This window comes from Pogona vitticeps, chromosome 5, assembly GCF_051106095.1.
Source record: "Pogona vitticeps strain Pit_001003342236 chromosome 5, PviZW2.1, whole genome shotgun sequence".
Lineage (NCBI taxonomy): Eukaryota > Metazoa > Chordata > Lepidosauria > Squamata > Agamidae > Pogona > Pogona vitticeps.
Window position 1 is genome coordinate 168,717,936 of NC_135787.1, and position 72,089 is coordinate 168,790,024.

The 72,089-nt window shown below is 41.1% G+C and overlaps 1 long non-coding RNA gene across 1 annotated transcript; it reads right to left on the bottom strand.

Annotated features, from left to right (window-relative positions):
• Window positions 1-14,611: 14,611 nt before the first annotated feature.
• On the bottom strand, window positions 14,612-53,568 carry LOC144583107 (uncharacterized). Its single transcript, XR_013536703.1, has 2 exons — window positions 51,634-53,568; window positions 14,612-51,445 (listed from the first exon to the last, which is right to left on the bottom strand). It is a non-coding gene; the product is annotated as an uncharacterized LOC144583107 (long non-coding RNA).
• Between the last annotated feature and the right edge of the window lie 18,521 nt (window positions 53,569-72,089).

Here is a 72,089-nt window from a genome sequence, read left to right on the forward strand (position 1 = left end):
TAAGTTGAGGTGGACATCCAATCTTGGGAAGTATTTTAAAAAGACCATTCCTGCTAACCAAATCAAAGACCTTTGTAAGATCTATGATGGCCACCAAGAGTGGCTGTTGTTTCCTACATTTCTCCTGCAACTGTCTGAGGGAGAATACCATATCCGTGGTGGATCTATTAGCTCGAAATCCACACTGTGATTCTGGATAGACTCTGTCTGCAAGCGCCTGGAGCCTCTTCAGCACAACATGGGCAAGCAGCTTCCCTACAACACTGAGAAGAGAGATGCCATGGTAGTTATGGCACTTTGCCCTTGTCTCCTTTGTTCTTATAGAATGTGACAATGTTTGCATCCTTCATGTCCTGTGGTACTCCACCTTCCCTCCAGCAAAGACAAAAGATTTCATACAGCTCAGTGGTGATGGTCTCTTTACAGCACTTCAGCACTTCAACAGGGATGTTATCCTTCCCAGGTGCCTTGCCAAAGGTGAGGGAATCCAAGGCCACTTTTATTTCTGCTAAAGTTGGTTCACTGTCCAACTCTTCCAAGACAGGCAGGCACTCGACGTTATTTAATGCCTCTTTGGTTAATACATTCTCTTTGGAATATAGCTCAGAGTAGTGCTGCACCCAGCGGTCCATCTGCTGTGCTTTTTGTTTGGCTGTCTTTCAAGTGGGTAAAACAAATTAAACTTTTTGCTAACATCAAATTACCACTGATTTTAAGGGCTTGGATTTTCCACAGCCAGAGGTCATCTCCTGATGCCCCAGTTGTAATATTGGGGGGGGGGTGCACTGAAAGAAAAAGGCAATTTATACTTGTTCTCTCTCTCTCTCTCTCTCTCTCTCTCTCTCTCTCTGTGTGTGTGTGTGTGTGTGTGTGTGTGTGCAAAAGTAAAACCAACCAGTTTATTAAAATTTCCAAAGCACAGTTTGCAATTCAGCTGCAGACTAATCAAGAAGGTAAAAATCTGCTGCTTTTCTAGAGGACTTTGTGAGAAAAGCACAGGTGGATCTGTCAGGAGTAGCAGAATGGAATTTGATGAATGACTTTGTTATTCTACAAAAGGTCTTCCACTGTTGGAGATCATCCCATGGTGACTAGAGCAAAAGCTACCTGCAAAATGATCCAGACAGCAATAAAAAACAATGGACTATTGGATGAAGAAAAATGTCTAAGGAAGGGTCTTTATGTTTGTACAGCAGGAAACATGAGGAACGTCTGCCCTGAGGGTCTAATCCAGCCTATTTAGGCTTCAGAAATTGCATTTTCAAGTCTTGTCCCCTGCCCAGTACCAATTCCCCCACCCAGCATAATGATGAACATAGTGGTGAATCTCTGGTGTTATCTCTAGTCAGTGACTGGTGTTAACAGCAGAGATCTCTCTTTGTGCATTGTATGCCATGCTAGTCAGGATGAAAACCCAGCTGTGCACTCAGTGGACATTTCTAAGGCTCTTGCTGACTCACGTCTTAGATACGTCCCATAAATACAAGATGACTGTCCTTTTTTGCTTCCCTCCCTTGGAGGAGGTGGAGAAGGAGCTCAGCGATGTCAGTGAAAGAGTCTATACCATGCCCCTGGCGGTAGGTGGCCCACAGAGGGGTCCATGAGGACAATTAACATTAAAGCAAACCATTTGGAGGTGACCCTGGCACCTATGCTAGTACCTGCCAAGCACCAGATAAAAGCTGTCATCTTTCTATGCTCTCCATAACTGAGTTTAGTTTTACAACTGCTGTTGTGCTACTTGCTTTTACTGCTGTTGGTTTACTTCTTTTGCACATGGTGATTGGTTTTAATGCTTATTGTTCCATTCTGGTTTTACATTTCCATGTTTGCATTGGACAATTAATTGGAAAGGAGGGGTACAGGCATACAAAACTGCCAGCACATGTTCAGACTTGTCTCTGCAAGCTTCTAAAAGCTGAATGAAAGGTATTAAAACAGCAGGTAAAATAATTACACACAGCACTAGTGATATTTAAGTTGCATAGTTGTTTAATGTTTTAAAAGTCATTCCCATTTGCTCAGTTTCTTCTCTTGAGTATGGGGTGAGCAGCTGTTACCCATTTATTTTATTCTTAGCACAATTTTTTAAAAAAAATTTAAAGACCCTCCATATAGAGATAATTCGAGTATTCTTAGGTTTTGTGCATAGATTAAATGGTTCTTTCAGAATGAATAGAAATGGAAGTAAAAGAACACCAGAGGGAATAGCCATGGGAAAATATCCTGATTTTTCTAATCCGTGGTGTTTAAAATATGGCAAAATAGAGATCTGCATAATGGACATTTTATTGCAGGATTTTACTAGCACATATTTTGTTATCTGAGAACTCAGAAAAAGGAAAGGGTTGTCTTTTTTTGTTTCACTGCCTTTCAAATAATTTCTTGTATATACTTGGAATCATGCATTTTCATCTTCATTACCGTTTATGTGCTTACTAATTCCTTATATATATATATAACTGGACCGAAAGGAATTAGTAAGCACATGCTTAGAACGGTACTGCATGAAGGGCAAATGACCAAAAAGCATTTTTGTCCACTCCCCAAGAGGCACTGATTTTGCTTTTCATTATATTCTGCAAGAGCAGGGAGTGGGGGGGGGGGGGAGAGAGAGAAATCCAGGATTGCACCTATTGTTGTTTGGCAAGAGAACCAGGGAGTTCAAAAACACATCCACCCCAACAGATTTGTGATGGAATCATAGTTCCATTCCTCGCCATCCACAAATCTGATGCACAAAGGAAACATTTCTGTGCACAAAACTGAAGTTGGTGCCTAGAACCCATCCATATGAAGTGGGGGAACTGAGTGCTAGTGATGATCTCCCCTTTCAGTACTATTGGAAAGTACTGAGTGAATCAGAAGGCTAGAGACAGGAGGTGGAACTCACTGGTCTTTCACAGAGCCAAGAGTAGAACTCAGCAGTTCCTCACAGATCCAGGATGGAACTCAGCAGTTTCAAAAGCATCCATAGGTGGTAGCTATGTAGGCATTTAAGGTGCATTTTTGAAAATGGTTGAGGAGAGTGAAGTAGCATTCTCCCTGGCTTTTTCTGGCCAGTTAGTCTTAGGATTCTTCCATTCCCAGATCCAAAATTATACAAGACTTCCTGACTGGAGGCTAGTTCAAGTACAGGCCACAACAGGATGCTTAGTCAGAACATGTGACCTTTGAAACATCATTTCCCAACTTGCCGTGTCCCCCCCTTGCATTGGACTACAATGCTACTCATTCTGAGACAATATGAAGCCTACACCAGAAAGCACAATGGTTGCTGAGTGATACAAAGCCATTTGTAGAAAAGTCCTTCATAAACAAAGGACTTCATAAACGATATGCCTTGACTATAGTCAGGAACAGAGACTATGGTAACATGCTCTGAATAGAGGTCTTGGAACAATGTCTAGTGTGTTCCAAGACCTCTATTCAGTTAGTAGAGCTAGGGAAAGTTAGGCGCTCTAATGGCTGAAAATAATTGAATACGATTAATATATATTCTGTTTTAGAGATGGGCACGAACCACTGATTTGGCAGTTCATGCTGGCCCAGCCAATGGTTGCGCTGCTGTTCCATAGTTCAGCACCCCGCCTACTCTGATGGGTCCCCACTCAGAGGAGGCACCCTGGCTTCCCTGCCCCACTTCCTCTGGGCACTGCCTACACATGGACACCTGCTAGAGAGGGCAGGGTGCAACAATGATGGACCAGCTGTGTGGCTGTCAGCCGAAATGGCATGAATCGCTGAACTGGACCATCTCTGTTCTGTTCTGTTCCAGTCACTGTCGGAAATCCTTGTTCTCCAGTATTTGCTTCTATTGTGGTGGGTGAAGCAGTTATAAGAGGCAGCAAAGAAAAAAAAGAGATATATTTTAGAGTGATTTTAGACTCTTTCTGTGAGTGTTCAAATACCTGGGAAGTTATGAAACCTGCAAGGGAAGGACATTTTATATATGTTGTACATAACCAGAAAGGGGGAAGGGATCACTTTATGAGAGTATACAAGGGAATAATATCATTTTTAAAGTACCTAAAATAACCGCTGTTAGAAGTCAGCAAGTTGTGTATAGCCTACTGAGCTTTGCCATTGTAGTGAAAAGTTTAAGCAAAAAATAAATCCTCAGAACAAAAAACAAGACAAGCAACGAAAGGCACAGGAAGCTGAAGACGGAGACCAAAAGAACAGCAGGTGACTTTTTAAAGAAACACTGTGGTAAATGCTACATATTTCTCTATGCTCTCATTTTCTCTTACCTATGCTGTTGTATCTGGCAGAGATAATTATAATATGCGCTATTTATATAGCATATGGCAAGTTTCAATGCACTTGGCTGACATTAGGGGTGAGGAACACATAGCCTCCAGGTCTTGTTGGACTTCAGCTCCCATCAGCCATAGCCAGCCAAAGGTGAGGAATCGTGTTAACTGTAGTCCAACTATATATGGATGGCTCTTTTTCTGCCAGATATGCTCCTAGTATCCTGACAGCACTGAAGGCAAGACTGCCAGTCCGAGATGACCAGCCAGCAGAAGAATGAGTGTTCAGTGGGGGAGAAGCACAGAGCACAGCAAAGAAGAGCCCAGGCCATTCATGTCACAGAAACAAGGAATCCAGCAGCAAGGTTCAGCAGGAATAAATTCAATCTGTCTTGTGTGGTTTATTCCCCACACTGAACATGAAATGAAACAGGAGTTTATATGCTGCTGCTGTTACCTACTAATGGTTCTGTATGGTCTATACAGTTTTATGTCTCCCTGTGAGCAGAAAGTTTTGCTCCTATCAGCCCTAGCCCCTTCTTCATGGATTGCTGCCTTGTCGTGGCGAAGGGGCTTGAGTAACTCAGAGAAACTATGGGCTATGCCGTGCAGGGACACCCAAGACGGACAGGACATAGTGGAGAGTTCCGACTAAACGCAATCCACCTGGAGTAGGAAATGGCAAGCCACTCCAGTATCTTTGCCAAGAACGCCCCATGATCAGAAACAAAAGGCTAAAAGATATGACGCTGGAAGATGGGCCCCTCAGGTCGGAAGGCGTCCAACATGCTACTGAGGAAGAGCGGAGGACAAGTACAAGTAGCTCCAGAGCTAATGAAGTGGTTGGGCCAAAGCCGAAAGGACGCTCAGCTGTGGACGTGCCTGGAAGTGAAAGGAAAATCCAATGCTGCAAAGAAAAATACTGCATAGGAACCTGGAATGTAAGATCTATGAACATTGGGAAGCTGGAGGTGGTCAAACAGGAGATGGCAAGAATAAACATCGACATCCTGGGCATCAGTGAACTAAAATGGACAGGAATGGGCGAATTCAGCTCAGATGATTATCATATCTACTATTGTGGGCAAGAATCCCGTAGAAGGAATGGAGTAGCCCTCATAGTCAACAAAAGAGTGGGAAAAGCTGTAATGGGATACAATCTCAAAAATGATAGAATGATGTCAATACGAATCCAAGGCAGACCATTCAACATCACAATAATCCAAGTTTATGCACCAACCAGCATTGCTGAGGAGACTGAAATTGAACAATTCTATGAAGATTTACAACACCTTCTAGAACTGACACCAAAGAAAGATGTTCTTCTCATTCTAGGGGACTGGAATGCTAAAGTAGGGAGCCAAGAGATAAAAGGAACAACAGGGAAGTTTGGCCTTGGAGTTCAGAACGAAGCAGGACAAAGGCTAATAGAGTTTTGTCAAGAGAATAAGCTGGTCATCACAAACACTCTTTTCCAACAACACAAGAGGCGACTCTATACATGGAAATCACCAGATGGGCAATATCGAAATCAGATTGATTATATTCTCTGCAGCCAAAGATGGAGAAGCTCTATACAGTCAGCAAAAACAAGACCTGGAGCTGACTGCGGTTCTGATCATCAGCTTCTCATAGCAAAATTCAAGCTTAGACTGAAGAGATTAGGAAAAACCACTGGGCCACTCAGGTATAATCTAAACCAAATCCCTTATGAATACACAGTGGAAGTAAAGAACAGATTTAAGGAACTAGATTTGGTGGACAGAGTGCCTGAAGAACTTTGGATAGAGGCTCGTAACATTGTCCAGGAGGCAGCAACGAAAACCATCCCAAAGAAAAGGAAATGCAAGAAAGCAAAGTGGCTGTCCAACGAAGCCTTAGAAATAGCAGAGAGGAGAAGGGAAGCAAAATGCAAGGGAGATAGGGAAAGTTACAGAAACTTGAATTCAGACTTCCAAAGAATAGCAAGGAGAGACAAGAGGGCCTTCTTAAATGAACAATGCAAAGAAATAGAGGAAGATAACAGAAAAGGAAAGACCAGAGATCTGTTCAGGAAAATTGGACATATTAGAGGAACATTTTGCGCAAAGATGAACATGATAAAAGACAAAAATGGGAGGGACCTAACAGAAGCAGAAGACGTCAAGAAGAGGTGGCAAGAATACACAGAGGAATTATATCAGAAAGATTTGGATATCCCGGACAACCCAGACAATGTAGTTGCTGACCTTGAGCCAGACATCCTGGAGAGCGAAGTCAAGTGGGCCTTAGAAAGCCTGGCTAACAACAAGGCCAGTGGAGGTGATGGCATTCCAGTTGAACTATTTAAAATCTTGAAAGATGATGCTGTTAAGGTGCTACATTCAATATGCCAGCAAGTTTGGAAAACTCAACAGTGGCCAGAGGATTGGAAAAGATCAGTCTACATCCCAATCCCAAAGAAAGGCAGTGCCAAAGAATGCTCCAACTACCGTACAATTGCACTCATTTCGCACGCTAGCAAGGTTATGCTCAAAATCCTACAAGGTAGGCTTCAGCAGTATGTGGACCGAGAACTCCCAGAAGTACAAGCTGGATTCCGAAGAGGCAGAGGAACTCGAGACCAAATTGCTAACTTGCGCTGGATTATGGAGAAAGCCAGAGAGTTCCAGAAAAATATCTACTTCTGCTTCATTGACTATGCGAAAGCCTTTGACTATGTGGACCACAGCAAACTATGGCAAGTTCTTAAAGAAATGGGAGTGCCTGACCACTTTATCTGTCTCCTGAGAAACCTATACGTGGGACAGGAAGCAACAGTTAGAACTGGTCATGGAACAACTGAGTGGTTCAAAATTGGGAAAGGAGTACGGCAAGGCTGTATATTGTCCCCCAGCTTATTTAACTTATATGCAGAATACATCATGCGGAAGGCTGGACTGGAAGAAACCCAAGCCGGAATTAAGATTGCCGGAAGAAATATCAACAACCTCCGATATGCAGATGATACCACTCTGATGGCAGAAAGTGAGGAGGAATTAAAGAACCTTGTAATGAGAGTGAAAGAGGAGAGTGCAAAAAACGGTCTGAAACTCAACATCAAAAAAACTAAGATCATGGCCACTGGTCCCCTCACCTCCTGGGAAATAGAAGGGGAAGATATGGAGGCAGTGTCAAATTTTATCTTCCTGGGCTCCATGATCACTGCAGATGGAGACAGCAGCCCTGAAATTAAAAGGCGCCTTCTTCTTGGGAGGAAAGCGATGACAAATCTGGACAGCATCTTGAAAAGCATAGACATCACCTTGCCAACAAAAGTCCGAATAGTCAAAGCTATGGTTTTTCCTGTCGTGATGTATGGAAGTGAGAGCTGGACCATAAAGAAAGCAGACCGCCGAAGAATTGATGCCTTTGAATTGTGGTGCTGGAGGAGGCTCTTGAGAATCCCCTGGACTGCAAGGAGAACAAACCTATCAGTTCTAAAGGAAATCAACCCTGAGTGCTCACTGGAAGGACAGATCCTGAAGCTGAGGCTCCAGTACTTTGGCCATCTAATGAGAAGAAAAGACTCCCTGGAAAAGACCCTGATGTTGGGAAAGTGTGATGGCAAGAGGAGAAGGGGACGACCGAGGATGAGATGGCTGGACAGTGTCTGCGAAGCAACCAACATGAACCTGACACAACTCCGGGAGGCAGTAGAAGACAGGAGGGCCTGGCGTGCTCTGGTCCATGGGGTCACGAAGAGTCGGACACGACTAAACGACTAAACACACACAGCCCTAGCCCAGGAAGATATCCACACCTGAGCAGGCCTTTTCTTCACCAGGACATCTCTTTTGAAGCCTACCATTCCATCTCAGGGCTTCATGCCTACCCTGAGACTTCATTCTTTTCTGTTATCAGGGTTTAGAAGGAGAGGGTGAGGATCTTCATCCGAGTCAGTCCTTTCTCCTCAGGGAGAGCTGGATGTCTTTTGGGAAGGACAAAATGAAAACTAGAAAGAGGAACAGGAATGGAGTATTTTGGGAGAGAGTGTGGTTGGCTAGCTGACTGGAACGATGAGCTTGAGCCCACTACATTATGTAACATTTTGTTGCAGGTTCCACTTGATCCATTGCTGTTTATCAGCTGTGAAACTGGAGGGATATTGCTTTCTCATCCTGCCTCTAAGCTTCCAGGCCACTAAAAAAAAAAAGAGTGCCAAATCACATTAACTTCTTCAGACAGTCAGTCTCCATTCACATTCCTCCAGATTTTTCAGTATCATCTCTGAAGCACAGGCTGGACCACCAAGAACGGCAAGGGCTGAAGCATTGACCCTCTTTCATGAAATGCCTCCTTGCTTGAACATCCAAAGATTCTCATGGCTTTGCTAATCACAGCATTTCAGGAGAGTTCATGATCCTCAAATCTTTTTCTGAGTCCCTGCTGTGCAAAGTACAGTCCTCTGCTTTGTAATTGTGGTCTAACCCTTTTGTTCTTAAACATATGCCCTTGACTGACTTGACTGCCTATTATGAAGGCACTTCAAAAGAAAAAATACATCCACTCATAATTCAGATGTGATTTTCTTCAGAACAAGTAATTAGAAACAATTTTATTTCCTTTTCAGTTTTCCTGGAAGGGCTATTCAAATCTTTTGAAAAGTACCTTAGATTATACACACAGTAAGATATGTCTCGTGGGAAGAAGAAACTTCGTTCAAAAGACGGCAGCTGGTTAGCAGATTGGATAGTGGGCCAATAAGACCAAAATGTAGTTCAGCAGGGAAGATACCAAGTTTTATCTTTAGGCAAGAAAAAGATCAATGCCAAAATATAGGATGGACTACCCACTGCTTGGCAGTTGTAATTTGAATACGTTATCAGACCACAAGCTAAACATGAGGTAACAATGTGACACAAGCGGCAAATTGGGTATGTTAGCCTTCAAAAAAGAAGGCTGAGAAGTGAGATGATAGCCATCTTTAAATATTTGAAGGGCTGTCACTTGAAAGATGGTGATTGTTGCAGTTCCAGAGGTCACAACCGAAAGTAATGGGTTTAAACTCCAAGAGAGAAGTTTTCAACTAAATATTAGATGTTCAAAATAGCTATCAGAGAAGCTGAGCAGGATTTTAGGCCTGATAACCCTACCAGCTCTACAGCACTATGATTCTATGATTAATATAGTCTACTGGACCCCAAACCCTATACCAAAACAAAGCAGCAGGTGTCTCCACCTCTGTGTAAACCAAGCATCTGAAGACCAAATAGTTCATTTCCACAGTGACAGCAAGCCTATTGGTTCCTGCCTCCTAATGAAGCTGGACAGGGGCCAGCAATGATTTTGCTTCAATTCCTTTTTTTAAAAAAAGAATTTACAAAAATGTGTATATTTTTTCTTGTTCAAAATAGAAGAGAGATTTTACAGTATGGTCCTTTCAGTGCTGGGGATAACTGTACATATTGAACTTGGCAGACTGGTCAAAAATTCAGTTAAGTTCATTTTCAAGGAGAATTTACAAAATTCCTTCAATTGCATATCCAGGACAGAAAGACCTTGAGACTTAAAAAATCATGAAAGGGGGAAAAAGCAAAACAGTCCCATTCCCCATTACTAGAGTGAGTAATTCCTTCGTGTGTTCCTCTGATTTTGCATCTATATTACTACATCTACTTCCAGTTCAAATAGAACCTGAACATTTCCTAGAATCAAAACTAACTAAACAGACGATTGTAATAGGGGCCCATCATGAGAAGAGGCAGTTCACTGGAAAAGTAATGCTGGGGGGGGGGGGAGTGGAAGGATGCAGGAAAAGATGAAGGCAAAATATGAGATGGACTGATTCGATAAAGGCACCCAGAGACTTGAGTTTACAAGAGCTCGGCAGAGCTGCTGACTTTTTTGGAGGATTCACCACAAGTCAGAGGCAACCTTAGCGGGACGTGGTGGCGCTGCGGGCTAAACCGCAGAAGCCTGTGCTGCAGGGTCAGAAGACCAAGCAGTCGTAAGATCGAATCCACGCGACGGAGTGAGCTCCCGTCGCTTGTCCCAGCTCCCGCCAACCTAGCAGTTCGAAAGTATGCAAATGCAAGTAGATAAATAGGGACCACTTCGGTGGGAAGGTAACAGCGTTCCGTGTCTAAGTCGTACTGGCCATGTGACCACGGAAGATTGTCTTTGGACAAAACGCTGGCTCTATGGCTTGGAAACGGGGATGAGCACCGCCCCCTAGAGTCGAACACGACTGGACAAAAATTGTCAAGGGGAACCTTTACCTTTATCAGAGGCAACCTTAGGGCACATAACAGTACACAACGTTATAACAACAACTACTGGAAGCAAGAGTAGTAACAGTATTGGTACTAAGCACTACCACAATATTTTAATCCATGCAGAGTATCACATGTGGAATGGAAGTCACATAAGCTGTCATGGCAATTTTTGGAAAGCCCACTGCATACCTGTTCTGTGCTTGGCTGCACATGCCATGACATGCAATGGACACTACACCAAATAGCTGCTGCCAAGACCACAACATCTACCTCATGCACAGCAATCCCAATAGGTTACTGGCTGAAGTGTGTGAGCTCAACGGAGGAAAGAAAATGTTTCTTCCAACACCCTTCTTTGTTTGAAATGGGTATTTCAAATGTATGTATCATTTATTTGATTTGTTTTATATTAAATGTACATTTATTCATTCATTTTAGATTCTAGCTTTCCATGGATCATTAACTAGATCTTAAAAATACTGTTCCAGACAAACCATATGATGCTTCCTTCCAAAGCAAATGGAGCACCAGTCCTTTAAAGGCTCCCATGGAAACGTTCTTTCAGATAAGATCTCTTTTGAGAAGCTGTACACCATTTCCTGAGATGATTATTTCAGTCTTATCCTTCTAAAACAATCTCCTCACTGCACAATTATTCTATGAAGGTCGGACAGGGGGAAACCTGGCAAGGGTTGTAGATCTCCCAAGACAATGAAATAATTAGGCAATATGCTAGCAGGTTAGATTTCATTGTACATGAGTGTAAAGTAATACATATTGGGAAGAAGTATTAAAACCCCTTGTAGGTATTGATGGATTTTGAATTAGCTACAGCTTCTTGGGGAAAAGAAAAGGTCTTGGCAGCGTCATCCAGAATTCAGCAAAGCTACTTGCTTCATCAATAACAAGATGAGAAAAGAAAATTATATACAGAGGTACTGTACTGATGCTGACAGTAGCATTGATATATAAGTTATATGCCACTGTTAGAAGTGTGTATGCATTGCATAACATCACAGCATAACATTTTGTGTAGATCAGGCTGTAGTTCCTACACAATCAGTTGGAAGAAGACAAGCAGCTCTTGCTGGGACATATATACAACATGCCACTATTGCCTTGGCCTGGCAAGGTCAGGTGATAGCATAGGACCAGTCTTGTGACACTATCCACCAAAAAGCTTCCAGTCAAAGCTAATGAAAGTACTAGTTTCTCTACATCATTACACTATTCTGTCTACCCATCTCATTAACAGAAGTCAAAATGGGAGACCTATAACTAGTACTCATTTCTATATTCATACAGAGAATATTGCATCAATGAACATCCAGTTTCCACAGCATGATCTATAAGCTTCTAGTAGTCATAATCAGCATAATTGAAAACAACTTTTGTGATACAGAAGAAGATTTTAAAAATGAAATTCATGTGGTCTATACCAGCTCCAACAACATATCTAAAGCACAATTTCAGGACGAGCAATGTACACGTTTGCAGCAAACAGCTGGGTCAAGGGTAATTAGATAATCTGCAATACAGTGTGGGCAGTGCCGAAATACACTGAGCATTTTAAAATCAGGAAAAAAAGATTGTACATATCTTTCTACATCCTGAGACCTGGTCTCTCATTTTAACTTCTGCTGTCATTGGATGTACCAGTTCCTTTAGTTTCTATCATCTGATTACCCAAGTGCCGGTGAAGTAAGTAGTTATGTGAGGAAAACATACCGACTGAAATGCTGAAGCACTAGTTGCAAGTGAAACAAGGGAACTGTGATGGTTCTTCCTAACATGAGGCAAAAAATGGAGAATGTATATTGGATGGCCACATCTCACATGAGCCCATGGGGTGGTGTCCAACATCCATCTAGATCATCCCATTCATCATCCCTGCATTGAGCAGAATGAAGTGAATGTCTCAGGCCACAGATTTTGGAATGAAATTTTCAGTTATTTATCTTTGTTTGTTTGTTTGTTTTACTTCAAGACATGTCAAAATTGTCTTGTCTAGCCTGTAATAGTAGCTCCATTATAGCTTTGAATGATTGCAGCAGCTGGTACCAAAATCCTTGTTAAACCCAGTTTGGGGAAGGAGGTAAAACTTATATAACTCTGTACTGACAAGGCCTTTTGTCCAGGTCTGGTGTAGTGGTGGCTGAGTAGATTCAGAGAAGCACAACTCCTAGACATCTTTATTTTTTCAGGGCAAGAATGATGATGTCAAGTGCCTGAATGCCAAAATAATTGATGGCCTTTCCTTGCCTTTGGCAAGTGAAGGAGCTGATAATGAGGCTTTCTGCCATCGTGTGTGATAGGATACACAGACTGAGGCAGTCATAGAAGGAGGACAGTAGCAATGAAAAGTCTGGGGGTAAGATTTCCTTCTATTTCGTCACAGGGGTTCGTACTTGTTATTAGCAGTTTAAAGGGCACAACTTCTTTGCAAGACTGTTTGCTTTTCTTAATTAAAAACTGAAGGTGCCATTTAAGCTGGATGAAAAATATTTTTCTTTTTTAAACTGCTGTGATTTTTGCAAGTTGAACCCATACTGTCAGGAGCAAGCACTTCTGGATTCAATGAAGTATGATCCCACGTCATTATGTGAACATTATTGTTGGCTCCCATAAACTTCAAAGATATCATTAGTGGTTTGTGGGTTTGTTTGTTTTCATGAGATGTCCATTTTTTTGACAGCAATGTTAACCAGAACAGTAGCTCCATAGTGGGTGTATGCATGTGTATGTATGTATGTATGGATAAATGAATATAAATGATATGATTACAGGCCACATATTTTCCAAGGGGGTGCTAGAGGAGCTATAATAATGAGCTCCTACAGCAAGATGTACCACCACATTACTGCCTAGCTAGAAGCAAAATCATTTCTTGAACAATATAGGTTTAGCTTTCAGCTCAAGCTCATCATTAAGCTCCATTTAAGCTTTTTAAATGCAGTGTATAAGGCAAAACATAGGTTCAGGGCTTCACTCATTTTTTTAAAAAAATCTGTTTTCAGTTCAGTTTCAAAGCCCTGATTCCAAGTTTTTAAAGGACTACATGGAAGCAAGTTCACAGTCAAGCCAGACATTGAAGGGAACATATATGCCCTATCATTAAAACCAGATTTCCTCCCACAATAGGATTTTATCACAAATGCATGCTTCAACAATCAGATCTACAAACTATACATCTGTTTACTTTTCAGCAAGCAATCAGAAAACAGGGCATGCTAAATGCAAAATGTGTAGGTAAGAAAAACCATGTGCTATGTCAAACTGACATTTATCATGGGGAAATACTTCTGCAAAAATGTAGTGGATGTGTTGTCTAATTTCAGTTTCAGTCATTGAGGTACTTGGATAACTGGAGAGACTACTGCTCTCGTGACCTTATTGTGGGCTTTCCAGAAGCATATAATTGGGTACAATTGGTAACTAAAATTATTAGAATCCTTTCCATACAGTACCATGTATAATGAGCCTTAAATTGTGTGAACTTTATTACAGTCACTGACCAGCAGATATATCCAGATGTGACTATAACACAAAATTACAATGAAAAGTAGCATAAGATAGCAAGCAGGTCACTTTGATGCCTTCAGTGTTGAACTCATGGGGTTCTGGGTGGCCAGGGGCACAGGACTGATTGATTGGTTGGTTGGTTGGTTGGTTGATTGATCTCTATGTAACTAAAACCGTGCTGACTCCCATTATAGAGTGTGACCTCCTGCACAACCTGAACCCATCTGCCTGTGGTCCTTTGGAGGCTCCAGCCCATAAATCTGGAAGGACTCCAGGGTGGATTTAGGTGTTGGGATGCTGTTCCTAGTTTCTGAGGTCATGGTTTCCTGGTGGTACTGAAGACAAAGATTACTAGAGAAAGACAGAGGCTTTCATTTACACACAAATGCACACAGAACACAAACAGAGAGCAGTCTCCAGACCTCAGCAGATAGCGATGGGTTTATCTCTTGAGACCAAAGAGATTGTGCACCCCATTTTACATTGTCCAAAGCATCATGTATGATCATGATGTGTATGTGTCAGAGAGAGAGTGACAGAGAGAAAGCCAAGCAGACAAACAGTGAACTTTAGGTTTACATTCACTCTATGCGACAGTGTCTAATTAGAAAAAACCCAGAAATAATAAAAAAAAAACTATAGAACAAAACTTCATGGCCAATGCTTTTCTTATATTAGGATACAGTAACTCTAATCCCATGTTGGTAAACAGCATGACTTTGAGAATTCCTAATTGTCTATTGGTAAACAATGCATTAGATCACTAAACTTAATAAGAAGGTGAAAAATAACAATGCTGAGAATATTACAGAGAGGTATATGTCTATTTCAATTGAACCAGTTTTCAAATGATTTTTCTCTCCAAAGCCAATTGTTTTAGCAACACAAATGCAAATCTGTTGGCAACAGAAAGGATAAATTCACAATTGCTAAGTTTTTTAAAGGAGATAATAATGCAATATGCCTTTTTATGTGTTGGTTTTGAAGGCCATCTTGGTGCCTGCAGGGCACAAAACACATGCTGTGATTTAATAATAAATAATAATAATAATAAATAATAATAATAAAATAATTTATTGTCATTGTAAGTATATACACAGTATACCCATACAACGAAATTCACAGAGATTTCACTGAAAAGTAAGGAGTCTCAGATCCACTCTTGCTTCAATGTAGGATTTGAACTAGCAGTTCCAAGTAGGAATGTGTGATGTCCACAACATGAAATAATTTCCTTTTTAGTTCAAGGTCTCTCAAATCACTTGGATTTTCTCTTTTTAGGTTTGCAACAGTTTTGCAGAATGTCTTGACTGTTGGCAGGTTGGTCATTTAACTTGAGTAAATGTTACTATGAAGTAGCATAATAGACAATATAGTAGGAATTACTTCTGAGTAAGCATGTACAGAATTACATAGTTTTGCAGAACATCTGTAGGACACATGCATGCACAGTCACACAGTTGCTTTCTTTTTTAAAAATAATAATTCAGTTTTCCAATCTTAATTCAGTTACTATAAAAAAAGTAGTTAGTGTCCATGAATGCTACTGTTCTGTTTGTAATATTCCTAGAGGCTCAAAACATTTCATGCATTGACAGAGTAGAAATTAATGTTACTATGAGCAGAAACAGATGCTAGAAGTAGCTCATGATTTTAAAAAGGAATTCCTTAGCTGCTGAAAATGTCTGAGTACACAGCAGGTGCTTTTCTCATCTTGCAAGTTTGCCCGTGTTGTCTTATTGTTCTTCAGAATCTGAGACCAGGATTCATTTGAAGTCTGATTTCTCAAATATGAACATCAGCCTGAATTGTATCTTTCCAATACTGCCATGCTTTCAATTGTAATCATAATCTGTCTATAAAATCTCTTTCTGCTCTGTTTCTACTTGCTCCCATTCTGCTAGAGTGGAAGGATAATATAACACTAATTTAAATATTTATTTTATTTCATTTTCTTTCCATTATGCTTGGGAAAAATGAATATTATAAATAGGATCTAATTAGCAATTTGCTCCGAGCTTTCTGTTCTCCCAGGTTTGGTCACTGTCACTCACTTAATCTGTAGAGATTACTCTTCAATTGTCTGGGGAGACTTCAGTCATTTCTGTAACCTTTTTTATTCCACCTCATTTAAACACCATGCCTAATTTCTAGAGTTAAATGTCTAGTAAGTTTAAGATTATGGATTTTTAATATGAGTTAAGAGGACCTTTCATTTGTACTAGACTACACAATTCCTCAATGATTTCCATCTTTACAGTAGAAGTTATCCTCATTCAAGTTCACAATTTTGACAGAGGTTAAGAAAGTTACTTAAACACATTTGGAAAAAAACACTGACTGATTTTTTTAATGACTATTATTAGCATCCAAGCAGAATTTAGCCTTAAGTCCTTGGTTAGCAATAACACTGAACATTTTTAAGGTATATATATATTATCCCCTCTGCTGCAGATGTGCGGAGGAGAGAGAGAGAAAAAGGAGAGTCATTCAGGATGCAAGACCATGGCAGAATGATGCTTGAACAGAAAACCTTCCTGTCACACCTCTGTCCATTAACTGTTACAAAGCAGCAGCGTTCCTCGTGTAAAATCAAGATGTTCCCTGAGCATGATCTTAAATTTTGTCAGCAGTTGTTTTTGTCTCCACACCTCTCCCCCTAACTGGTAAGGAGCTATCATGAAATGTTTTGAGCCTCTAGTGATGTTTCTGAATAAGGGATGGAAAGAACACTCATTAAACTCCATGTTCACATTGATTCAGGGTGAGTCAACAGGACAAGACCCCTGAACAAGAAATGTGAAAGCTCCATGAGAGTCCTTGCCTTCAGCCAAGAGCAAAGAAAAGAGCTCTCCCCCTGTCTCTATTATTTATGGAAAATACTTCTAGCATCCTTAACTTTTGAGAAGCAGAGAGAGAGAGAGAGAGAGAGTACAGAAGGATGGAACAATGATCAAGATACATACAATCAAGCGTTTCAATCTCTTAAACAAAGCAAATCACCCTAGTTTGGGGCAATCAGTGCAACTGTTTAGTTTTGCTCAAGAAAGGGCAAGAAATTCACAATTTTGCAGCTAGAGTGCCCCCCCCTTTTTTTGCAAAATATCTCACAATGCTTTGTGGGTATTACCAGAAAAAAAAACCTTGCCATCATCACCAGTAAGAAGAATGTTGCTCTCCCTCATCTTTGTGCATATGGAGGAGACAAGCAAGGACTTCCCTCTTTATTTATTATTCACTCCTAAAAGCATACATTTGGAAATTAAAATAACAGAGAGGAGACAATTCCATTTATTTATTTATTAAAATTATAAGCCACCCATCTAGACAATGTCTACTCCGGGCGGCTCACAGCAATTAGATTTAAAACAATTTTGTTTTAACTAATTAGTTTTAAACAATTTAAAACAATTTGAGCTTCATTATCAATATTCATACATTTTTCTTTCTGAAGATACAGACTTGTAATTCTCATGAGCTTGTATCATGGAAGAAACCAAAGCAATCTCAGGCTTTCAATGCATAATTCTTTAAAATCTGGTTCAAACCCTTGTGCATTCAACACACACAAGGGGGTGCTGATCAGTACTGAGCCTTTCCCAGAAAAAGAATGATCTAGGAAGCTGTAACTGCCACACTATTCTACATATTCCCCCAGAAAGTCAATGCACTTGTGGCATCTGTCCTGCAGCTTCTTAAGTCCCTACAACTGCTGGTGCAACCTCTCATTTGCAGCATTAGTTGCCTCCAGAACACTCCCAAATTGTTTTCTTTTTAGGTGTTTTTTGAGTTTGGGGAACAGGTACTAGTCAGAAGAGCCAGGTCAGGAGAATAGGATGGATGGGGCATCACTTGAAAGCCTAAGGAGGTTAGTTTTTGTCATTGTTTCACCTGCAGTGTATGACAAGGTGTTGTCATGCAAGAGGATGACACCTTTGGAGAGCTTTCCTCAACATTTTTCCTTGATGTTTTGCCTCAATTTCATCAATAAAGTACAGTGATATTTTGCATTGGTGGTTGAACCCTGTCGGAGGTAGTCCACCAGCAGAACTCCTTTCTTATCCCAAAAAACTGTTGCCAATGGCTTCTGCACCAACCTTTGCACTCATAATTTCTTCGGCCTGGGGGCCGAAGAAGTGCCTCCATTCCTTAGACTGTTCCTTTGTCTCAGGATCAAAACAGTAGATCCATGTCTCATCACCAGTTACCAGTTTGCCCAGGAAATCTGACTCATTTCTTGCAAAAAGTTCCAAAACAGTCACTGATGATTCCACACATTTCCTCTTTTGTTTGGTTGTCAAAAGTTTGGGGATCCACTTTGCTGCTAGCTTTCTCATTTCCAAGTCGTTGTGGCTAATGGCACCAACTCTCTCACGTTATATTCTCAGATACATAGCAGTACTTTTATACTGCGATACTGATATTCGAGGGTCCTCCATGATCATGTCATGGATGGCTTTCACATTTGCAGGCACAGAGATAGAAACAGGTCTTCCACTGGGTTTCTCACTTTCAACACCGAAATGGCCAGTTTTAAAATTGACAACCCAACATTTAACTGTTGCATATGAAGGCCCACTGTCACCTATAGTTTGTGACATTTCATCATGGATCTGCTTTGCACCTTTTCCTTGGCAAAAAAAGAACTTGATTATGGTCCTATGCTCTTCCACATTGAACTTTTCTGGAGGTGCTGCCATGTTCACTTTGGATCTGAACATGAAAGATAAGTTAAAATTATAGGTAGTTAATTTTTGCACTTTTGAATACAGACAAATTGGCCAATACACTTTGCAATTTATATCTTCCTAGCTCAATTTTTTTCTGGGAAAGGCTCAATACTTATCAGCACGCCCTCGTATATGGCAACCAGGCACAGTTCTGCTTTTGCTGAGAATATCTCTACTCATTTTGAATTGCGCAAATGAGCATTTGATTTCAATACATTTCTGAAGAATTTATGCCTTTTCATATCAGATATTTAAGATGCAAAGAACCTAAAAATACCCCACACTGGAGCCTACCTGAGCTAAACAGTAAGATCATTTCACATGATCAGCACTACAACACGCAATTGTCTCTTTCACACCATGGGCAAATGAAGTTTACAAGTCTGCAGTGTGTTGAGCAGGTATCTGGAAGTTGAGTCATGGCAACTGGACTCCTTTCTTGTTAGGTTTAAACATTTCACTACTCAACTTGGAGGATATATCAGGAGTCTCCTACCAACTCTCTTGAGACTGAAGAAGCTAGTTGGATGAGTAGTGAAACGTTTCAGCCTAATAAGAAAGAAGTCCAGTTGCCATGACTCAACTTCCAGATAATCTTACCTGGATGACTGAGAATCTTCACAGATATTTTGTCTGTTGTTTTGTTTCCACCACAGTTGCAAAAATGAATAAACTTTTTGTCTTAAACAAAAACAACAACAAAAACCTTTCCAGGATAAAACAAGACAATTTAAAAAAAAAAAAAAAGGAGCAGGGATGTTATGAGAATAGCTATAAATTGAAGTCTGGATCCTGCCCTTCTCTATTATAAGTAAAGCCACGACCAGATATATTGGGAGTTCTCCAGTTTCCTTACAAACAAAAGTGGAAAAAGCTGTGTTAGCACACATATAAATTCCAAAATCCATCCTGAGATGATGTCTTTATTAGGCCAGCCAAAAGGGCATTTAAAAAGAAATGAAAAAACATGCAAGCTTTCAAAACTGTTATCTCTACATCAGGGAAGATGTTAAAATTAAACGAAGAGGAAGTGAAAGAGCGACATATTCTTTTGCCATCACATCCTGAAGCAACAAGGATTGAGAATCCAGCCTCCTCTTTTCCCTTCCACTCTCCTTGTTTACTTTTAAGCAAAGTAAAATCCCTTTCTTTATGAAGGGATAGTAGTCTTGAAATCTTTTACACTTTTTGTACCTTCCAACATCCTTCCATGCTTCTTTTCCTTGGCCTAACAAAAGTACCAATCTGAATAAGAATTTCTGAATTTCAGTTTCCTGTTTCCCATTCCATTGGAAGATCATTCCCAGGCAATACTCTCCTAGAAATCTCAAGGAATATAATGTAACAAGCATGGGATGTTAAAAATTCCCAGGTGAAGCACTTCACACATATATCAGTTTGGAAAAGTTGCTTTCTGTAGTACTGCCCCCGGGATCCCCAACCAGCCTGGCTAGTAGTGATAATGCTGGCTTGAAGATTCAGGATGTTGTGATTAAAATATATATTTTTTCTAAGCTTGACTCTACAGGAAAAACATAGCTGTATATCAAACACCTGATGTGTGCCAGAGCATCTAAAACTTCAGATCAGTTTAAAAGCTTATCTGAAGAGTGAAAATGTACAGCGCATGCAAACTGGCAGTGGAATTAAGGTGACTCACAAAGGAAAGATGATTCCAGAGGTCATATTAAAAGATATTCCAAATTGCAAATAGGATAAGGCTTATTCATCTAAATTCTAGACATTATTGGTGTCCAAGAAGGAAGTTTCTCATGTTCCAAATCATATAGCTTTCTGATCAAAAACTGCTATTTGTTCATTCATTTGTTTATACGTTTATAGTCTACCCTACAGCACAGGATCAGATTTGTCTCACACTGCCAAACACAGATACCAAAAATAATTTTGACTGTAGGCCTGCATGTCAATCCCTTTGCTAAGATGCAATGTTATCATATTGTGTGGTTCAGCCACACTGGGGACTTGAGCCTTCAAGCTGAGAAGTTTTGCAAGATGGTCAAGTTTCTTGAACTGACAAATGTGAGAGTTGAAATAGGGATCAATTTGAAAGCAAATGAATTATTTGCTATGTTGGTCTACATGGCCTGGTTCGATTGATGTGCTCCCTCTAGAACCGCAAACCCACGATAATCAAGAAGCTGAGCCCTTGACTGATGAGGAGGAGGAAATCTGTTTGGCAGGAGAAGAGGAGACAAGATGCCATGGCTGGTCAACACAACAGGAAACATCAGACAAGTATGGTGGACTTTTATGTCATCCTTCCTCTTGTACACATACCTCTACTTTTCCAAACTAATTTTCAGGAGCTTGATTCTCTAGATGGCTTCCTTGGCAGTTGGAATTCCCAGCAGTCATTGCATTTGAATGTCTCTAGATTGAGTAGCAAGTACTTGCATGCTATTAGTAGTGGGGAGGGGTGGGGGATGCATTGTGGAAAAATGCAAGTAGTTCTGCCAATCTAGTCCTGAGGACAACAGAGACTTGCAAAGAACATCAGAGGTGTGTGTGACATGTTTAAAGTTTTTAATTGACAAATGAGAGAGCAAAGAAGACCTTGAGACAATAAATCTGTTGCAAAAATGGGGCAGTGGGAAAAGAAGTATGCACTAGGGATGGGGAGAATTTTGTGTGGTCCCATTTTTAAATGAACTTACTTGATGCTCACTTTCTACATTTATGCAATATCAGATTGCACATTGTGACTTAAGTGTAATGTTAGGGCTAATTAGAACAGACCTATTGAATCAGTGGTAAATCAATATTTATGTATGCCCACTGATTCAGTCAGTCTGCTCTAGCTGACTTAAAATTGGGCCTTTGAATGTTTGTATAGTTCTCGGTACAAAATGTTCTTACACAAACACCTCTATTAGGGAAAGGTCTGTGTAGAAATGAATGAACATTTTGTGCTCTGTGTTTAAATTGAAAACCCAAGACAGAAACTAGATAGAACAGACTTGTGACTAAAGGCAGGTGAAATAGATTTGTGTCAGAAATAAGCAATTCATCCCTTCCATGATTCTTAGCAACGTTATTTAAAAAGGGACTTTATTTGCATATCCTGCTTGGAAACTATCACTCTTCTCTTTTACTACAGCAGCTACTTAATAAACAATAGAAGGGCATTAAGGTAGAATTTCTCAGTGGGTTCAGGAGATTCAATAAGTGTACATTAAACGTTTCCACTAACTCTAAACTTAAACCCGCCTACCAAACAGTGATAAACCCCACTCTTATCATACTGGATTTCTGGCAGAGTCACTAGAGCTCACTAAATGGAAGAGACAGGATTTCTAACCAAGCTGGTGAGAGTTAAGAAAAAGATGTGTATAGCTTTCAGTTTCCCATCCTCAAAAGGAAACTGCAAGCTTTGGAGTCTTGTGTTCCCAAAATGATATGCCGTTAAGCAGGGACAGGGATTCACAAGCTGAAACTCGCTGTACAGTTGGACTCAACTCACACTGCAACTCGACTTGGGTCTTTAAAAAAAAAGACTCGAGACTTGACTTGTGACTTCGAACCATTTTTCCAAGTCACATTCTGAGTCCCTATTAGGTATGGGTCTGCCTGCCCCTGCCCGCCCTGCCCTCCTTGAATGCAGCAGGCCTAGCTTCCCTTCCAAAAGCCAGTTGGTGTCTCTGCAAATGCACCCCCTGCCCAGCTGATAGACCAGTGCATGGGCATGCACAGGCTCAACTTCCCTTCCAGGCCCTCTGCGTATGCCCTGTCCCATCCGAGTCCTTGCATCAGATCCCAAGGCCCAAGTTGTTTGCCCCAGGGGGCAGAGCAAACAACTCGAGACTCTGGCCTGAGGACTTGGACTTGAGACCCGGCCCTGAAGACTTGAGACTTGGACCCAGGACTCGAGCCTGAAAGACTTACCAACATCCCTGCAGTTAAATGTTTCAGACTTAGAACATATACATTAGGAAAAAAATGAATACAAACATGTCTTAATCAATGAGAAAATGTTTAAAAATTGATACAGTAAGATAAAGCTGAGCAAAATTGCGTATATTGGTGAAAACACATATACTTGGTTTTTTTTTACTGTTAGCCACCCATATTTATTTATTTATTATTTTTTTATTTGGCTTTTATACTACCCATTTACTCTGGGTGGTTTATAGTCCAAAAAGCAATAAAATTTAAAACAGCAATTAAAAAAAAAACCTAAAACAAGCAAATATGCCATAATGGTGCCTGGTCACTAGATGGGCTGGATAGAAATAAATAAACAAACAAACAAACAAACAAACAAATACAACCAGAGTGCACAAGAATCTGCACATAAGAAAGGAGGTGCAGGCCTATGTCATGTTGAAGAGTTTGGACAAGACAAGAAAGATGGAGAGATCCCAAGAAATGTAATGAAAATGAATAGAACAGGTTTTAAAAATCTCATGTAACAAACAGGTCATGCAAAACCTACAGCTAGCCCTGAATGAAGTAAGTGGAATTTAATGATAGTTTTCTGTCTGGCCTGTAGTGTACCTTTGAGGGGAGGAATGCGTTGTTGCAATATGCCTGTAAAAAGGTCTTGCTGATTATAACGTTAAGCTAATGCATATGTTTATTGCTATTCGTTCTGATCTGCTATTATTTACCATTAGTAATTTTATTATTAGTGCTACTACTTCTGTCTGCTCCTTGTTTAAATATTGAAAGCAGGCTAGGCAGAAAGAACTGAAACCATAAATATCACAGGCTGAGTGCAAAGTAGGGTATAATTACAGTTTCTAATAAAATCATATTTATTTATTTCTGACTTATTTGGATTCCAGTTTCCAACTGATGAAAAAAAAAATCAGTTTATCCCTGTTATATCTAAGAATCCATGTATTTTCAAACATGGCTTTTTAAGATAAATTAGGCTTGACACCTTCTTTTTACCTCATCTTCGGCATTCTAACTGTTAGGCAGATGCAGCATGCTCTTCCTCTCCTAGGAAATTGCTTTACCTGTTGGATTTTGGCAGTGCAGAAAGGGACAGTTAAATTCTTTATAATGATAGTTTACCAAAATTTACATACATAAGATTCAAGATGGCAAGAACTATAGATTTAAGCATTTAAAACTGAAAGGAAACAAAATGGTCAGATTTTCCATTATTTAGTAGCGATCCCCTAATTTTTTCTTTTACCATCAAGGAAACTCAAACATTCCCTGGAGATTACATTCTTAGCTATGTTTCTCTTCCTTCAACATCATTAATTTGTTTCAGTAAACCATCATCCACATGCTTTCTTAGGGATCATGGTCTGCAGTAGATCTCAGTGGTGTTCTTATATCCTCTGCCACAGATTTTTCTTTCTCCTTTTCTTCTCCACTTATTCTTCAAACAATCTCCACAGGGCTCGACTGTCCAGTCTCTTAAATTTCTATGCATAAATGTACCTAATGGTACTCCCTATTAATTTTCTTGGCAGTTATTATTTTGTAACTTTTTGTAACTTTCAAGAGCAACATTCCAGTTGTGATAGTCATTAAATCAGCTTACACCTTTCCTGCTCGTATCTTATTGTGGGGTTTAAGAAGTATATGCCAACTTTGTCAATTTCTCCTACAGCATCAGAGGTTCTGTGTTTGGTGCTTATATTTGCAGTATAGGTTGGTTGTCTCCCTCCCCTGCAGTGATGGCTCTTAATCATTATTTCTAAATTAGAAACAGGGTTTCTTTATAGAAGGGTGTCAGGAGGTTTCTAGCCCAGAGGTATCTACCCCTCAAATTCCTAGCTTCTCCAGAAAGCCTCAGGATCAAGCCCCAATGCATAAGACATTTGTATTACTGGCCCCAGTCTTTCCATCACTAGGAGCTCTCCATGGTGCTGTTCTATTCCTACCTTTACAAGGAAACCTTCTTCTTGTTGTTACATGGTGATCCTATGAATAAATAATCTCCAGAATGTCCATCCTCAACAGTACTGCTCATTTCTTGTAAATTCAAGCATATAGCTTCCTTTACGGAGTCAATCCACCTTATATTTGGTCTTCCTCTTTTTCTGTTGCTTCCAAACTTTCCCAGCATTATTGTCTTTCCAGAGAATCTTGCCTTCTCATGATGTGCCCAAAGTAGAAGAGATTTAGTTTCATTGTTTCTGCTTCCAGAGATAGTTTAAGATTGATTTTCTCTAGGACCCACTGGTTTGTCTCCCTTGCAGTGCAGGGTATCTGCAAGGCTCTCCTTCAGCGCCATATTTCAGATGAATCATTTTTTTCCTGTCAGCTTTTTTAATGTCCAGGAGTCACAATTGTACATAGTGTTTGGGAATACAATCATGTGGATTATATGGGCCTTGGTCTCCGGTGACACATCCTTATGCTTGATAATCTTTTGTTCTTGACAAATCCATGCTGGTTTCTAGTTCTTCGTGCAGTGGTTTACCATTGCCACCTTCTGCGCAGTACTAACAAAAGTTAGTTTGTGTGTCATCGCCATTGTCTTCTCTGCCAGTGTCACCATCAGCTGCTACCACTGATGCCCAGTAGCTGTTGCCCCCATCGCTACTAGAACTATCCATTCTCTTCTGCTAATGTGGCCGTTATCCTTGAAGAAGGTGGATGCACCTTCATCTTATGTCTCAGATGTGACAATTCTGCCTTGGGTGAGCCTTTTAGGAGTCCAGGCTTGTAACCAAGTCTGGTGTCCTCAAGGCATGGCTCTCAGCTTCAATGACACACTCAAACACCTTCACCACATTAAGGTGTGCATCCAAAAAATGGAAACCTGTTGGTCAAAATCCCACTGCACTTTACTTGCACCAAGACTTATCGAGAATGATATCAACAATGGAGACCTTGTAGCATAAATAATTCTTCACAATACATGGGCTTGCTGGTTGAAACAAAACAATTTTGTGGAGGAAATGGTAAAAAACTCATAATAACTCAAAGGGACTTACAATATAAAACTACAATATTAGATGATGCTACATCTCATAAAGGTATCTAATATAAGAGCCATGCAGGAAAAAAATGATTGATTTCATTCAAAATAGATCTGAAAAGTCTCCCTACTTCACCATCCACACCCACCTCTCCCAACTTTTGTCAGTAATTTAAAAATCCAGTTAACCTAATCAGATTGTCTGTCTCTCATTCTGGGTTCCAGAACAATTGGATTTTCAGCTCAACGCAGCACAATTACACGATGTCTAATTGCCATCTCTTTTTATACATTCTTTTTGCCTTGGGACACAGATGGCTAATTTGGTACCTACAGCTGATGTGAATGGAACTGAAAAGGAGCTATCACATCTTCTCATTTCATTGTTCATTTTTAGTTTCTGCATCTAGCCAGCTCAACCCTATATTCTGCTTAATATGAAAATGTGCCACACAGCTGATGCATTAATGAGAGAGTCAATTTTTATATCATTGCCCTCCTTTTCCTATGGAACACTGTTATCCTTGAGTGCTTGTGAAGTCCCTTGTCTCACAAATTGAAAAAGTGTGGGGCTTCCAGATGTTAGTGGACCAAACCCCCCCCCCCCAAAATCCCATACAATCTGCTATGCTGGAAAAAGTAGATGGCAATTGAAGCTGAACAACATCTGAAGGGCCACACTTTGCCCTCCTGCCCTATACTGTTCCCTGAGAGCAGTTTTCTTTTTTCCCTTTTCAGTTTGAAGCCCTGTGGTGCAGTGGTTAAACTGCAGTACTGCAGTCAAGACTCAGCCTGTGACCTGATTTCAGTCTCAGCAGGCTTGGGGTTGACTTAGCCTTCCATCCTTCTGAGGTCAGTAAATTTGGTGTCCAGCTCATGGGGGGGGGGGGAGTGGCAATGTACAGGCTTCATAATTACATTGTAAACCACTCAGAGGGTGTTTTAAGCACTATGGGATGCTATATAAGCAGCACACTTGGCTTTTGCTTTATTTTGTCACAGTTCCATAGGAGGAGGAGTTTGAAAATGGGTGAAGACTTTTTGGGACCTGTCATGCAGGTCTTGATCCTGAAAAGACAGAGTTGCTTGTGACAAATAGATGCTAATTAAAAGCTTCCTTTGCTGATTTTGAAGTACACATGACTTTGTTGCATTATGTATGAGTCACATGTAGAGATGGGGGTATGCATTCAGAGTTCAGGTGGAGATAACAAGGGTCCAGGTCCTTGAGGCCAGACCATCCATTCACTGTTTCACTGCCGCCGCGGGCTCCATGCTCCTTTCCTATCACTCTGGAGTTCATGGTGGATTAGCCACTCTTTGACCTGGCAGAGAGGCTCATCATCCCACCTCCTGCCAGGAATGGCTAATGCACCACAAGCTCTGGAGTCATAGGAAGGGAGTGTGGAGCCCATAACAGTGGCAGAGCAGTGAGTGATCACTCCAGGGGACCAGACCCTCATTATCTCTACTTGTGGGGGGTATTTGTATTCATATACGAATACGCCCATCTCTAGTCACATGCATCTTGAAATCATCTGTAATTAGCAGTAAGTTACCTTTAATCTGCTGCAATGAGCTGCCATTTCTGATGTCATCACCATCACACACATGGCACTGCACAACAGGATTTCAGCCAATATATAGCAGCCTGGGTCTATCCAGCGTGGTGTTTTGGACCGAATTCAGATGAGGACTCAGGAGGCCAGGGTTCAAATCTCTGTTCAGCTATCCAAACTGAGTCAGGATAGTGTGGCAATGGTAAACCACTTCTTAAACAACTCACTTATTCTGAAACTAGATGTGGGAGCTTCATATTCAGCCTTCCAGCACAGGTATCTGGGCGATCCTTTCCTGCCCTCCAGAACCAGCCCAGTCCACTTACCAGCCTCCTCGGTGCACATCCACCAGGTGGCAGCAACACTGAGCCAATTGTGCTCATGGACCGGTTGGTGCTGCTTCGCCTCTGAAGACAAGTGCCCCTGCTCAGCTGCTGACCAATTAACTGAGGGGAGAAGCAGTGAAGCACCAGCAATGATTGGTGAAATGTTGCTGCTGCTGGCCACATGTACACCACGGAGCCCAGTAAGTGGACCGGACTGGTTCTGGGAGGCAGGGAAGGACCACTGGCCACCTGTGCTGGAAGCCTTCATTTTCATCTCCCCCTGTACATGAATCTGAAGCTCCCGTGTCTACCTGAAACCTCTATTAGAGTTGCTGTAAGTTTATTTGATGGAATGTAATACATCTGTCTGGTTACCCTACTGCAGCATTTCAAAATGTTCATGAAACCATTGAGGGAGATCTTGATTCAAGGATAGGCCTGAGATGTTACCCCTTTGTAGACAGCATCAAGCAGTCCTACTCTCTTTCTTTAAATACAGATGGGACACTTATATTCTGAATCAGTTGCTTGGACAGGGTAACAGACTAGATCAAGTAAGACAGAGATAATTGTGAGCAGTTCACCTGTCTTGTTAATGTTCCAAATGGGGTTGCACATCTCAAAGTTGGGGTGCCAGTATCTAAAGGCCCATGGGCCACTCATGCCCATGGATGCCCATGGAGGGCCATATCCACCCCCACCTCCCCCAAAAATAATTCTTACAAAAACTGGGGGCAGCTTAGCTGAAAAGTGTTCCCCACACTCTCTAGTGGCCCCATAAATATATGATGACCCCTCTAAACATAGCAGCATAGTTCTCAAGTCCCTCAGAGGACACCAGGAGACATTCTGAGCCCCCACTATACCCAGACACCATATGTAATAAGCTGGGTTGGCTGGGGACAATGCAAGGGTTCCCTCTCACTTTTTGGCCTATAGTCAAATACATCTAGAGAGCAGAAGGCTGGGGATGGCTATTCTAATTATTATAAAGGGCTGCCACCTGAAAGGTAGATCAAATCCTATGAAATGTTTCTCCCAGTTTTGGCTAACCATTTCAGAAACATTAAGCTCAGGAGCATTATCATGCCTTTTTCTTCCACTACCACCAACCTCTTCAATAATTTTTATTCATTGCTTTGAAGAGGGCACTCCTTTTCTTCCTTCTTTTTTTTAAATTTAGTTAGTAGATCTCTTTTTGTTCCTGTTGTGACACCCATGGAATGCTGTGATAGATTAAACCCAGACTGTCAATTAATTCCTAAACAGGCTTAATTTAATTTTCCTTTTCACATAAACCCAATTTACCTCCATGGAGGTGTGACACGTCTGATTAGACACAGAGAGGTTCGGAAGAAGACAGATCGGGGAGGGGGGGCACTCTATATGCTATTTGATAAGATATCAAAGCTAATCGAGCTACTCATTACTTTGCGAGTCATTCAAAAGGCTCCTCAATTTCCAATGTCCCTCTTCAACTCTTTAATTAGACAGATAATCATGCTGGATTCTGGTGGAGGAGGAAGGTTAAAGGTCAGACCTTTTTAAAAAAATAATAAAAATGGAATTGGAGAAATGAGAAAAATCTAGTGAAGATAAATAAGTCCTCGATGTGCTGCTTTCCTCAGCACTGAGATACTTAGCACTCCGATCTAAGGTGCCCTGCTTGTGAGAGGGCAACTGTGGCTAAGCTGGGTGTCTGTGGCAGGCTGGCATCGTTGTTTGCTGCACACATGCTTTAAAGACATAACACTGGATCAGAAGTGTGAGCTTTCAGATAGGTCTGAGGACAAGGCTAAAGTGTAATTGGGAGTAGAAGACAAGCTATTCTGTCATCCTGAAAAATGCACTGCGGCTGCCAGTGAACTTTGAAGCTGGATTCAAAGTGCCGTCATTAACCTTTAAAACTCTTCACAGCCTAGAACCAAGCACATGCCTCACAGGCTGTCACCAGCTTTCTACCTCCACCCCCTCTCTCCTTTTCTCTGGATGAGCTATAAGGTCCTCAGCATGGAGCTGGGTCCAAGTTTCGCAACTAGGTCTGGGGAGGCCGGAGCCTCCATGCAAGGAGCCTTTAATTTCATGAATAATTTTAAGTTCTTCCTAACTGAGCTTTGGATAAAGTTACAAGACCTTTGTAAGAAGACCATAAGTTGGACTTGGGAGCAAGATTTCCTTCTTATTTGTGTACTCCAGCAGCTGGCACTGAGAGGTGTACTGCCTCCCATATTAGTGGTAAAGACTGTTCACTGTATTTTGCAGAATGCTCAAACACCCATTGGATCTAAGCTATTCTCATGCTCCCATGGTAGCTACAGGTCATAACATGGCACCTCCAATATTCCCTCATGTGGAATCTTGCATCATCATCATCATCATCATCATCATCATCATCATCATATTGTACCACTGAATCGATTCTGACTTACGGTAACCCTATTCAGGCTTTTCTAGGTAGTTCCCAGATACAGTTTACCATTTCCTAGGAGAATTCTTTATGGTTCTTTGAGGATTTTTTCATGCTTTGTTAAGGCTGAAGGGATTTGTATCCCAGCAACATCTGGGAAGGGCTGCAGGTTGCCCACCCATAGTGCAGAGGGAGACGGCCTGATGCACTTCTACCAGGAATCCATTCCATAAACGGTGGGGCATGACTGAGTAACAGTTCTCTTTGCCTCTCTTGGAATGGCAACCCAAAGAAGCAAAGGGTGGTACAGGCTGATGTTCTGAGGGAAAGACACACCAACAAATAATGAGTCCTCCGACTGTTAAAAAAGTTATATAAGCTAGAACTAGAACTTTGAACCTGGCCTATATATGTTCTCAAGGAATTTTTCAAAACACACTTTGCTTTCCAGATAATTTACTAGCAATACCCCATAGCATGATTTGCTTTCTACAATGCCCAGAGTAGAAAACGGAAACAGCTTCATATTTCGAAAAACTTATCTGTTTTTCTGTCGTCACTACAAGATTTGAAAATAGTAGAGACAGAATAGCAAGAACAACCGATATTTAATAATGGTGCCATTGAAGACTGACAGTATGGATTGATCTGAAGCCGCATGTAGTTCACGCCATTTAGTAGACCCACAAGATGAACTTAGCAATTTCTGCTGCTTGTTGGAATAAACATTTACATATTCCTCAAGAGCCATCTTTCCATCTTATCAATTTGGACTATAAATGCCTCCATACTAATGTATTTGCTCTGTGTTGAAAATTATTGTCCATTTTCTCCAGAAGATTGCATGTTAAATCTTTTCTATATGCTTGAGCAGTATATTGCACACCATGTTTATGTGCAACAGCCAGGGTTGAGTTCTGAAAGCTTTTCCATAGTTGAAGTAAACATCTCTCATTTTGACTTCATGGTAGGATTATGTAATGGAATTTTAACAAAGCAGTGAGTTATGGAATGCCATGGAATCCCTAGTGGTTTTACATACCATGGGACTGTTTTGTGAGACATGAAAGTGAATGCATATTTTTCTGCTCGTTGCCCCAAAGTGACACACTCATCATGCCAGAAAGTTAGGGGGGAGTATGTCCTTATAGCTCTTTACAAAGCTGTGTTTTTAAACTGAAAACAAGAAGCTGGGTGAGTGCCCAAGGACATATAATCCCTCACTAAAGAGATGGCGTCCCATAAGGATTTCCCTCACTTTAATACTCAGTGCAGAGCAAGGAAAAATTAACATCCAGTATGAGCAACAATACAACATGAAAGAGGAAAACCATGTCAAATGGATCTCCACTAGAAATGGGCATGAAATGAAAAACAAGTCACCAAATTTGTTCAAAAACCACTAATCTGTTGATTCATATTCATAAATTGTTGATTCATATTCATACAATACAGTGCCCCCAACAAATCATGAATCAATGATTTTGATTTATTTGGCCATAAAACAGCCTCCAAGGAACCAAGAGACACCAGATTTTCAGGGAAACTTCCTTGGACTCTCAAGTTTGATGAGGTTTGGGTTTTGGAAAGTCCAAGTTATACATTCACAAGGAGGGACCTCTAGGAAAGTTCCCCCCAGGAACCTTGAGACTCCAAAATGTCAGAGAAGCTTCCCCTAACTTTCCTCTACAATCCCTCCAAGTTTGGTGAAGATTAGGTTTCCCCAAGCCAGCTGCTAATGGGCACTTTCCTTGGAGGGGGGGGGGAATGCACTTTGTGGCGTATAACCTGGATGTCAGAAACCTAATCTTCACCAATCTTGGAGGGACTGTAGAAGAGAATCAGCAAAAGATTCTCTGTGATTTTGGTATCTCTAAGTGCCTGGGAGGAACTTTCCATGGATGGGCCCCTTGTGGGTGTATAATTTGAATGTCCCAAAATCCAAACACCACCAAACATTCAGAGCTTGTATAGGAGAGTCCAGGGATGTGTCTGTGAAAGTTTGGTGTCTCTAGGTGTTTTGTGGACCATTTTATAGGATTTTAAAGTCAAAATCGATGAACCAATTGATCAATTCATCAGAAAAAAATCATACATTTGTAATTTGTGATTCACCAACCTTGAATGAATCCCCATTTTGCTGATCCACGTCCATCTCTGATCTGCACTCCACAGCTAGACTTGTTTGATACCACCTTTGCAGTCATGACTCTATCCACAAGACCTCTGGGATTTTGGGTGGTTGAATCCTGTTGCTTAGAAGAGTAAATTGCACTAGTGCAGCCCCCTGATTTAGTGAGGATTTGGTGAGTCAACTTCTCTGCAAGTTCTATTGATTCAAATGGACCTATTCTGGTTGTAGCTGTAGTTTACCTGTACTTTAGCAAAACTTATAGATTTCTGCACTGGAGAGATCTACTGCACTCTCCTGAATTATAAGAAATACCAATAGCTTGTAACATTTATAAGACTGAAGTCCACTTCTTTGTAACGGAAGAGAATGCTCAGAAAAATATCTCCCTTTATCAACCTACAAGATGTCTAAACTTGATATTACTGCCCATAAATAATAATCATGAGCCGTCAAGTCAATCCTAACTTATGGTGACCCTTTTCAGGATTTTCTAGGCATAAAGTGCTCAGAAGTGACTTTCCATTCCCTTCTTCTCAGAGCATCCTGGGGCTCTGCAGATTGGCCAAGGCCACACAGTTTTGCTCTTCCCCCTGGAGGCACAGAGGGGAATTAAATTCCCAACTCACCTAACCCATTGAACTATCCAACCAGCATTATTGCTCATACAGACTCACAAATGACTGTTTGGAATAGCTGTTTGTCTGCATTCTAGAAGTTGCAGCTCTGCTGATTCTAACACACTCTTCACTTAGAAGTCAGCATCTGGAGCTCCAATCAAACCAGCAGAGTCAAAAGGGAAGCCTATTCATTGAAGACTGAAGCCTATAGTGGACACTTTTCTGTTTTCTTTACAGTTTCTCAATCAATTACCTTTACATTTTAGAGATGGAGGTATCGATTCTCAGACCTCTCTATGCTCCTGCCCATCAAGGTTGTTGGGGTTGGCATATATCTTATTGATCTGATTCCTCTTCCTCCTGCAATGAATACAGCTGAGACCAATTTTATTAACAATACAGCTAGATACATCTCCAGTGCTTTTGAGGAAAGCTGAAGAGGTTAAAGTGCATGCTATGGTGAGCTTTTCAGGAGAATTACTCATTTCAGTCCGTTAGAAGGCAGAATTTCTGTTGTTTACGAAATGTGATATTTCTCACATGCCTAAAAACGTCAGTTGAAAATGATGATGAACATATATTGATAGGATGGAGAAATTACCAGAGGTTAGGGAGCCGATAATGGAGGGAAATACACAAACCATTTGATTGAACTTTGATGATAAAAGATTAGATCAAGTTTAATCTGGTCATGATAAAAAATTATCCAGGAGATCAAGTAGGTCAATGAATTAAGGATGGCAGGAGAATTTATTTGGTTTGCTTTTCAGTGCAAGATGAACTATTTCATCTTTCCAGAACCAGCACAGGATCCAGAATGCAATTCTTGACTTTTAGCACTGCTAAATTTTGCAATTTAAAAAATGCATTTGACGGTGTACATTAGAAGAAACCATATACAAAAAAGGCCATTTATCTGGGAAACCTGCAGGGAAAAAACTGTTGATATTAAGATGAAGCATATGTCAAAATATGCATGCATTTTAATTAAGTACACATGGAAATGCTCATAAATGTTTTACAGATTTTTAGAAAAACAGTTACAAATAGAAACAAGACGGAACAAAAGTCTTTTTGAAAAAGGGCAATTACATATTAGGGGAGGCAAAGCCGACAAATTTGTCAAGGCTCAAAAAAAAAAAAAGACCCTATGTATTAGATGGTGGAATTAAGTTGGAACTGGAGTAAAACAGAGTTGAAGACATCCATGGTTTTCCATCTTTGGATCACAAACAACCTTCCAAAGCAGACTTTAAAAGACCTAGTCTGTCTGGGTGTCTGTCTGAATATTACAAACACAAACTTTATAAAAATGGTTTTTTTTACAGTATGTACTGATATAACAAAACAGCAACAGTGATACAGCAAACTGGATGGTACAATTTGTACACCCCAAGTTCTTCTCACTAGCACCAGAGCAGGAGCTCTTTGAAGGAATAAAGAAGAATTCAAATGTCTCTTTGAAGCCAGTTGAGATTCAAGTCCCAAGTAGAAGGAGAACATCCACAACATAAAGGAATTGGCTCCAAATGTACACATTCTGTAAAAGCCTTAATCAAGGTTCCATAAGGGCACTATCATCCTCTTTGGCAATAGCAGCTCCTGCCTCCCCATCTCTCCTGCTTTTTCTAAGCCCTGCCTAAGATTTCCCCACCCCAATAGCCTATAGGGGTTACACATACTTCTAACTTTGTACTGCAGTCTAGACTAGCTCTAACTTTGTAGCTTGTGATTTCTTTGTGGTTTGATGATATATCCTCTTATTCTCCCTCATAAATGCCCATTTATAATAACATCTGCATTTGACATACTGTAATATAAAAGACCTGAGACTGAGATGTTGGTAATTTGTGGTTTGACCTTCTCTGCAGAGGTGCTGTACTTTTTCAAAAAAGGTTCTCAAAAACCCTGCCGAACTCTGTATGGGATCTTTGTAAGGACAGAAACAGCTCGAGTTTCCAAAAACCCATCAGGAAAAAGCCTGTGGCGGGGGGGGGGAGAGAAATGCATGCCTCTCAGAATGCCAGGGGTCCCATTTCCAATCCATTGCATTTTGGAGAAGGAAAGGTGACAGGCCTCCCCCAACAAAAAAAGGAACTGATGGAGAAGATGTGACAGGATAGAGTTCAGGACACCACATTGCAAATGATCTCCAAAGCAGTACACAGAATGGATTCACACAGGAAATGTACCACTGTAGATAAGCTAGTAAAAGTCACTTAAAAGAAATAATATTGGCTTGGGTATCGTGGATCTGTAATCTCTGGGCCGTGTTCACACAATGCCTGTCCTGCTTTAACCAGATCTACTAATGCTTCCAAGAAAACATATTATGTCTACTTCTGATACCATGCTTTAAATTCTGAAGAAGGCCCTCACGATTTCCCCCTTTTTTCTGGACAGTGTTGTTGTTTAAGCAGGTTAAAGGGATTAAAGAATAGAGCACCTCTGTCATTTTTCAAAATAATGTTCGGTGCTCCCCCTGCTGGTTGTGAAGCAAGAATTCCATCCTTGGTAATAACAACAGTTGCCCAAATGCCTTGGGGTTATTATTACCCTGAAAAAGTGGGTTTGGGTTTCACAAAAAGGATACATGTAAGGTCCTGACTTGTTTGTTGTGAACACTGCACTATATGTAGCAAATAAACCACTTCAGTGGGGGGGGGATATAAAAAAAGTGAAATGAAAAGCCAATATCTCTTATCAGCTTGTATGTCTAAAATATCTCGGACCTGTAGTTTGTTTTCTTTACGATATACCTGTGCTTTGTTTTCTCCATTTTCCTCGTGATATGTGTGTCATGAGGAAAATGGAGAAAGGAGAGCAAATATAGCTCCCCAATTCCCCAGCCCCAACATTTCCCTCAACAACAGGATGAGAGAAGCTAGGCCAATAAATTATGAACAGCCCAGTTTTCATTAAATGTGCTTGGTAGCTGAGCAAGTACAAAAATCCGGTGTCTCCCTTTTCCAAATTTTGCACTCAGCATTTTTAAGCATTTCAAAGTTGGGGTATTATTAGAGACTTGACTAAAGGGAATTCCTACTCCAAAGTGCTGCCATACCTTGGTTGGGAAGTATAACTCAGTGGTGGAGCATATTATTTGCCTCCAAAACATGCTGGATTAAAGTCCATAATATTTCCAGCTTAATCTGGGATAGATTCCTCACTGAAGGTAGGTAGAAGTGCTACCAATCAATCAATACCAGCCTCTTCCAATCGGATGCTACAGTTGCGATGGCTATAATGCACATCAGTCCATCCTCCCCAAGCAGCATGGTCAAATGGCTTGGGCCCTGGATACCTGAAGGACCGCCTCCTTCCATATGAGCCTACCCGGCAGTTAAGATCTAGCCAAGGGGCAAGAGCCATCCCTCAAGGAGGTAAGAGGGATGGCTTGTAGACAAAGGGCCTTTTTGGCAGCTGCCCCCAGACTATGGAATGCTCTCCCGACTGAGATTCGTCTGGCGCCGATGCTGATGACATTTCGGCGCCAGGTCAAAACCTTCCTGTTCCAAAAGGCTTTTAATTGATATAATATCAACTGTGGATCCTGATGGCAATTTTTAGAGTATCTATTTTAATTGTATTTTAATTGTTTTATCTTTTTATTGTATTTTAATTGTTTTAAGCCACCCAGAGACCTTTGGGTAGAGTGGGCAGCATATAAGTTAAATAAATAAATAAATAAATAAATAAATAAATAAATAAATAAATAAATAAATAAATAAATAAATAAATGGATGGATGGATGGATGGATGGATGGATGGATGGATGGATGGATGGATGGATAAATAAATAAATAAATAAATAAATAAATAAATAAATAAATAAATAAATAAATAAATAAATAAATGAATAAATAAATAAATAAATAAATAAATAAATAAATAAGAAAGAAAGAAAGAAAGAAAGAAAGAAAGAAAGAAAGAAAGAAAGAAAGAAAGACTGTCCTAAACAATACTGAGTTAGATGGACCATTTGGTCTGTCATAGTATAAAGCAGGTTTCTTATATATCTATGTTTCCATTCTTTTGATTCTTAGATTCAGTTTTGAGTTACCCTGCACTGTCAGATCACTGTGAATGAGTCCATTGTTCAATTTTGCCTAAAGTGATTTCAGACCAGAGGTCCAGGTTTGAAACAAAAGAGTCTTAATGTTCTGTAATGGTTGTAGAAGTTCCTCTGGATGAGCAATTCACCTGCAAGCCTGAGATGAGCACTTGGCAGACAGCATGTGTGTGAGAAAAGCAGCAGTGTGTAGTTGTGAAATTGGAATGAGGAGAGAAAGAAGCCTGAAAGTTTCTAGCCAGAGTTTACAGAAAGTGGAAATGTGGTCTTGAAGGGCTGCCTCTTTGAGGATCTTCTGCTTACAACTGGAGTGTCTGTATTAGCTCCACTTCTGCTCTTTTTATTTGTAGATAAATCAAAGATTACTGAGATAGCGTAAGTGTCTTATGATTTGCATCCAAAGGAAACTGAAACCTGTAATGCTACCCCTTGGATGGGAAAGCACTTTGGGAATGAAATATGGAGTGCATCTACAGTGCAAATACAAAATCATGTTGAGGAAACCCAGTTGGTTGACTCATCCAAACAGAGCCTCTGGCAAACAGCAATCTGGATTTCAGTACAAAAGAAAATATAGCCGAAGCAGACGTAATACCTGCAAAACATATCAATCATAAGCTTGAAAATGTTACTTTTTGGACTACAACTCAGAATCCCTCAGCTAGCATATCCCAAGCTTACTTCAAGCCCCTCCTCTAATTTCTCAGTTTCCTGCTTCTGGATTGGCATGGTGGCAAACAACAGTTGTCCAGTCTTCCAGAATGTTTGGTCTAACCCCATATGCCTGTCGTTGTACAGGGGAGGCCATTCTCTGGGTCCCACCGCCCTCACAGAGGTGCTTAATGGGGACATGGGAGAGGGCCTTCTCTGTCACTGCTCCAGACTCTTTAACTCTCTCCCATAGAAGGCCAGGCTGGCCCCATCTTTGCTGTCCTTCTGCAAACAGGCAAAAACCTTTCTCTTTAAACAAGTTTTCCCTTAGTGACTGGTGGTCTGAGGTTGGTTATTTTTTTTAATGGATTGTTGTGCCTTGTTGCTTTTAAATGTGTTTTTAGTATTGATTTTATTTCCTGATTTTAATATAATATTGATTTAGTTATTTTTAAATATCTATATACGTTCTGTTTTTAGCTTGTAAATATTGTCTTTTAAAAATGTACCACCTTTGGTTCATTTTAAGAAGGTAGGTAAAGATATTTTAAATAAATAAATTGGCTTTCTTGGGATTTTTTAAATAGTCCCAGATACGTGTTGAGGATCTGGCCATAGGCTGAGACTTATAGCCTTGCCCTAACAAAACATGAGTCGTAACTGAGATTCCTATAACACATAAGAGTGCTATATTGCACCTGACTTACTGTGCCTGTAATCATGTTTTCAAGATATGTGAGATGGCTAAGAAGTAGTTCTACCATTGTTATCCTCAATGAGTTTCTATAGTCGAGCAGGGATTTGAATGCAGGTCTCCCAAATCCTAGTCTGACACTGTAACCACTGTATCACACTGCCTTAATAATGCACAAAAGGTGAACTGTTTCCACTGAAACCAGCATAAGCCTAGTTCATCTTAACTTGCTCAGGATATATTTCAAAGAGTTTTCTTCTGATCACCTATCTTTTTGTGCTGATTCCTGTGAAGGAAAATCACAAACCATTTCTTCAAGGGCTAGCTAAAGTGGTGGTGGTGGGAACATTTACTGGAGCCTTTCTCCTTAAAAGGAGGGCCATCTTGTTCACTACATGTGTTTCCAACAGCATCTGCCATCAACTCCTTCCACAATATGCTCCAAATGTCAACATCCCCACCATTTTTGGTCCAGAGGCATAGCTGACAGCAGAAAAAGAAAAGAAAAGTGATAGAACCTCGCTAGTTTTTTTTGTCCTACCAGTGGTCTCTGTCCATTCCAAGCACTGTGGCCAACAATGAAAAACCACCCTAAAATATAACAAGTATTTCATATAAAAAAGGATGCTAGTTTATACATTATAAATCCTAGTTCACACATATAACTATGAATTTTGCTGTTTCCTCTGCAGTTATCTAGCCCTGTTGAAGACCCAGATGGAGTTGAAAGCCAAACATACTTGTGATGTGTAGTGGTCAAAAAACTTCAGATAAACTAGAAATGCAAATCATGCTCGATTTCAACCTCATGCACCAAGGGTGAGACTGTTCTAATTGGTTTCTGAGATAAGTTACATACTTGTGAGACCAATTTTTGGATATTTGCACAAAATATAATACTTAAGGTAACAAAAAGTAGAAGCATTAAGTGGCCCTTTGTCCTTGGCAGATACATTTTGTGTGAACTGCACAAACTGTGACAAAAGAAGCAATTAGTTGATGTCTTGCTCTTGCAATGGAAACAGAAACTCTCCTAACAACTGGTAAATCCTTGATAGTGTCTCTTACTGTATAAAGTCAGCCTGGCTGGACCATAAACAAGGCATTGGCGAGATCTCATCACATGCTCAGTAAACATCACCCTGAGTGATCTGCAGGGGACAGGCTGGCATCAGCCAGCACTTTTCCACTGTTATCAGTTTTGGCCCATTGCTTCTCACTCCTTTTTTCTTCTCACTTAGTCCCTGTCCACCATCTACAGATTGGATGCCAACTCTCAACTCCCATTTTCTGGGGTCCACTAATCTCCAAACCAGAAAGTGACACTAAATTAACTCCACTGACTGGGCATAGCTACAGGCTCAGGTGTTTGTCCATGCTGGCTTTGGATTGACTATCAGTCCTTCTGTCAACGACTTCACCGAGCCTTTCTTTCGAAAGTATCTGCTATCTGCTTGGCTTCTCTCAGTATGCAGGGCCAACAACTCAACAAGACTCTCTGATCTTGGCACCCCTATGTTGTAGCAGCTGCTGGTACTATCATCATTAAATCAAACAGACCTACTTGAATCTCTAAGAAAATGGGGCCATGAAAAATTAATTGCATAGATTTATGAGGAACAAATCACATACCATTAACCTGATCTCTCTGAGCTCAAATTGCAAGGTTGATGAGAAAAGGGGATCAGGGAGGGATGAGGTTTCTCCATATTGGCAAAGATAATATTGCTGTCTGAACTTTAAGTAAACAAATAATAATAAAGGTCAGTGTATTGGGGAGAGGTGCCCAATGGGGCATCCAAGAGATTTGTGTTAAGCTCTGTTTTATTGAACACTTATATTAATGACCTGGAACGAGAGTTAAAGATCAAGCTAATGAAATTTACAGATGACGTTACATCAGGAAATATTGCAAATCCTAGTAAGGACAGATTAATAGTGCAAATGCCTTTCTGTTCTGAGCACAGTCTCATGCGAGAGACTTTAATGAGATATCTCTCTATTTCAAAGGTGAAAAACCATAATTATTTGAATAGGAATGTGGAACACAACTAGGAAAAGAGATATCAGTAAACCAAAAGGTACATGGGGATGCTCGTTAAGGGGGGAAATAGATGCGTGTAGCAAATGAATGAATAAATGAACTATCAGCTTGCAGTGAAACTGGCTAGGAGGTCCTGTGAGATTCAGGGTTCCCATAAAAATTATTGCTGAAGAGATGGAAGATGCATGCTGGTACCCATCCCATGTTCCCAGTACCCCAACATCCAAGCACTGATGGGGCTCATATCTACAGGAATGTTGCCCTTCTTAAGTCAAAACCTGTATGAACTACGAGTCCCATAATGATTCACAAGATTCACAAGATGGGTGCTTAACCCATGCCTTAGTCCAGACTGGATCCTGGCTACACATCAAAGGAAAAAGTTGCTTTTTTGGACACCATGTCCCAGTTCTGGTGTGGTTTAGTGGGCAGAGTGGGGCTGAAAGAAAGTTTTGCCACCTCTTTCTTTGATGTGGAGCCAGGATCAAGTCTGGACTAAGGCATAGGCTAAGCATCCATCTTGTGAATCATGAGCAGTTATTTCTGTAGTGTGTTCTTTGTCACGACAGAGTTCGCACCAGTGACATCACAGGGTCCTTGTAAGGTCACATGGAATATCTTGTGATATCACAGGGTGGGACCTTTTTAATATCATAGGGCATATTACAGATGTGGTCACAGTTCACAAAAAGGGTGCTGTGTTAGGCCAGGGAGCCCTGTCACCAGCTGAAAATGGGTGGAGATGGATGCTTCGGCATTATAGCCATTTCACACAGAGAAATCAAACTTTCTCCTCATCCAGTGCAGAAACCGAATTTCACACTACAACTTGCCTCCGTGTCTGGAGACCTGGGGAAACATAGCAGTTCTTTGAGATTCCCACAGGCACCCTGAGACATGGCAACACAAATTATAACCCAAAAAGGATCTGCCAGTGGTGAAGTCCCATCTCCAAAATTTATTTATTTATTTATTCAAAATAGTTTGGCCCCTCTTTTCTCCTTAAAAAGACCAAAAGTGGTCTAAATTATTTTAAAAAACAATATTTAAAAGCTTTAAAAAGTAAGTACACTATACAAATATTGAAAGAATTAAACAAGTATTATATTTTTAAAATGGTAAATAAAATCAGTACTAAAAACAAATGTTAAAGTGTCCACTAGCATTAGTTCTTATAGCTCAGTATTTTGTTTTTGCCATAGATTATTATATACTATCCCTTCTCTTTTCTCAACATTTATTACTTATATATAGAAAAAGTACAATGGAATGAGAAAGTCCATACCTTTCATGAAAAGACCAATACAACAGATGGTCTGGTGGCACTCCATATGCTTTTCAATAGAAGAACCCTTCAAAATGAAAACACTGCCTTGCTTTATTTTAAAAAATGCTATGCCACTCAAGGATAGGCAGACACGAGGAAGAAGAGATGGATCTGTCCCATTCAGTTCTACTCAGCTTCTCATTTTCCAACAAGCAGGTTCATTGGTTGTTGTGGGTTTTTCGGGCTCTTTGGCCGTGTTCTGAAGGTTGTTCTTCCTAATGTTTCACCAGTCTCTGTGGCCGGCATCTTCAGAAGACAGCACTCTGTGCTCTGGTGTAGTTGGCTTGGGAGTGGAGTATTTATGGCTGTGAGATGGGCTTTTGTCTTTTTCTGTAGATGGGTGGTTAGTGTGTCTTGTTGTGGGTGTATTGTTGTGATAAGGAGAGATTATCTGTCACTGTGGTTGATGGGTGTCATTAGCTGGTCTTTTGTGTGTAGTGATCCCCTGTCCTTGTGGCTGGGTAGAGTTTGTTGACCTTTTGCCCGCTGTATTTTTGAGAGCTGGGAGCCAAGATTTGTTGAGCTTCACACTTTCCTCTTTTTTTGTTGAAGTTCTGCTGGTGCTTGTGGATTTCAATAGCTTCCCTGTGCAGTCTGACATAATGATTGCTGGTGTTGTCCAGTATTTGAGTATTTTGAAATAGAATTTCATGTCCAGTTTGTTTTAGGGCATGTTCAGCTACTGCAGATTTTTCTGGTTGTTTTAGTCTGCAGTGTCTCTCATGTTCTTTGATTCTGATGTGGATGCTTCGTTTTGTGGTTCCAATATATAACTGGCCTCTGAAGATGCTGTCCACAGAGACTGGTGAAACATTAGGAAGAACAACCTTCAGAACACGGCCAAAGAGCCCAAAAAACCCACAACAACCATTAGATCCTGGCCGTGAAAGCCTCCGCAAATACAAATCAGGTTCATTCTTTCCATTTCCTGCACCAGTTTATGATTTTTTTTCCTCCTAAAATTCCATATGCAAAAATCGTATGGAGTTTCAGATATGTTTCTTCTGATGTATTTTAATATTTTTGAATATTTGTATGAGCATATTTTGCATATTTGTATACATATGCACTTTTGATATGCACTTCTCCTAATACCTATGTTTTCCAAGCAATTTTCCCTCTAATATGAACCGTGCCTTTTGTTGAATGGTTCCCAACCTCAGGTCCCCAGACATTTTTGAACTAAAACTCCCAGAAGCTTTCATCACTAGCTCTGATGGTCAGGACCTCTGGGAGTTGTAATCCAAAAACATCTGCAGACCCAAGCCTGGGAACCAGAATTTTGTGTGCAGCTTTCCCAAAGAAATATATTTTTGTGATTGTTTTTCTCTATAGCATGCTGTTTCAAAATGTACAAACTCCATTGTTGAACTCAGGAAAAGTCAAGTTCAGGTAGATTGGTACATTCAGATTAAAATGAGACCCAAACTTGCCACCTATCCCAAATGAGTAAGATTCTCTGTTGTAGATTTCAAAGCTAGTCCCAATGGCCAGTGTCCTATTCAAAAAAACAAAGGTGCAAATGAGTCCCTAACCAGCATAGCCAGGAGGGAATTCTAGGAGCTGAGGTCCAAGGAAGTAACTTCTGCACACTCTGGTCCTCTATTGTTTACTGCCGCTCTTTGCTAGCACAAATACTTTTAATCACATGTCTACAGAAGGCCTTCTTCAAACCTCATGAACAATTTTCTTCTTTGGTCTAGGAAATGGTAATGCTCAAGCGCAGATCTCTTGTTTTCTCCTCATGAAGGTTACTCCTTCCTCTACAGTTAAACTACAGTGCCTTTCTCTTGCTGCAAAATGCAAGCCTAGGGGCAACTCAACCAATGGGTGCATAGCATACAAGAAAGAAGGCCAGTAAATGTATTCCCTTGAGAGTCAATGTGATTTAGTAGAGAGAGTAGGGCGGAAAGAAAGTTTTGTCACCTCTTTTGGTTCCTACTTCGAGACAGGCACCTCTGTTCTTTCATGTCCCAAACAGATTATCCATATTATGCAAGCTTATCCTGTGTGTGCCACAAGGAAGATGGAACAAGGTGTGCTTTGCCAAAAATGCCTGCTGGTGATGGAATGAGTTGAATAGAAAGGAATCCAGATGGCTCAGACAAGTAATAACTCCTGGCTGTTGCATAGATCAGAAGAACAGCCCGCACATAAGACATTTTATTTCCACGTTGTGCTCATATTTAAGCAAACAAATCCTTTTAACTACAGCATGTTAGAATTCACTGTGGGAATATTTCCTGCCCCCATTACCATATGGCTTGTTGCACAGAAAACCCTGAATGGCAACCATGCCACCCTCTGATCACCAGCCTATCCACAGCAATGCCAGAAGGGCTATTGTGGAAGATACCCTCGTTCTGCTAGATGTGTGCACAGACTAAGTATACTAGCATATAGGGGGCTCAGATTATGCAGGAGCTCAAAAATGTTAAAAAACAGTCTATCTTAGGATAGAACACTTTCTTTGTAACACTGTGAAGCCTCTTAAACATAGCATCATTTAGGCCTTAAAAGGCTTCGCAGGCTGAAATTGAGCAGTAAATCACAACTAGAGTAGGCTCACTGAATGAATGAAACTTACATAAGTGTTGACTATGCTGTAGATTTTTGAATTTTTGCTAAATTCCTCTAGCTGTGCAGCACATGTACAGTGGTGCCTCGCTAGACAGTTATCCCGCATGACAGTTTTTTTTGCTAGACATTGACTTTTTGCGGTCGCTATAGCAATTCGCAAAACAATGATTCCTATGGGGGAATTTCGCTGGACAATGTTTGATCCCTGCTTCCCAAACTGATTTTTGCTAGATGCCGGTTTTGACAGCTCCCTCTGCGCTTGCAAAACGGGTGTTTTCGGGACCTAAGCTTCACAAGACAGTGATTTAAACAGCTGATCGGCGGTTTGCAAAGCAGCTTTCCTATGGCCGATCTTCGCTAGACAGCGACGATTCTTCCCCATTGGAACGCATTAAACAGGTTTCAATGCATTCCAATAGGGAAATGCTTTTCGCTAGACAATGATTTGGCTAAACAGTGATTTCAGTCGAAGGGATTATCATTGTCTAGCGAGACACCACTGTACAGGGTTTCACAGAACAGAGTTGCTTCAGGTTCCCCAGAATAGTCCACCCCTTTCTCTCATTAAGCTCGCACTTTCAATTTCAATATCTCACTCTGATACACAGGAATGGCCACTCAAGTCACAAGACTCGCTGTCAAGTCATACCACTAACTCAACTTGGACTCGAATCGGGGGTTTCCCCCCAATGATTCAGACTTGACTCACTACTCAAAAGTCACCCATCTCCTGCTTTCTTTTTCCGAGAAAAAAACTTTAAAAAAAAAAAAAAAACAAGGCCAGACATGGGGCTTGGAAGACTTGGGATTTGGGACTTGGTACAAAAGACTTAGACTTGGCACTTGAGTCCAAAGACTTCCCAACATCCCTGCTGAGACATTAGTAAGAGAAATAAAATGTTTTCTTTACTTACAATTGAACAAATCAATCATCAAACTGAGAGCAAACATGACTTCTTTGAGTAACAGGTCTCAACAGACTGCTAACATCCAACAGACTAAAGAGGGAGGCGAACAGAGCAGAGAGGCAGGACTCTTTGAAGCAGAGGCGGCGGGGGGGGGAATGACTGGTTACTGCTCGGTAACCACCCCAGCCCAGAAAATCCCCCTGAGCCAAACTTACTAGAGGTAGAATTTGAGGTTGTAAAACTCACCAAATCCTCACTAATTCAATGGGTCTCATCTAGTCATTTCAGCCAGTATGTCTTAATTCAAACTGGAGGGAACAGGGATTTTCAGATCAGGAAGAAAAATGTCTTGGGCTGGCCAAAAGACAATGTTGTGCATGTATTTTAGGATTGGAGGAGTGTCTCTATCAAAAAAAACCCTGAAAGTGTGAAGGTCAGAAACAAAAACTATAGAGATACAACCTCATTATCCCTGCCTTCCCCCATGCAAAAATTTTGGGAAGATTCCTTTCTCCAAGTCTCTTCCGTGTGCAGGGACGAAGCAGTGGGTTTTGTTTTAATTTTTAAGCCAGTAAAGAAATGCTGGATAAAAACCGAATTGGCTCATCTGTACACCAAATCTCCTTCCTAGGTGAAACCATGAAGATGTGACAATTACATGTTTCTAGAAGTATTCACCCACTACACAAAGATAAGGTGTTGAAGCTTTCTGCAGAAGGTTACGTTAAAACCCTAGGAAGAGGCATGGATTATCATAGTAGCTACAAATACGATCTCCAGGTTTCCCTCCTGTGTTTCATGCCAAAGGAAAGCCACACAGAATGGTTTCCTAATTATTCCTCTTGCTAAAACCCTCAGTGGCTTTCTCAATTCTCAGTCAATACTTGAACGCCCTTCTGTTATAGAGAACAGTTTCATCAATATTTTATTTTATTTTTTAATAATTTACGTTTTATTACAAAACCAGATGGAGACCTACAGCATACTGCTCCCTCAAGAGACTAGAGCAGCAAATGGAAGACAAGTGAGTTTAAGAGGCTAATAATTCGCATTTTCCCATCTTTCTGCATACATAGCCCTGTTTCTGAACAGCCCTGGTGCCTCGATGCCAGGAATCTGAAGTGAGTGCAGTCACTTCCCTGCCTTCATCACACAGCAGAAAGGAGGGGGAATTACAAACAACGCAGTTGGACCCTGATACCTTGAAGTTGTAGCATGACCCTTATTGCACTGAAGATTGCTTTAGAAAATGTTAGGCTGTTGCATTAAAACTTCAGCACCAGACCACAGTGGCTATGGTGAGAATTTACATGGCATAAGCAGATCATATGTAGTTGTGCCTTTTAAGGCAGAGATTTGTATGATAAAGCAGTGGTTCCCAAATGTAGGTAAACCAGGTGATTCTTAAGATGGCACCTCCCAGGAAACCTGGCCAACAGAGCTGGTGGTAAGGTTTCTGGGAATTACAGTAGAAGAACACCTAGGTTTCAACACCTAGGTTTCCCAAAGTTAGGAACCACTGTCATAAAGAGTCACTTGCTGAGACCAGTTGTAGCTTCCACTCAAACGCCCACAGAGTGCCAAAGAAAGGGTTTGCCTACACTGGTTATTTTGGAGTGGGCTGGTGTGTGCAAAATAAAGTCACTGGGGGTCAGTTGGAAGTGGGATATGTATTTAATATGATCCTTATATCAAATGGCATATCAGAACTCAAGCAATCTTATTTAGATTGGCTCCTGCTGTTTTGAATTTCTGATACTGTGAAGTGACTTAATAAGCAAGCCAGGATATTAGCAGATGGGACACTTCCTTTGCTCCTCAAAAGAGAGGCATGGGAAGTGACTTTTTTCAGATTCTTGTATACCATCATTGATGTGTTGCATCAGTTGTAAAGCAAAAAATGCACTGTCTTAGAGCATCAGTTGAGCATCTTAGAGCATCAGTTGAGAAAATACCTGCAGCTGAATCCACAGATTCAGTTGCAGGTAGTTTCTTGACCAGCTCTTCAGATAAGATAAAAAAAATACTTCAGATGTTTTTGTGTACAACATGCATAAACTTCATCCCGCATGAGCCAATAGTAAGGGATTGTGCAAATTATAGTCCAAAACATAGGTAATTCCAGAAGTTCCCCCATCCTATATCCTTGTTTGGGCATTCATAAAAGGGTTGATTTGAAAGTGTTCCAACTCCAAGCCCCTGTTTCTGTCTCTACATGTTGAGATGACTAAATGAAGATGAAAGTTTCTCCCGTATATAGTTTCTCCACTTGATTTGAGATCCTGGAAAATTAGGGTTTCTGAATGTATAGAAAATCTGCATGAATAGCAGACTACTGTTTATCCTGTTTGGACTGTTCTTTTTCATTCGGAAAGAGCAACAAATAGGGTGAATGCTCAGAACATATTCCATGTTCACAGTTTCTAATTAACTCTTTTTATTGAATGCTTGAGCTGGTGCTGAGCTTAAGCTTCAGCAGCATGGCTCGCCTTTGCCTCCCTCCCTGGATAACGTGAGACCCTAGGTCTCAAAGAGGCAACTGGGCAAGAGGGGTGAACATTAGGTTATTTAAGAGACGTTCCCTTCTCTCTCTGCCCTTTTCTTTTTCTGGCATTCAGCAAGGATAGAGTTCCACAGCTCGGTTCTTCACCAGCTGCATCACTAAGTGAGGCTATGAGGAACAGCATTTGGGAGGCTGGGAGGGCAGCATTGGCTCCCTCCCGTGGTTTGGTTGCCAATTTTGTTTTTCTTATACTTCAATTTCATGTTCAGCTGATGTTAATTTATTGAAGTTTGAGTTACTGTTGTATATGTTGTTGTTGCCAGGACTTAGCAGGGGCAAGGAAAGGTGTGGGGGGTGACCGTGTGACTAGTGTGGATCGCGTTTTGGTTCGATCGGAGCCCAGGAGCTTCAGGTGTCCCCCCCCCCAGTAATAAGAAATAAATAAGAAAGTGGATATTATATAAATAAACAAGCAGTAAAAAGACTGGAAGGAAGAATGATTGGCCCGAGTGAAGGGGCTCAGTTGTAGGGCCAGCGCTTGAGTCAGTATTTGGACTTACTCGGCAAAGCTCGGGTTGGCGTGAGGTAGCTGAGGTGAGGAACAACCTCTTCGGACTCCAACTCTTTGGATGCCCAGCCAGCCGCTTGGCTCCCGGAGTGCTAGGGTGCAATTTTACCCTCGCCCCCACCTTCCTTTCTTCCAGTGGCTGGTGTTTGGTACATCTAGGTGGCGCGCAGTTCAAACAGTGCCACATGGTAGTTCTAGGATAGCTGGTGGCTTAGCAAGGTACTGCAATTCAATTGGCCTTGTAATTTTCTCTAGCCTAGTTAATGCACAAACAAACAAAAATTTTATTGATTAAATTACTTAATAAATAATAAATAATTTAAAATAAAATAGTGTTTACTAAATCCTTTAGTAAATTTCATATATATACATAAGAGGGGATAATCAACTAAGTGCATAATTAAAAGTGGATTAATTAGTTTGATTGGTATTGGCAAAGATTAATTGAACGAATTTTAGATTGACCTTAGATTAACAAAAGCATAAATTAGGGTGGAGTTTTGATTTGTCTGGTCAAAATTAATTGAGGGTATTACTTATAGTTTAAGCTATTTGATTAAGTCAGTCCCTATCATTAATTAACCAGGGAATTCAGCTTGAGTGGCAAGATATTTTTTAAAAAAATTGATACCAATTGGTTGGTTTGATTAGCCACTTATTCATATATTTAAGACTTGCATTGTTCATTGTTGGAACATAGCTGAGTGTCAAAGGATGGCAACATTGATTATAATTATTAGAGTGTGGCCCATGATTAAATCCATAATTCTTGTCTTGCATCTTTATTCTTGGGTTGGGAGGCAATGCCTGATAGAGCTTAACACTTATTTCAGAATTAACAAAGTATTAGAAAAGGGAGCTGCAACTGAGATCATGATGGCAGTACACAGTTCTCAGTCCTTGATGACATTAGACATGTTCAAATGAACTTCTTCAGGCATTCATGAGGAGATAAGAGTGAGTACTCTGTTGTTGTTATATGCCTTCAAGTCACTTCTGATTTACAGAAAACCTAACAGGGTTTCTGACTTACGTGAGATACATAAAGAGTGGTTTGTCATTGCCATCCCATGAGCTTCCATGACCAAGCAGGGATCTGAATCCAGGTTTGAATCCAAAGTCCTTGTCTGACACTCTGTCCACGATACCATGCTGACTCTCAGAGAAATATACTTACTGCCCTCTTTTCTCCCATGCTAAGCACCCTTTAGGTACGTGGTTCCCCCACAGCTGTTCATCATGAAAAAAGGGACCTAGAAAAGTGCAGATATATAGTCCTTTAAGGCTTCCTCATAGTAGAGTGAATCCAGCAAATCAGAGTTCCCTCTTCAGCAAGGAAGCCCAATGTCTTTATTTCCCCTTCTTTAATATTGGTTTGTTTACTGTTTTTAGCTTTCAGTATTGTCTTTTAATTATGTAAGCCACCTCAGTCCTTTTTCAAGGACTGGGCAAAACTATTTAAAGGCAGGACAAAACTATTTAAAATAAATAAAACCAATAAATTATATTCTATATCTTGGGATTATTTCCTGCTTTATGCCGACATAATGTTCTGCCTTATGGACATTCTGAAATAAGAAAAAGCATCTTGATCTTTCTGTTTCAAAAAGTAGAGGAGGTACTCATGCTTGATCCAATTTCTCTAACACTTAGTGGAGAGTCTATTAATGCTCAGTAATTGAAGTCGCCATTCAATTTAAACTTAATAATGCAGTCATTTCCTGATTCCCTAAAGAATTTTGCCATCTTCCAAGAGGTTTTCACTGAACTGAAGTAAACTTCAATCCAAATTCCCATGCCTCTCATATTTATCCAGTGCTTGTTATATGCAAAACATATTTTCTAGATTAAGTTTGCAACAACAAAAATAAATAACTAAATAAATAAAACAAATCTAGGAACACTCTGTTTCCTTTAGGGAGTCAATCCATCTCATATTCGGTCTTTCTCTTTTCCTGCTGACTTAAATCTTTCCCGGTATTATGGTCTTTTCCAGAGAAACTTGCCTTCTCATAATGTGCCCAAAATAAGGAACATCTTGATTGCGATGTCATTTTTATTGCTTCCTACCCTGCTGCTTTGATGGTTATTGATTAATTATAATAGCCAATTTTCTTTGTTTAATTATAAGATTTCTGTCATTATATATATTTCTTGTGTTTATATTATGTTGTAAACAACTCAGAGTAGTGGTTTCCCCTAGATGGGTGGCATAAAAGACATTTATACATAATGCAGATACCAGCCATTAAGCTGATGTCATGAAGCAAACCTCCACACTAGCACTATGTTGGCATTTCCATACCTAGCTAAGAGGATGTGTGATGATGGAGTGGAGTCATAACCTGTAAACCTATTGCATGCAATTGCATGTAATACATTAGTTTATCCACCCCCATCATCTGCATGTAGAATATATATATATCTAAAAAGAGGAGATACATGTGCATTCTGGCCTAACTAGAACCTTTTACTGTCGGGATTGTAGGTACAACATGGAAACTTCTTCTTCTTCTTCTTCTTCTTCTTCTTCTTCTTCTTCTTCTTCTTCTTCTTCTTCTTCTTCTTCTTCTTCTTCTTCTTCTTCTTCTTCTTCTTCTTCTTCTTCTTCTTCTTCTTCTTCTTCTTCTTCTTCTTCGAAATTTTCTCCCAGAATCTCCCAGGCAACAGGTCCTCTGCCGAGTACTCAGTGATCACATGGGGCCACATCATCAGCCTTCCTGCCAACCTACACACAGTCCTGTCTGCTAAATCCTTGTGAACATATAAAATATGCACATAGGATGGTCTATGTGACCCTGCTTTTTGAGGTTGCACCAATTACACTGAGACAGCTTACTGAACACCACCAGGGTACTGTATATAGTTCCATCTGCTCAACAGACCAATGGTTTGCTCATTGTTACAGATCAAACCATTCTTAACAAGATAACTGTTTCAAAAGTAAATCACCATAATCAGAAAGCATTATTTTGAATTCATATTAGTATTTCAAAAGAATTTTTCCCCATGTACTCTATAATGCAGATGCTGCACAATAGTCAATGTCTTAATTGACTCCTAGACAAAGCAGCAATTCCATTACAAAGATTATTTTTTGACTACAACTTCTAGAATCCCCCACCTAACCTGGTCAGGAGGAAGGGGACTGTACTTGGAGAAAAAAGTCAAAGCTCTGATAGTGGTTAGGTGTAATGCTATAATTGGAAGACCTAGGTATAATTATAGATCTCCCAAGGACAGTAGTGGTAAGGAAAGAAACCAGAGAATCCGGGTGTAGACAATGATTTTATTGACTTCCTGGATTGAACTACTTGTGTAAAGTAGGCTTCATGTAACACTGTGTCCTCCTTTATTTGGGGCAAGGTGACTTAGGCAGAGCTGTGACTTTCTTCTTCTCAGTTCTAAAAGCAAAGCAAGGAGAGAAAAATAGTAGCCAGACCCCAAGTGAAATGGTACCATGAGTCATACGGGAGATACATATTTTACATCCAAAGTGCATTAAGTTTCTTGCAGCTGGTACAGTGGTTAAAGAGTTAAACAAACACTTGGGGAATTAAAAAGAAAAAGAAAAAAGAGTTACAAAGCTCACCTGACGACCTTGGGTGCGTCATTGTCTCTCAGCCGGTCCAACCCGGCAAAGTTGCAAAGAATATAATGGGGAGAAGAAAGCCATGTACTCCACATTGAACTTATCGAAGGGAAGGTGGGATATAAAAACACCAATGAGTAAATAGGAGCAGAGCTCTGAACATACATAATTGGGAACTGCTGTTCTTCAGCTCGAGAAAAGAAGGTTCAAATTGTTCTTTGTTAGCCGTGTTCCTGAGTTCTTTGTCTCCACTGACTTCAGCTTAAGGCAAGGAAAGAGCCGTTGCTCAAGAGTACAGTACACACCGTTCAAGCAGAAAGTCCTTCCCAGTTCAGCCCTAACATCTCAAGGCAGGGCTCAGAAAAATTCTGAAGACCTTACTTAGGACAGCCAGTGTATGATGCTACACCAAAACGTCATGTCTACTTTTATTATTTATTATTATCTGCAGGGAGGAGAGGCAACTAAAAGGTATTTTATCCTTGCAACAAGGTTATGATATATATCTCATAACCTTGTTGCAAGGATAAAATCCAGACAATGGCTCTATATTCCCCTGCAGTTCATTGGAATCTGTTAAGGTCTTTTCCTTATCTTCACGTTTCCTGCCATATCTTCCAAAGTGATCGGCACTCTCTCTGCACCAAAATAGAAAAATAAATGGAAAGGGGAAAATTGATTGCCAAGAATGAAAGAAATTGCCCACCTCTGCACTCATTGGGCAGACACCCACTTATTTTCTGATACATTCTACAAAAGATATCCAAACATTTAAAAAAAACAGAGAGAGCCCACCTTCCTCTCTAATTGTGGATTGCACTCCCTTGCAAAATTTCATAGTTATGCTGGGTGTGTATTATTAAAATGACGATTCACCTAGCAGTATGACTCCCATCAGTTTTACCCCTCTGTTTGTTTTCCCTAGAATTAAAAACACACACAGACATTTTCATCTACCGTTGTTAACAGAACTGAGCTAGACAGACCAAGTGTCTGATTCTGTATAAATAGTTCCCCGTGTTTTTGCAGCTTTTAAGCAGTCCCCCTGCATGTGGGATTATAATCCTAGTAAAAAAAAGTGTCATCTCTTTATGCTGGTGTTGTATATGGCCATGTACATTTTCCAAACACAAAAGTGTTCTCTGCCCCAAAGAACATGCAGTCTAATACAAGCTTAACCTGCAACAGTTAAGCCGTAGAAAAATCTCCAAGGCAACAGAAATCCTCAGCTTAAAGAACACAGTGAGTGAGTGTTGCTAGGATCTATTTATAGAGATGTGTAGGAAAAACAATTAAGGAGACAGACAGTAGATTAATGGGGAACAGCTTAGTTGTACAGTTTTCTGAAATTCAGCACTAGAGAAAATGAAATGATGAGAAAACAGGGACGCACCTCATTTGTACTGGGGGGGGAGGAGGCTTTTGCATTTTTTAAAAAAGAATCTAAAAGCATTTCCCTCACAGTTTTAAAACTTCCGTTCAAAACACTACTGAGTTTGCATGTGCACTTCTACTGAGGAAAGAAAATGCAGATAATCTGACCCTCTTCATTAATCATTAGATTAGTTCTCCTACATAAAGAGAAGTCATGGTAGTTATATATGCATTTCTGGGGGACTAAAGATCCACAAGCAAAATACCCATCCATAGTGCCAAACTCTATATTACAGATTACCCATCACTGCTAGCTGAAAGCTGTTAGAAATGAAATTCAGGTAGTCTTTGTGACTGACCAGTCATACTGGCAAGAAAACCTGAATTTAGGTCAAGAAGGCAAGTAACAAGACAAAGGAAGTGAAATTGTCTGGTCCACTGGCGTAATCTTCGCTGGTGCAGGCCACCATTATCTCCTTCCAGGGATAACGCGAGACATAGCTATCTAACGAGAGCGACCGGGAAGAGGGGGGCAAAGATTTAAGGGAGGTTTCCCCCTCATTTCGGCCTCTTCTTTCCTGGCAACCCAATCCACCCACCCTATATACTAGTGTGAATTTTACTGGTTGCCTTTTGGGGCCGGATAGGAATTTTTGACCTGCTAATTGGCCGTTGGACATGGGGATTTTTTGCCTATCCCACTGGTTGAGGAGCGATGCCATTTGTTAGGTGGTTATATCTGGTCACACAGACGGGTAGTGCAGGATAGAACAGGTTTCGGTGAGTCCCCTCACAACCACAGGTAAAGTATAGCTTATCTGATCTCCCAGCGCTGCGGATCATGCGATTACATTGCTTGGGAGGGAAGATCCACTGGGGTTGCTCCCGAACCAACACTCAACAATGAGTAGGGGGCTGGAGGTCTGGGGGTGGTCAACTTTGGGCCGGCCGGGTTTTTGCTGTCTTCACGATTACAAGAACTTGGGGCTCAGGATTTGCCCATTATTTGGTAAAGGGTCCGTTGAGACCCCTCTGCAGAACCTGATTCCGCATTAATTATTTAGGATAATTAATGAATATTAATAAAATGCGGCCCATGTTTATTCCATATTTATTGTCTCGCATCTTTATTCCTGGGTAAGGGGGTAATGTTTGAAAGGTCAGAGCTATGATCATTACTTATTTTTCAGCCCTTGAGGAATTCCTCATTCTAATGATGAATTACCTGAAAAACATAGTTTGGCCCTATATCCACTAGTAGACTGGTTCCCAGCCTTGGGTCCCCTGATGTTCTTAAACCCTTAGTAGTGTTCACCACTAGCTGTGCTGGCCAGGATTTCTGTGAGTTGTAGTTCAAGAGCACGTAGGTTACTCAAGGTTTGGAACCACTGCACTAATAGACCAGAGGTAGGCAACATGCAGATCATGGGCTACCTATGACCCGTTATGGACCTAAATGTACCTCCAGCACCTCAACAGTCCACAGCACCCCACATCTTCCCAATATTATAATTTATTGGAATAAATAGACCAAAGATCCGCTTGTGCCCAGCAACGCAATGTGGAGGGGAATTTCATCATGTTTTGAGGAGGGGCAGCCTTTCCCCTCACTTTACAATTCTTCATTGTGAAAAAAAATGTTTTTGGAGGTATTAATGTCACAAGGAGGCTTTTCCATTTTTTTAGATACATACATACAATTTTTGTAAGGAAAGCAATGGGGGTAAAGGTTGCAGGAGCAGGCACAACATTTCAAGATCCAGGGATGGATGAATCAAGACCCAAGAATTGTGGAAATTACCTACTCCTGTAGGACAGCATCTTATTCATTTATTGTTTGGAGTTGCTGTTAATTGTGTTGGTCAGATGTATACTATCTGATGGTCTCTGGATGTCTTGGACTGTCATTCCCAAGATACCTGACTGTAGTGAGATTTGGATGGGTTTATAGGAATTCTAACTGAAAACATCCTCAAGTCAACAGGTTGCTTAGCCTTGGCCTTTGTAACGTCATGAATTACATTAATTCACCTTAGACTGATAGTAGGCATACTTCAGTCTCGAGAGACTATGGTAACGTGCTCTGTATGGAGGTCTTAGAACAGTGTCTAGTGTGGCTGAGAAGGCCAATTCGAGAGTGACAATCCCTTCCACATTGAAGACAAATACAAGCTGTCCCCTGTCCAGCTCCCCAGTTTTGCTTGTTTCGGGAGTGCCTCTTTGCCTCAGCCTGCTGTACAAGTGTCTCTTCAAATTGGGAGAGGCCATGCTGCACCACCTGCTTCCAGGTTGAACGCTCAGACATCAAGGTTTCCCATCTGTTGAGGTCCATTCCTAAGGCCTTCAGATCCCGCTTGCATATATCCTTGTATTGCAGCTGTGGTCTCCCTCTGGGGAGATTTCCCTGCACTAATTCTCCATACAGGAGATCTTTTGGAATCCAACCATCAGCCATTCTCACGACATGCCCAAGCCAACGTAGACATCGCTGTTTCAGTAATGTATACATGCTAAAAATTCCAGCTCGTTCTAGGACTACACTGTTTGGAACTTTGTCCTGCCAGGTGATGCCAAAAATGCATCAGAGACAACTCCTATGGAACACGTTCAGCTTCCTCTCCTGCCATGCATAACCTTAGATTAAGAGCTGCTAAAATATATCCTGTCAGGACACCAGAGATAGAAATCTTTCTTTCCTTTCTTCTGACTTCCTTTCTACCTCAGACAGACATTTCCTAATATAGAAAAGATTGATCTAACCATATGAATGAAATTATTTACTCCACAATTCTCTTGACATTATAGACAGCTGTCTTGGTCTCACTATAAACATAATCATAATGAAAAAGGGATTATAGAATTATTAAAATGAAATACGGAAGAAAACCGCAATATTTTTTGTAAGCTATAAACTCATTCAAATCCAGCAAAGCTGTAAAGACAACAATACAATATAACTTTTTGTTAAAACTATTTATGAAATATGTCGGCATGAACAAGGGGAGAGTGCTTGGCACCAAAATGCCATCATCAGAGCTGGCATCAGAAACATTTCTAGATGGGAGAAATTCCAAATACTGTATAAAGTCCCATAATTGAGAAACCTAATTTCTCAGTCATCTGCTGCTTAACATCAGGTGAAGTTACACAAAAGAAAAATTATACATATTTATATATTATCTAGCCATTATCACAGAACTGGAGGGGCAGTTGAGGGATTCTGGAATGCAGCACCTCTATGTTGCAATAAAAGTGGTATTGTGTTTTCTGAAGGCTGATGAGGTTGATCCAGAGTATATTTGCACTATACAGGTCTATAACAGTTTGATAGCCTGTTAACTGCTATGGCTTCACCTTGTGGGATCATGTGATTTCCAGTTCAATTGGGGCACTTAGAAGTCTCTACTAGTGAACTGCTTGAATCATGACTTTAATTGTTCAAACAGTTACCGCAATTTAAGCAATAGTATCAAACTGCAATAACTGTGCAGTGTTGTAGACACATCTCCATTGTTTTGAGTTTGTATCTCTGAAAAGACTGTCAACAGGGGTCATCTACATATGGGGATGTAGCTGCTATGATTAAGAGAAAGAACTAAACCAAAAGGGTATATTCTGTGGTAAACCTGAGCCTCCAGCACCTTGCTCTTCAGCATTTGGCATTGGCAATGAGTTTTTTTGGTTGTTGTTGTTGTTGTTGTTTTGAGACAGGATGATACTGCATGAGAACTTCTGCATCAAAGCCAGCCCATCCTTCATGTATGGTGGCTCACAAGGGATTCTAAGCTTTTTGCATTTGCTGCAAACAATAGAGTTGTTAAGTACCTGGAAGACAGACTCCATGGCTAATGGGCTTTGTTCAGCTTGGTGGGTCACAAGTTCTATTCTTTAAAGTAATAACACGCTTAGCTGTTTGGAAAAATAAATCAACAGGAGACGTTATCTACTTGATGCCAAGGCAGTGGTGCCTCTGCATAAATGTCAAGGACAGAATTTTAAATGTGTCATCTCTCCACCCCTGTTCTCAGTTTCCTAATTTATTATCCATTTTCATCTCAGTACTATCTCAAGAGGCTCTGGCACTCATCTTCCTGAGACTTCCCTCTGTACTATCCAGTCTGACAGTGTAATTTACTGTACTGGCCTCACAGATATCTCCAGAGCCTGAGAAAAAGCAGATAAGTGAGTCTGAGCGGATGTGAAAAACCTTGGGGAAGCAGTAGCTGTGGTAAACATCACTTTTCGGACTACATCTCCCAGAACTTCTTTCTATCAAGTAAAGATTCTAGGGCCTATAATCTTTTTTAAAAAGGTATTTCCCAAAAGAGTGGTAACCATAATGTTTTGTTTTGGTTTGTTTGGGTTTGGTTTTTAACGGTCGTGGTGACTTTTCTCCAAACCATTTCCTTACCTCAGAGTTGGTTCTATGAACTGATACTGGCATTTGTAGTCCTGGGGATTTAAAAGGAAGCAAGAGATATCTGAATAGAGTAAAGATATTCTAAAAATAAGAGAGCATCATGTGTATAGAAGCTGGTTCTCTGTATTTTCTGATTTCCAGCCCTGGTTATCCTTCCCCTGTTTCCAAGCAGGTACTGTACCAGCAAACAGCTGCTCCCCACTCCTGACAACTTGGAAATAAATGGCTACCACTCTGTGCAAAATTAAGCAGACAAAGCAGGGGGATGGGCAACTGTGTTCTGGGAGGAGCTCTATCAAAAAGTCAATGTTCTCCAACGTACGGATAGGTTATTTAAAAATGAAACACCTGAGGGAGAATTCTGCTGAGAAAACACTGAAGGTGCAACTGGATGAGGATTTGCCCTGTTGTTTGGCCCAGTCTAGGGATGGACTGATTTGCTCCTTTCCCCACATGACGTACATGCCGTTGCAAACCACCCTGTCTCTGAAGCATGCCTACTCATAGCTTTTTGAATCCTTGTCAGGCACTACCACTTTGTTTTTGTTTAATTTTGGTGTGGGTAGGATTGTTTTGTTTTGGTTCAGCTGCCTGTTTAAGCTGCTTCCCAATTTTGGGAAATTGAAAGCTTCCTCCCACTTTCCTGTGGAGGGGGATAAAAAGGAAGCAAATATATTATTATTATTTTTATTAAAAACCCTGTGTTAACGTGCTATGTCGTTTAGAAAACAAATTGAAAGCTTCTTCCTGCTCCTCTGTGGAGGAAGATACAGAAAGGGGCAAGGAAGAGGGTCTTTTTTGTTACTATTTTTTTTCTATCCCTTTAAAGGGTGAGAGGGCCAAATAAATTCACTTGATGGGCAGTGTGAATGCAATTATGTAACTTTAAATGATCCTACCTAGCAGGATCCATTCAACTCCAATTTGGGCATCTAGTCACACCCTGAGAGTACTGCCCTGTGAGCATAGCACCCTGCACAACCTCCATATTGAAGTTGCACAATGCAGAGGTCACTCCTTTGAAAACAATGGGGCTTCCCCTTGCAGATATGTCCATTGCATTCGTAATAAAAAACAAATATATATGTTTCATCCCAAGAAACATCACTATCATCCACCACCCCTGTTTAGAAGCTAAAATACAATTCCCAAAATAGAGGATCAGACTTCTAACCCCAGAGTCTAACACCACTATTTTCAGCCAATCCCCTCTCCCCATGAATAGGATGGATATAATCCAGTTGAGTGGCACTTAAGTTAGGAGAAACATGCTGAGATCTTTAGCAGAGAAGGCATGTCCTATTACTTAGGAAAAGCATTTGCTGGGTTTTACATGAAATTTGGGTCTGTTTGAGAGGAGGCAGTTCTAGTAAGAAAATGTCAAATTGTATTTGACATTTTCTGTCTGGCTGCCTCGCTAGGTGTTTTTAAGAGCAAACTTAAGACCAGACTCTTTAACCAGGCTTTCCCTCCTGTCATCACTTGAATATTTTTCCCCATCTTGAACCATATTTCTATGAGTTTTATTTTATTTTATTATATGTTTTTATTATATCTATTATTGTTAACCACCCAGAGTAGACTTCGGTCTAGATGGGTGGTGTATAATAATAAATAAATAAATGAAACAAATAAATAAATATTTGGACATTCGACAGTGGACTCAAACAAGATGAAACTTTTTCTGTCCTAAACTTGTGTGCATTGCAGATTGACTATCCACCAGATGTTTTTCAAATCCAATGCTATTCCCTTGTTACTTTTTGCCATTCTCCAGGTATTTTTCAAACTCAGTGCTGTTGGCCTCCCAGCCCAGTGTTGTTGCTGACAAAGTTACAATACAAAAGGCACTTCCATTTTTATTTATTTTAAATCTTGCACATGTACTTTGAAAACTGTCAAAAGAGTCTCCGGTATATATCAATGGTTTAAGAATAACCTTTCTTGTCCCAAGTTAGGCTTAACCCCTGTGGTTCCTTTGTTTCCATTACTATTATTTTAGGATTTAGCATGCCAGGGAGATCAAACAGTTTCAGCGTAGTAGCTGAGATCCAATATAACGGCTGCACAAACCAGAAGACACAAATCTGGAAAAAGCACCCCTTTATGAGTCATTTTTGTGAGACCTTTGATCTTAATACTAATATCAAGAGAGACTTAACTTTTCAAAGGGCCTTTTCTCTTCAATTGACTTGGATGATGCTGTTACATACAGCACTGATGTTACCTGTCTGTCATGGGTTTGGAGGGAAAGTTCCATCCTATGGGGAGTGGAAGGCGGGACATCAGGAGGAGGGGCTGTACTGTATATATATGTGGAGCGTGTGTGGTGAAGGGACACACACTGAGAGACACTGAGATGCTGAGAGACACTGGGGTGTGACGAAGCAGCAGCTGGGAAGAAGAAGCTGTTGTGGGAGTCTGTGTGTCAGACAGGGTACTACTGTGTGTCAGAGTACCAACCTGATAGGTTCAGGTGTCTGTTGGTTAGCCAGAACTGATAGGTTCAGGGTCTGTGCTTCAAGTTAAGGGTTCTGGGTGAACCAAACTGTATGTATGTATGAGTGAAACTAAGCCACGTTACTTTATGTTATTCACCTGATTGTTTATTTTTCCCTGGGTGTATTTAAAATAAACCTTATTCTTTTTATTGTTTAAAAATCCATCCCTGGTCTGTGTGACTTCTTACAGGGAATGGTTGGTGGCAGCTTAGTGTAACTGTGTGGCAGATCCCAGTAGGTCTGGGTTTGTCACATTGATTGGTGTCCAGCGTGTGGGATACGACTGGTCCAGTTGTCCAGTGGTCCAGCAAAGCCTTGGCAAGTGTGCCCAGAGCAAGGGGGGTCTAGTCAGGGACAGTCTGAGGCGCGTAGGTAATCTTCTAGGTGTACCTCACGGGGAGGTGCACTAGTGGAAGAACGTGCCAACTGGGGAGACTTAGATTAAGGTGCTCTGAGGCAGCCTGGTTTTGGCGGGAAAAAGCTGAGGCAAAACTGCGTAGTAACAGTGATCTAGCTTGCCAGCTGAGAGGCCCAGCAGAGGGGGGTAGGCTCTGACTCAATACTGTTACAAAGTTAGTGCTGAAGAACAGCAGCAATCTCTAGGGAGAGCTGGTTCTGAGGCAAAAGGAAAAAAGTGGTCGTTTTATTTTGAGGCTTGACTTTTAAAGCAGCCTGTTCTGAGGGGGGGTTATGCCCTTGACTCGAAGCCAAGTATCAGAAATGAGTGAAGTGAAAGACCCCCAGATTGACCAAGGTTCTGAGGATGAATTTGGCTCAGTGCAGGGTGACAGCACAGGAGAGCAGAACCCAGAACTCAGAAAATTGCTCATAGTCCAACAGCATGAACTGAGGATGAGGCAATTTGAAGTGGAGGAAAAATTAGAGAGAGAGAGAATGGAGAGGGAGGAAAGATTGGAGAGAGAGAGAATGGCGTTTGAATTAAGAAAACTGGAACTGATGAACCAGAACAATAATAACAATAGGGATTCTGAGGGAGGCCAATTGTCTAAGGCTGACCTGAAGAAATTCCCTGTGTACCACAAGGGAGATTGTCCTGAGGTGTTCTTTTCCTTAGTGGAAAGAGCGTTTGTGGACTTCTCAGTGAGGGAAACTGAGAAGATGACCATCATGCGGTCTTTAATCAGTGGTAGCCTGGCTGAGGTTTATGCCGAGATGCCTGAGGAACTGATGAAAGATTTTGCAGAGTTTAAAAAACTGGTGTTTGCCAGACATGGGATAAATGCGGAGCAGCTGAGACAAAGATTCAGGTCCCTCACCAAGAAACCAGAGCAAACTTTTACCCAAGTGGGGGCCCAATTGGTGAGGCTGCTTGAGAAATGGCTATCGCAGGAGGGGACAGAGACCTATGAGCAGCTTAAAGATTTGATAGCGCTGGAACAGTTCTATTCAGTCCTGCATGGGGAATTGAAATTCCAGGTGAGGGAAAGGAAACCGAAATCTGTGGCAGAAGCCGCGGAGGTCGCAGATTTTATTTCCCAAATAAGAAAGCCCTTGGGTGAGGGGAAATCTGTAGGTAAACCCAAAGAAACCTACAGCAAGTACTCTCAGGGACCAGGGAAAAGCCAGCAAGGGGGAGGGGCCCATGGTGAAGGGAAGCCCTCAGACATGAAACTAAGACCTCAGATTTTGGAGGGAAAACCAAAACAAGATGAGAGAGAATCAAAATACACCAGAAAATGTTATTTCTGTCAGGGAAAGGGTCATCTAATCTCAGAGTGTGAGAAATTAAAGCAGCTAAAAGGAATGGTGCCTCAGAATTCTAGTGGGACCAAGCCAAAAGCTGTGTTCTGTGTCCAGAAAGAGCAAGGCTCAGTGTCACTGAGGGAGCCTGTTGCCATGGCTACTCAGTCTGGAACAGCTACCTCTGCTGATCAGGCTGAGGAAAATGGTCCTCTTGTGGAGGTAAAACGCTGCTTGCTGGTGAAAACAGATTCTCAGTTGTTTGAGACAGCCGGGGTGGACGTAGGAATACTTGACCGTCAGTATAGGGGGCTGCGGGACACTTGTTCCCAGGTAACCCTGTGCCATCCAGATATCATTCCTAGGGAGTTTATAATCCCAAATGAGAGCATGAAGGTGGCAGGGATTGAGGGGCAGGTAATCTCTCTGCCAGTAGCGGAGGTACCTGTCAACTTTCAAGGCTGGAGGGGAGATTGGCGGCTAGCGATTTCATCGACTCTGCCAGCAGCCGTGCTCGTGGGAAATGACCTGGCTGAACATGTGAAACGGGTGCTAGTGATTACACGCTCACAAGCCACCACAGGGACAGTTCAGGGGGGTAATGATGAGCCAGAGACGGAAGCAGAGGGGAGTTCAGAAGCTGTGGTGGAAACCTTAACCACAAACAGCAGATTTGGACAGGAGCAAAAGGCAGACGCCACTCTCCAAAAGTGTTTTGAACAGGTGACTGACGCCCAGCTAACACCTGAAACCCCAGTGAGATTTCTGGAGGAAAAGGGGGTTTTATATAGAGAAACCCTGAGGAATATCTCAAAAGGGGGAGATGGGATCAGGAGTCAGCTAGTGGTACCTGAAAAGTATCGCCCCATGATCTTACAAAGGGGGCACTCTGACATGTTTGCTGCGCACTTAGGAGTGAACAAAACACAGCAGAGAATCACACAGAATTTCTACTGGCCTGACATAGGGAAGCAGATCAGGGAGTTCTGTAAACAATGTGATGTGTGTCAAAGGCAGGGGAATAACCGCGACAGGACCAAAGCAAAGTTGTGCCCTTTGCCTGTGATTGACACTCCGTTCAAATGCATAGGGGTGGATATTGTGGGACCTTTGCCCAAGGCCACAAAGAGGGGGAACAGGTTCATTCTAACAATTGTGGACCATGCCACAAGGTATCCTGAAGCCATACCCTTGACTAACATTGAAACTAACACAGTGGCCGATGCTTTGGTGGGGTATATGTCCAGGATGGGATTTGCCTCAGAGATAATCACAGATTTGGGCGCATCGTTCACATCAAAGCTCATGAAACGCTTATGGCAAATCTGTGGAATTAAGCACAAGGAAACCACTGCTTATCATCCTGAAAGTAATGGGTTAACTGAGAAGTTCAATGGGACTCTAATGCGCATGATTAGGGCTTACTTGGCAGAGAATCCAAACAATTGGGACCAGAAGCTGCAATCCCTTTTGTTTGCTTATCGATCAGTGCCACAAGCCAGCACCGGGTTCAGTCCATTTGAACTTTTATTTGGGAGAAGGGTGAAAGGGCCCCTTGATTTGATCAAACAAAATTGGGAGCAGATCACCCAGGATGACCCACAAGACGTTGTAACATACATAGACACCTTGATGAATGACCTGAGGAGAAATCTAGAGCTGGCAGCAGAAAACCTGCAAGCTCAGAAGGTCAGACAGAAAACATGGTATGACCACAAAGCTAGAGAGAGGCACTTTGACCCAGGGGAGGAAGTGCTTTGGCTTAGGCCCTGCAGAGAGAATAAACTGCAGCTCAAATGGGCAGGACCATATAGGGTCATTTCCAAGATGTCAGACCTGAACTACCTAATAGAGCAGGAGGAGAACCAAGCAAGGAGGGTGGTTCATGTGAATGCCCTAAAACCCTACTACAGAGGGGAACAGAGGGTTCTATTTGTTATAAAAGCAGCTGAGAGTGAGGAAGCGGAATTACCCTTCTGGGAGGGTAGAGGGGAAGTAAAATACAACCCAGAGGAGGTAAAGATCAGTCCTGCACTCACCCAAGACCAGCAGCAAGAACTAAAAATGCTGCTTAGTAAATATCAGCAGGTGTTTTCCAACAAGCCGGGGATAGTGAAGGGAGTGATGCATCGGATCCACACAGGGGATGCACCCCCGCAGGCAGTATCCCCATACCGAGTAACGGGACCCTATAGGGACAAGGTGCGGAAGGAGCTGGACGAGATGCTTAGGGAGAACATAATCGTCCCCTCTTCTAGTCCTTGGTCCTCTCCGATAGTCCTTGTGGACAAGCCTGATGGGAGCATTAGGTTTTGTGTCGATTACAGGAAATTAAACCGTGTAACCACTCCTGATGCCTACCCAATGCCCAGGCTAGACAACCTGATTGAAACCATAGGGGGTTGTCGGTTCATCTCATCATTGGACCTGGTAAAGGGATATTGGCAATTAAGAATTGATCCCAGGGATCAAGAAAAGACTGCCTTTTGCAGCCCTTTTGGTCTCTATGAGTTTCGAGTCCTGAGCTTTGGTCTCAGGAATGCACCAGCCACATTCCAAAGGCTGATGGACCAGACCTTGGCAGGGCTCAGTGACTTTACAGTGGCCTACATTGACGACATAGGGATCTTCAGTAATACCTGGGAAGATCACCTGATACACCTGGAGTTAGTGCTGCAGAGGTTAAGTGCAGCAGGGCTAACAGTAAAGGCCAGCAAGTGTCAGCTGGGTAGCCCAGAAATAAAATACTTGGGTCATATGGTAGGGGGAGGAGTGATAAAACCCCTGGAGGCCAAGATAGAAGCTGTTCGTGATTGGCCTCGACCCAACACCAAGAAAAAGGTCAAATCATTTCTTGGGTTGGTGGGCTACTACAGAAAGTTCATCCCGAGGTTTAGCGAGATTGCGGCTCCGCTGACCGATCTGACGAGGAAGAAGGCTGATGACCGCATCCCGTGGACCAGCGACTGTGAGGCGGCGTTCCAGAGGTTGAAGGAGGCGTTAATCAACTATCCTGTCCTGCGTGCTCCAGACTTCGACCGGGAGTTCATCATCTACACCGATGCGTCTAACAGCGGGGTAGGAGCAGTTTTGTGCCAGGAGGATGAGAATGGTGACCAGCATCCAGTATCCTACCTGAGTAGGAAACTTCAAAAAGGTGAGAGACATTTGGCAACCGTGGAGAAGGAGTGTTTGGCCATAGTCTACGCGATCCAGAAGGCCAAGCCTTACATCTGGGGAAGACATTTTATTCTTTGTACTGACCATTCACCATTGCAATGGTTAAAGACAATGAAAACCCACAATAGCAAACTTATGAGGTGGGCTTTAAACCTACAGGACTATGACTTTGAAGTGAAGGTGGTCAGAGGGTCAGTGAACTGTGTTGCTGACGCCTTATCAAGAAGACCTGAAGAATGAAGACGGCGAAAGAAACATGGACTATGGGTGTATAATGATGACAAAAAGTAAAATGTACCTGGTTTTGAATTTGGTTTGTATGAATAAAGGTAAATTGATGTAATGTATATGGTAAATGTTTAAATGCCTATTTGATATGGTTAACTTAGAATGTAAGTATAAGTAAGTATAATATGGTATGTATAACTGTTGTTGTGTATTTTATACAGGTTGTTTTTTGGTGAAAAGCACCTTAGCTTTCCCCCTACAAAACAACTTATAAAGAGGGGAGGTGTTACATACAGCACTGATGTTACCTGTCTGTCATGGGTTTGGAGGGAAAGTTCCATCCTATGGGGAGTGGAAGGCGGGACATCAGGAGGAGGGGCTGTACTGTATATATATGTGGAGCGTGTGTGGTGAAGGGACACACACTGAGAGACACTGAGATGCTGAGAGACACTGGGGTGTGACGAAGCAGCAGCTGGGAAGAAGAAGCTGTTGTGGGAGTCTGTGTGTCAGACAGGGTACTACTGTGTGTCAGAGTACCAACCTGATAGGTTCAGGTGTCTGTTGGTTAGCCAGAACTGATAGGTTCAGGGTCTGTGCTTCAAGTTAAGGGTTCTGGGTGAACCAAACTGTATGTATGTATGAGTGAAACTAAGCCACGTTACTTTATGTTATTCACCTGATTGTTTATTTTTCCCTGGGTGTATTTAAAATAAACCTTATTCTTTTTATTGTTTAAAAATCCATCCCTGGTCTGTGTGACTTCTTACAGGGAATGGTTGGTGGCAGCTTAGTGTAACTGTGTGGCAGATCCCAGTAGGTCTGGGTTTGTCACAGATGCATTATTTCTCGGCTATCAGGATATGCTCATTTGCCTCCTCTTTGTTTTTGTTTTTTTCAGGGCTCTACTCATTTGCAGATGCTGTATTCAACATTTTCTATATCTAGTCCTTGCTTCCAAGCTGTTGTCTAATGCCTATAAAAGCTCAAGCTGCAATGCATTAGAGAGGAAGCTTTAATCTATGACTTTTTTGTGCTGGCACAACTATTCTACAACCTGTTGCTGTCACTCCCTCTAAGAAATGAGTTCAGATAGTGAGCTCACTCCAAACCAAAAATATTGAAGCCAATATAAGGCCAGAGATGAACAAGTGAGACCCAAGGGGACAATTTCCTTTCCCTGAAATATGTCCCAATGAGGATTAAGCATGCCATACACAGTGGTGCCTCACTTAACGAGGATAATCCATTCCAGAGAAATTGCTGTACAGCAAAATCCTCGTTAAGCGAAATTTAAAAAGCCCATTGAAATGCATCAAAAACCCTTCAATGCGTTCCAATGGGTTGATAACTCACCGTCCAGCGAAGACCCTCCTTAGAGGCAGCCATTTTCAATGCCTGTATAGTGAGGAATCCATCCAAAAACACAGTGGGGAGCCATTTTACACAGCGGGCGGCCATTCTGAAGCCGTCGATCAGCTGTTTTAAAATCTTCGTAATGCGAAGAATTGGTTCCCAAAGCAGGGAACCGATTGTCACAAAGCGGATTTTTGCCATTAAAACATCATTTTGCAATCGCAAAAAGTCATCGTATAGCGGTTTCGTCATTTAACGAATCAATCTTTAAGTGAGGCACCACTGCATTTTTACAGCACTTTTCTTTCAGTAAGCTTGACGTGGTGTATGTCTCTCTTTCTCCTCACTTGATCCTCACAAGGAATGCTGTAAGGGAGGTCAAAGTGACTGACCAAAGGCCACCCAGTAAACCTCTTACCCAAATAATGCCTTCAGTCTGATACTCCCAAGTCCCAGTGTGATACACTCACCATTGCAACACATTGGTTGTCTGATGTTAGGAGATGGTGAGATGCTGGAATATTTTGTGCAAGTTCCATTTGTATTAAAAGGATTGGGCTTCATGTTAATTCAAAGACAGTAAGAGGAGGATCCAGTTATCCTCTTCCTAATAATAATTTCAGTGATTGGAGTAATTCCAAACTCTTTGGCCATCCATCTAAAACAATTGCCAAAAGCTACCAATTTGCTTCCTGATCCTGAATTTCAAAAGTCAGTAATTTTGCAAACATGTCACCCCACTCATAAATTTTTAGGACTTGGCTTTTTAAGTTTTAGGCTCCTTCCTTGATTCCACCTCCTGCATCAGCAATGCTAAGTAACATGTATTTATCATTATGAATATAGACACTGAGAGGAGCTAATTTTTTACTCAGGACCAGGGTTTCAGAGGAATGGAGCTTATGCCTTCCCTCCATCATCCTCACAAAAAACACAATCTCCCATTGGGCAAGTAAAAAACATGAACAAAATATTTTTCTATAGATATTTCAGGTGAGGCATTCTTGTCAGGACTGCTGCAATGCAAGGAAAGCTTAAACATATATTTCTCATATGTTGTGTGATTCCAGTTAAAGACCTCCTCCCTTCCCCTCAAAAATACTGTAGAGTTCACCTTTTAAAAGAAAAAGAAAACAGTGATATCATTGCAAGTGACACATTCAAAATAATATGTGGCTGGTTCTTAATATAATTCAGAATCCACCCCTACTTTTTGAAAACTTCTATGAAGGTCAGAAGGCAATATGCATCCTCTGGATTTAAAAAAACTCTCAAAGAAACAAAGCATGCTGTATGCCAGGCATTTTCCATTCTTTTAGAAGTTGAATTCAACACTTGGTGTAGGGATGTAAGAAGTCTTTTCAGTAGTTTCGACCTTGTCCAGACTGTGGCTGGATCAGAAGTCAAGTCCTGCTGGTTTGTGTAACCCCTATGAAAAACTGGTTCAGCCCAAATGTATGGAACTAAGAAAGAGCAAGGCAGTGAGTAAGAGATTTGAATCAGAAAAAGAGGAAGAGCTGAAAGGGCCACAGTTGCTGTTGCCATAGACTGCTAAGGCCCTTGCCAATTTGCTCTAGGTATAATTCCTGTACATTTGTGAATTCACATGGTGTATTCATGCATATGTAATTGGATTTATATTTTATTCTAGGATTTTGAAGACTCTGCATGTGGAGCTGATTCTTCTATGTTATAGATACCCAACCCAGTTGAGGAAGATATCTTGGATTTTTGTCTGATTTTGAAATTAAAAGGATACTTGACATTTGCAATTTCTACAAACAACTTTCGTCTTGGTGCTGTTGCCCAGGTCTTGGGTGCATACTTTGTAGCATTTTGTTATCATTGCTCATGTTGTCTGTTATGCAACTGTGAATGTGAAGAGACTCATTTAGTGAAATTGTGTTTGCAAGGTCCATCAACTGATATCTAAGCAAACAAATAGTCCCATGGAACTTACAAGTGTTACATTCGCAGGGAGAGCGACTTGCTTCTGCTAAGATTCATTTGCAAATCTTTGAGGCACTGGAAATCCGAAAGAAATTTAGAATGTGTAGATCACAGCCGCCCTCTTTTAAAAGTTCTCTTTATGTGGCTGGAGCAGTGTTAAGGCTGCCCTGGGCTGGAACATGATCAATCCATTCTACAACACATAAAGACGGAAATGAGTCAGACTGAGGCAGAACATCAGCACAGCCAGTTCTGCCATTAGGTAGTGAGGCTAAGGCTTGAAGTAGCTGATTTTCAGAGCTATTAAAACAAAGCCAGAAACCCTAGAGCCTTCCAGATACGTAGTGACATGCTGTTACTCTCCTCATCTTTCACCACAGGGCACGCTGGCTGAGTTTAATAGGAACTGGGTTCCATTAGTATTGAGAGGACTATGGTTTCCCCACCTCTGCATGAAAGGATAACAAAATGTGTTCACCATTTACATAATGATAATGTTATGACTCCCTTGGAAGGCCACCATGCATTTCTGCATTCAGCACCAAAACATATTGGGCCATCTCTTAGTACATAAGAATATTTATTTATTTATTTATTTATTTATTTATTTATTTATTTATTTATTTATTTATTTATTTATTTATTTATTTACCACCCATCTAGAACATGTCTACTCTGGGCGGTTTACATATAATATAAAAATAAATTAAGATAAAATCCAAATTAGTCCAAGATGGGAAAGGAAAAAAGGGGGGGGGGAAAGGAGAGCGGGGGGGGGAAGAAAAGAGGAGATAGGCTAGGTAATGTCTTTAGGTTAGTCTTGAAGGCCCTCGGCTAGGGAGCCAGGTGGATCTCTGCAGGTAAGTTGTTCCAAAGGCAAGGGGCCACTGCCTAGAAAGCCCAATTTCTGGTGTTATTTTTCCCCACCGGGCCTCTCTTGGCATTAGGGCCCTCAGCTGCCCAGGCTGACTGGAGCGGGTGATACAGGGAGAACTGCGCGGAAGAAGGTGCTCCGCCAGGTATTGAGGTCCTAAAACTTTAAGGGCTTTATACGTAATGGTTAGCACCTTGAAATCAGTGCGGAAGCGGATAGGTAGCCAGTGTAAGGTGGCCAAGGTGGGGGAAATACTGTATGGTGAAATCTTTTCATCCCTGGCCACTGTGTTCTGGACCATCTGAAGCTTCCGCATCAGTCTCAAAGGAAGCCCCACGTAGAGAGTGTTACAATAGTCTATTAATGAGACTATGAGCACATGGACCAGCGTGGTGAGTGCCCCTGGATCTAGATAGGGACACAGCTGGGTGATCTGCCGAAGATGTAAGTGGGCAGACTGAACCACAGATGCTACCTAGATCTCCATGGTAAGCACCGGGTCAAGATGACCCCCAGACTGCAAACTAAATTCTTTGTGGTGAGAGTCACACACACCCCAAAAGAGAGGGAGTTCCCCAAACCACTGACATCAGGGCCACCCACCCACAGGACCTCCTAAGAAGCTACCTTACACTGCCAGACTGTGGCTCTCCCTAGCTCAGCAGTGTTAGTGACATTTCAAGTCTTTTTGGCAGGCATTTTTGAGGCTCCCTAGGGAGATGCCAAGGATGAACCTTGGACCTTCTACAGTGCAAAGTACATGCTCTACATCCCCTCATGAATATCTGTCAATATTAGATATACGATATTCAACACCTCTTTTTTTTAAAAAAGCATACAATGGTGTTTGGTATTTGACCTCTAATATTTTGATAGCCAGTCATATTTGCCATTTGATATTTGACTTTTCGTATGATTTATAACCCAGTTGTATTTGAAATAAAGAATATTTTACTCTTTAATAGAATCTTTATTTAATAGAGATGTTTCATAGCAATTAGTTTGTACATCTTATTTGATGTCAATATTTAAATTCAACACAGACTTTAAAAAATGACTTTAAAAATATTTGTAATATTTGAAGCAAAGTCACTTTCTGAGGAGCTTGACTGGAGTTATTTATTGTGATTGAGTTCAGCTAGTTAACAAAACTGATTTCTTTTCTTAAAACAACTGGTCTTAGTGAAGAAGGAAATTTTACAGTCTAGATTTCAACAGAAGATACTATGATTACAAGTGAGAAAACGTACAGGAAAAAGAGGTGTATGAATTTGAAAGACATCTGCCTTGCTAAGATCATCACAATAGTCTACTCATTCTGGTTGCCCCACTGAGATATCTTAATGAACATTTCTTCTACGTAAAATTTATAGTTCATGGTAGCACTCCTGTCCCTTCAGGTCTTAAAAGTGCTGCTGATAAATATTAGCTCACTCAAGAGGAAGAAGTGACCATCTGTGATCTGGTCTAGAAGAGAAAGCTGGTTTGATGTTCATAAAACATGGTTGAACAAAGGCAGAGTATGTGTGAAAAGAACAAACAGGAAATGACCTTAAGAGCAGAAAGAGGAATAAAGCCTACAAGCAACAATCCATGTGCACACATAGAAAAGATGAAAACGACAATAAAAAAAGGAAACACTCTGGCCCATAACTGTCTATCTCCCCCACTCCCACCTCCACTAATTGGTTCAGATCACTTGTAACCTGCATTGGTGCTCTACTCCCACACCCTCAGAGCTCTCTCTTATTCCCCATGTTTTCATTTACATGAAAATACCAGCAGAAGTCCTCTGGAGTTTTGGACTGGGGTGTCAAAAATAGGACAGTGAGCAAGATAAAGTCTTCTTTGTTGTAAGGGGTTAGTTATTCATGAGCCATCGAGCTGGAACCAACTTATAGCAACACTAATTTGGCTTTTCAGGTAAGAGGGGTATTTAAGGAACTGTTTTACCAGTTCCATACCCCCCATGAGTTTCCATGACTAAGTGTGGTTTTGAACCCTGATCTCCAGAGTCCAAGTCCATCACTCTATCCACTACACCAGTGGTCCTCAACCTTGGGCCTCCAGATGTTCTTGGGACTTCAACTCCCATAAATCCTGGCCAGCAGAGGCAGTGGTGAAGACTTCTGGAAGTTGCAGTCCAAGAACATATGGAGGCCCAAGGTTGGGGACCACTGCACTACACAATACTGAATATCTATTGTAAGAGGAGGGGCCTAAAACTCCCCAGGAAGAAAAGATAACAGAAAACTTAGAGATAGGGTAATGAATAGCCAGTTACACAGGGATGGTTCTATTAAAAGGTCAACTCACAATAACATTTTCTTACTAGTTTTTCTTCTGTTTGCAAATCAGAAAATATATTGTCACAGCTGATTTTTTCCCCCTGAGCAGATTCTTGAACATTTGGGGCTGTTGTACTTGGTCACAAATAGGAAACTTTTGTGTTTGATACAAAAAGTACCAGAATCCCATAGTCAGCACAGGCAGTAACCATGCTGGATGTAGGGTTCTGATCATTGTAATCAATCAATCAATCAATCAATCAAACAATCAATCAATCAATCAATCAATCAATCAAATGCTTCCCACCTCTGGGTTTTGGGGTGGGATGTTGTGACCTCTATGTTTTTACATACTAGCTTTTGATTACATTATGCTTTTTCTCTGCAACCATATTTTTGTTAGTTGCTCTGAGCCACCAAACTGGAAGAAATGATTAAGTTATTTCCTAAGCCACCTTGGGTCCTTTTAAGAAGAATGGTGGGGTAAAAAGACTTTAAATAAATTAACAAGTATGAATCTCTTTTCCTCAGAACCCAGGCATTTTCAAATTTAATATGTTTATTATGTTTGCACACGATTGTCA